General features: G+C 39.1%; 1 long non-coding RNA gene across 1 annotated transcript; it reads left to right on the plus strand.

Annotated features, from left to right (window-relative positions):
* Positions 1 to 34,560: 34,560 nt before the first annotated feature.
* On the plus strand, positions 34,561 to 43,308 carry LOC104909608 (uncharacterized). The gene is made up of 3 exons (XR_792458.3): positions 34,561 to 34,932; positions 38,714 to 38,876; positions 42,782 to 43,308. It is a non-coding gene; the product is annotated as an uncharacterized LOC104909608 (long non-coding RNA).
* Positions 43,309 to 60,507: the final 17,199 nt, after the last annotated feature.

A 60,507-nucleotide genomic window follows, 5' to 3' on the forward strand; every position in this document is an offset into this window, starting at 1 on the left:
TTCACCATGAAGTATGGGTGATTCATGGGCTTAGTCCATTCAGGCTCATTCACAGAAATGCTGTAGAGAAGTTTCTTGGTGAAATGAATTTCTCCTTCCTCAATAGTCTAATTTGACTGGTGTAATTTGACTGGTGTAACTGCTGAGCCTTCTGTGAAGCAAAATGCAAGTACAGATCACGCATTCAAGTTATTCAGAGGATTCCTAACTCAGATACGTTCTCTTTTGAGGAGTATTTAATCAAGTTTTTATTCAGGTAAATAATGTACAATGTACAAAAGTGACTTTTGACTTATCAGCTGGAAATGTTGTAAAGGTGGATTTTTCAGCTCATTTTCAGAGCTGCACTGATTGGTTTGTCGTAGTTCAATTAGGCAAGTCATCCACATTGCTACAACAGTGTTCCTATTCTCTTTACAATTTTGCTCCGTTCTGTCTTGATAAGACATTAAAAGTCAGTGTTGAAAGTTTATCAACAGGAGTTTTGCTTTCATTATACAAGGGGCATTTTCACCAACCCAAGCAGTAATTTCCCACTTGCAGTCTACAAGTTGCATGCCTCATCATTTGATGAGAAAATGAAGTGTTGACATTATTTCTTTCTGTAACTCTGAAACATTTGTTTTGTTGTATACAACAGCTGATGCCACCACAATCTACGACAATCTAGTCTGTATCCAAAGCATCTGATAGGTTAGCTGCAGTCAGTAGCCTTCCCTCTCATGGTATTTCCTTTCATCTTTTATGAAACTCAGGGGTATCTCCTTAAGCAATTTTTATAGCAAATAAAACTATTGTCTACAGAGTAATCAGATACTATAGACTATTTATGTAACATTTCTATATTTCTTGATACTCATATAGTTTTTCAGTAGCTCCTTAAACAGACATGAAATCATTTGACATTTTGCCTGGTTACTCAAACAAGAGATAATCTGTGAAAGCGTCATTTTTTATGTTTGCAGCACTTTACTGATACGGTTTTTATGATTACTTTGGAAGTAAAGCTTCCTCTGGGGAATTCAGAGTCAGTCAACTGCCAGTCCCATCTTCCAGTAACTTAAGCCATGCAGTTAGTTCCTCTTAAAGGCTTGTATTTCATACTGGTGTCTACTTCATTTAAATGTATCCATTCAAAACAAGTACTTTATCAACTATTCAATTGTTGTAAAGGAAGTGAAACGCACATCATATTTCTATTCAAATTAACATGGTTCAATATTTGCAGTACTTTGTGGTCAGATTACAGAGACCACTGAAAAAGCTTATACCAAATTGCCTTCAGATAGCTTTAGTTTTCTGTTATAACTTCTTCAGTGACATAAATTAAATTTATTTTAGCTAGTAATAACATTACTGCATATGATACTGTGTTAAATGTTGGGCTTGATCTCCTTTATCTTTAAAAATGCAAATTCATACAGCATATAAAATGTAAGGAAAGGGTAGAGGGGGGACAACAGTTCACAAATCAGCAAGGTTTTACAGTTAAGGCAATCTGGTTAGCTGTTTTACTATGCAGCTTACACATCCCCACTGTGAGGCACAGAGGTGACATCTGCTTTTTGACACAACTTAGAGACGTTGGCCTAAGTTATGCAAAGACTTCAGGCTGTGTGTGGGTACATAACAAAAAAGAAATGATATCTGAAAAACTGTTACTATTAAGTTGCATATTTTCTATGCTGTTCTTTGTATGTCAGCAGCGAAGGCTCTTTGCACCAGCCCTCACCTTCACTGTGGAGGTTGGCAGAGCAGCTTCCAGGAACCCAGGCAGAGGCATATGGCTCTTGTGCTTTTCCTGGTAACGCGAATATCTGGCAGACCACAGAATTACAATCTTATCTGGTGTTCAGAGGGTGAGTCTTAGGTGCCATTAATTTTATCAATCAGAATAAAACTTCATTGTCTCTGCTTGTGTTTTCCTCAGTCCCAGTACTTTGTCTCTGTGCAGAAGGAAATAGCAGCAGCAGGAAGCTTGTGGCTTGGCTCTGCTGCCTGAGCAAAACCATCCTTGCTGGCCCTCTCTGCACCCCCTATAGATGCTCCACTCTGCTCTTCACAAAAAGCCTTTATTTCTCCATGCCCCATCCACGTCCAAAATTATCTGAGGATTTCTTTTCACTAACAAAATGTTTTCTTCTGTTCAAAAGGGCTAAAAGAATTCCTTCCTGTTTCTTCTTGGTTATGTCACTGTATTTAGCCCTGTTTCACAGTGGTGACTATACAATACCAGTATTACATGTAACCTCGTGAACTCATTTAGGAAACATCTTGTTTAAAGAGCTGAAATATTTCTTTCATTTTCTTCTACAGGCCACTAAAAATAAATCCTATTAAAAGTAATGCAAATTGCTGTCATTAAGAAGATAATCCTGTTTGGCCTACATAGAGTTCACATTTTTCTCCAGCAAAACATTACACATTCTTGGTTTATTCAGCAAGAAGCACATAGACTATGCTGCTGTTGCAGCAGTACCTTCTCTTTAGAAAGAGAAGAAGAAATTAACATTGTTTTATGCAAAACAACTATAAACCACGGAGCCAATCTAGTAGAGTTTGTAGTTGAAATCCCTGAAACAAGGATCACTGGTACCCTGCATTTGTGTTCTGGCAATGATCTGGACAAATTTGCACATATTCCTAATATCCTACAGTACCCAAAACATATGTTAATTCTGATAATGTATTATACTGTGTATCGTATAGCCATTCATACTGATATATTATCAGTGAGGAAATGACAACAGATCTTTGACAAGAGAATTTTACATTCCAAAACAGTTGTTTTTTGGATGATAGTACTGTCTGTCTAAATGAAATCTGAAAGCTTGGCATCCCAAAATCTCAATTCACAGTCTTAAAAATATGCTCTCCTTTCTGAAAATAATACAACTATCACATTAACTTACTCTGAACATTCTAATGGAGAGTTTAAATTGGAAACATAATGGATTGAACAAGAAAATGAACTGCAAGTACTTCAAGTCCAAAAGTCACAATTTTTACCAGAACGTTCAATTTTATTTGAAAACAGAAGGCTTCAGCTGATGCACAGTGCACAGTATTAAAGGGAAAGTTGGAATAACAGTTTAGAAACACGCATAACTTTTCATATATGGTTCAAGATAGCTCTGACACATTCTTGGAACATGCACTCTTTTAATTCAGGTTTCCCAGACTTGTCAGGAGTTCCTGGAAATCCACATTATGTTGCATTAGCAATAAATTGTATGTATAAAGAGTATATCAAATTCAACTTAATATACAGTATCTCTAAGTGGATGTAAGTGTAATACTTTCTATTTTTTTATTGATATCTTAAATCTGGCAATGTTAATAGCAAACATCAAACTTGTGTATTAATTCTTTGATTCTCTTCAAGCTACATCATGTCTCTTAGGAAAGCGCCCAAGCCACTGGACATAAGCACTTTTTGAATAAAAGCATTATTAAAACTCTTATCAAAAGAGTGCTTGGAGGATTGCAAGAGTGGTGGGACCAAAGGGAGAGAGCATGGACAAAAAACAGCATGGATTCATGATGGAAAGGTCATGGTTTACGAACAGTAAACGATGAAATGACTGATTTGGTGGAACAGGGAAGCACAGTGGATACTGTCTATCTTGACTTCAGTTGAGCTTTCTACTCCTTTTGTGATATCTTTATCAACATAGTGAAGAAGTATGGGCTGGATGAGGAATTAGATGTATTTAAAACTATCTTTACAGCTAGATCTAGAGGGTGTATTCAATGCCATGCAGTCTCTCTGGAGGCCGGTACTTAGCGCTGTACCTCACGGGTCAATCATACACACGTTTACTATTCACCGCAATCTAGAAAATGAGACAGAGTATATCCTCAGGAATTTTTCTGAAGGTAGCGCACTAGGAGATGTGGTGGATACATCAGAAAGTTGTGCTGCCATGCAGAGGGCCCTCAAGATGGAGAAATGGACTTATAAGAACTATATGAAGTTCAGCAAAGATGTATGAAGTGCAGTGTCCTGCACCTGGAGACGAAACAACCCCATGAGCTGATAAAAACTGGGGCCAACTGGCTGGAAATCAGCTCTGCAGAAAAGGACTTAAGGGTCCTTGCAGACCCCAAATTTAACATGAGCCAGCAGTGTGCCCATGAGGCAGAGGTTAGTGGTAAGTACCCTGGGCTACATTAAGAAGAGTGTTGCCAACAGCTTGAAGGAGGTAATCCTCCCCTTTGTCTCAGCTCTGGTGAGGCCTCATCTGTATACAGTTCTGGGCTTCCCAAGGGATATGTGGACTTACTGTAAACATCCAGCTGAGGACCATAATGATGATTAAGAAATGAGAGTCTATGAGGAAAGGCTGAAAGCTGGGAATGTTCAGCCTAGAGAAGAGGAGGAACAGGGAGATTCCCTCAGTGTATGTAAATACCTGAAGGGAAGTTGCAAAGAGGACAGAGCCAGGCTCTTTTTAGTAGTGCCCAGTGCCAAGACAAGAGGCAATGGGCACAAACTGGAACACAAGATGAAGATCAGGAAGTACTGAAGAACAGGAAGTACTTCTTTACTGTATGAATAATAGAGCTCTGGAGTAGTTTGCCCAGAGAGGTTGTAGAGGTCTTCAAAAGCTTCCTGGTCCAGGGGACCCTTTTCTGGGTATCCCTGCTTGAGCAGGGTTCGGACCAGGTGGCATCCATTGGGCCTCTCCCACCTCAGGCATTCTCTGTGCACGAGAACCCTATTATTATGGTTAGTGTTATTCAAAAGAACAGCTTTGGGATGAATTCTGCAAAGGTTCAATGTTTTATTCGTGAATGATATGTGTCCTCATTATTTTGAAACAAAATTGGTTTGTTCTTTTTAAGATAAAAAATAAAGTGCTGACAGTGTTGCACTTCCTCCTGGCTAGACTGGGGCTGTTCCAAATCAGTGAGAAGATCATGTGTCCTGTCTCTTAGTAAAGCTTATACTTTCCATGTAAAGACCTCAATCAATAAAGTGAGAATTTTTGTAGGACGGTCATTTATTTGCAGAACTGTAATAAACATCTGAACGTTACAAATATGGATTCATTAGCTTTCCATGCCCTCACGTGTGTTTCTTTAATAATGCCAATCATTAGAAATGTCAGTTTTCTTCTTTTGCTTGCATTTTGCATATGTAGCAGATGATCATACCTAAAGTTCTGGTCCTAAATACTCCTTCCGCCTATACATGTAATCTCCCCCATTTCTGTCATCTTTTTCTTCCAGTGTGGCTCTTTCACATTTGAGAGCTCTCTTATAAAATATTGCAAATTCTGAAAATGCTTTTTCTCTGTTGGTAATAATCTCTCAATGTTGCAGATGTCAGTGTAGTTTGCCAATGTTTCCTACTGATTTGAAATGTCTGAAGTGACAACTCACCATTATCTTTGATATTATTTCACATCTACCACCATCAAAGAGAAGTAGTTGTTTCCAACAAGAAGTATTTCTGCACCTGTTTTCCTTTGCAATTATTTCAGACATTAAACGGAAAGTACAGAGTCCCATCTCCATTTACAATAACAGTAATTGCAACCCCTATCACAAAGTTTTTTTCATAATTTCATGACTTCCAATAAAAGCAAGTCAAAGCAGACAAACAGCCAGGAAGAAGTACCCATAAAAATTAGTAACTCATAACAAATTTATTTCCGGGTATGCTGCACCAGGAACCTAATTTGCGTACTTTCTGCCAACTGCCATTTGCAAATCTCTGGGATGGTTTTCATCCAACTGTGATCATAACAAACTCTTCCATCTGTGTATTTTTCTATGAGAAATTTTCCTCAGAGTTGTTTCTTAAAGGCCTTTTGGGCTCCAAAAATTTGGTGTGGTTCTGTCATTCTCATAGGAAAAGAGATACAGAATTGTTCTTTAGGCTTGCTCAGCCATTATAAAGAACAGATTATTTGCTTTGAAAATTGCTGTAGATTGAACATTGCCACTATTTCATTAAGGCTTTCTGAGTTCTAAAATATCTTTTCCAGCACTAAATTTATGTAGACTACTTGTCATTTCAAATCTACAAATTCTACAGGACTCTTTTAAATAAAGCTTACTATTCTGAAAAATAAAAAGTTCACGTTTCTATTATGTGACTCTAACATCTTCTGAGAGCTCTGAAGGCTCTTCCAAAGAACAGCAAATTTATCAGAACTGTATTCCAGAAAATATTTTAGTTCCCTTTACACGTGAGTAAAATAAGAAGAAATTTTCCATTTACTGAGGTATTTCTTACTCCTGGCAATAGTTGCCTTTAGTGTTGGATACAGATATACTCTGCAAATGATTTATTGCAAGGTGTCAGAGAAAATCTTTGCTGGTATGAGATTAAAAAAAAAAAAAAAACACAACTAAATCTCTAATCTGTTTTAACCTTAAAATTATCATTAAATTTTTAAAGATGGAATGGGAGCAGCTATAATTATTGAAAATAAATGTTTATATATTTAACTTCCAAGATAAGCAAAGAAGTAGTAGAGATCTTATAGCTTTTTCTGAAACAAATGTCTCAGATAAATGCAATTCAGGGAATTACTTCAATGCAGATCAGAACGCATCCTTGTTTACAGAAGTGACTTGTAAAGGTGAGTACTTTTGGGTTTGTTAGTTATTCCAGAAACTTGTAAGTTTCTGGGGAATGAGAACTTTTCCAAGAAACAGGAAGAGTTATGTCACAGCTTCTTTGAAAATATCACTTTAAGTAGGTCATCTATTAAAAATATACATTTTCCCACTTACAGCCTGAAATAAATATATCAAAAGGAAAACTCTTAAACAAGTTTTAAACTGTAAGAGAGTACTGACTAGAAAGAATCACAGTGTGATGTGGAGAGTAAATTGTTTCGCAAGCAGTAGGATTTGCTGTAAGAATGCAAGAAGAAGCCATCTGCTCTGATTCAGGCATGAATGTTAATATACATGAGAGATCTTACTTAATAGTTTCATTTCTTATTTTCTCTGAAATTACCCAAGCAAACAGGTTTACCTTGCAAATCCTGTAAGTCATTTTGCACATACAGGGCAACTTGCCAGTCATGGAGTGATAAATACCGTGACCTATATCTAAGAGGTAAGGGAGGTACTATACCAAGTGACATCAGCAAGCACCATTATCACAAGGGAAGGCCATCAAACAGAAAAGAACCAGATCTATCGGACATCACAGCACACAGATAGACAGCATCCAGCCACATCTACAAGAGCATTCCTAGGACAAGAAGTACATCCTTAATTTACAGGGGGTGCTACTATTTTTATCATGGGCTGGAGGCACATCTATCTGATGATGTGGGGCATGTGGAGACAGGTAAATAAGGAGGCAAGGCATAGGCAGAGAAAACAGTAAATTCAACTGGCACCCTACTCCCTGCTTGTGCCTGCAGACCCTTGGAAAATAGGCTGCAAGAATAGGTTGTGGACTAGGAAAATTGTTTAGTCAGGCTGTGTGACTGGTCATACTTTGGAGAAAGCTGAGCTAAACTCTCGAATAGTTTTAAAAGAAGCAATTCAGAAGGATGTAAACATTGCTGATAATATATGCTCTTTTATATCACAGCTCATCAGAGAGAATGTAGGAGCACCTGCTCACTCTGATAAAGTGTAGGTAGCCTTAAATCGTATCAAAAATAGCATTAAAATAAATTAGCAAACTGTGGGGAAACTTAGTGCTGCAGTCCAGAAGCAATTCAGAGAAAAATTCATACAGAAGTCAAGACAGAGAGACAATATTAACTCTGGAAATGGAACTCTCAGGCCTACCCTGATCTTCTGGCTGATTTTGAGCACCACCCCATCTTTCTATTTCACTAGCTCCAAAATTCTGATAAAAATAATTACTTCATTTATTAAGTAATTTTCAGATCTGATTTTATTGATAGAAATCAAGGTGAACGTTTAAAAAGAGGAGATGTAAGCAGTGATATATAATCTGTTGTTAATATATATTTTTTTAGAATTAGAGTAGAGGAAGTGTTGTACTCCTCTGTTAAAAAGACTCAAATTATGTACCCAAGAATTATGGATCAATAAGATTTAATCAAATTCAGGATCATTCTTGGTGTAAGAAGTAATTAAAACCTTAAAAAACAAGAAACACCAAAAACAACCCACAAACACACAAATAATCTATTAAAATATCTATTAGAATTGTTGTGTTTATAGATAAAAATAGAACAGTTCTTGGCAGATGTTCACTAGTTTTACTGTAAGTTTGGATTATTGGCTCAAGGAGAAAGATTCCTTTGTAGAAAGTTAAAGGCATTTTGAATGAAATACTCCAGTATATGAAATCACAGTGATGAATTTCAGTCTAATGGGAACTGTACAAGAGAAACAACTTGGTGTCCTGGTAAAACTTCTGCTTATTTTGGAGAACTGAGTGAGCATGCAAGAAAAAAAATTAGGTTTCATTTAAAAGTTAAAATGGCATTCTGGGGTGCATTAAAAAGAGCGTGTCCAGCAGGTCGAGGGAGGTGATCCTCCCCCTCTACTCTGCCCTGGTAAGGCCTCATCTGGAGTACTGTGTCCAGTTCTGGGCTCCCCGGTACAAAAAAGACAGGGATCTCTTGGAAAGAGTCCAGCGGAGGGCCACAAAGATGGTGAAGGGCCTGGAGCATCTCCCCTGTGAAGAAAGGCTAAGTGAACTGGGTCTGTTTAGCCTTGAGAAAAGAAGACTGAGAGGGGACCTGATCCAGGTTTATAAATATCTGAGGTGTGGCGGCCATAGCGGTGAGGCCAGTCTCTTTTCAGTGGTACGTGCAGACAGGACGAGGGGAAACGGACATAAGCTGCAGCATAGGAAGTTTAACTTCTTCACAGTGAGGGTGACGGAGCACTGGAACAGGCTGCCCAGGGGGGTTGTGGAGTCTCCTTCTCTGGAGATATTCAAGTCTCGCCTGGACGCCTACCTGTGCGACCTGGTGTAGGGAACCTGCTTTGGCAGGGGGGTTGGTCTCGATGATCTCTAGAGGTCCCTTCCAACCCCTACAATTCTGTGATTCTGTGATTCTGTGAAAAATGCATAGAAAATAATAACCGTATTTGTACATCTCTAATCCATTCCCAGGTGAACCTTCACAAAATAGAAGGCAGAGATTAGGAAGATTAGGAGCATGGTAACTTTTGGGATGGAAGAGGGGGAAGAAAGACTAGAATCTTTGACAAACCTTGCCTTTTATTCAGTATAGAAAAACTTCTGTGCTGCTTAGAAGTGTAGAATTACAAGCAGTGTTACATTGGTGAAATTTGGTAAGACTCAGATTTCAGATTGGAGCAGATGTTTTAGGAGAGTTTGCAAATTGTTTCTGGGGACTGATACTTGATTCAAAAGATATTTTGAAGCGAGTGGGATAGCGGACTCTGTCGGATGAGATGAATAATACAAAAGAAGAATATTTCTATCATTGCACTTTAAAAGATTTAAAAAAGAAAGATGATGACTTATTATATATTCCATAGGAATACAGTAATTAACTGAAATCTTTTCTGATGTCTAAGGTACTGCAGCAAGAAAACAAAGCATAATTTTGGTGTTTACTCAGCGTCTGTACAGAATATAGTGCACCATGGTACACAGTAAGGGAAGATTTGGTTTGCGTTTCAGTACCTGTAGTTCACAGATTCACAGAACTATGAGTAAGGAGACATTGTGACTACCAGCTCCTAATAAATGCTTGAGGTTTCTTTGATTTTTATTGAATTACCAGAATGGGTTTCATTAGTTACCTTACTTATTTGATTTTTTTGCTCATTATGGAGTGGGTTAATTAATTAAGTCCGGAATAGTATTTTAAAAATGTCCTGTGTCTGGAGAAGAGGAGGCTCAGAAGAGACCTCATCACACTCTACAACTTTCTGAAGGGAGGTTGTGATGAGGAGGGATTTGGCCTCTTCTTCCAGGCAACAAACAGGACCTGAGGAAATGGCCACAAGTTGTGCCAGAGGAGATTTAGATTACGCATAAGGAAAAACTTTTTCTCTCTAAGAGTAGTCAGGTACTGGAATGGCCTGCCCAGGGAAGTGGTGGAGTCGCCATCTCTGGCGGTGTTCAAGAGGCGTCTGGATGAGGAGCTGCGAGATATGGTTTAGTAGCTTAGTTGGTAGTAATGGTGATAGGAGGACAGTTGGACTAGATGATCTTGTAGGTCCTTTCCAACATTGTGATTCTATGATTCTAGAAAAACCAAACAAATATGTTTGGTCAGAAGTCTCCTATTTAGATAATGTATTGACAAAGAAAAAACTGCTGTCCTTGTGCATTAAGATGCATTAAGTCATTAGAATAGCAGTTCTCAGCAAGTGACGGGAATAACAGCTCAGTTTCTGACAACAAAAAATGCTGAAGTACTACCAGCATTGTCTAAACTCTTTTAAAATGCTTTAAAATAAATATATATATTTATTTACTTACAATGTATTGTAAACAATCGTGACCATTTTCTCTGACGTTTTTAGAAATAGTAGCATTCCAGGATGCCATGGCTCAAACACGCTAATGCTGTCAGAAGTTATTATGTGAGTGGCTTAAAGATGTCCAAGAAATATTTCTTAACTCATGGAAAAGGAATTTAGAATGAGAGATTTTTGAGACTGAAAAATGACCAGCTTGGCTCTAAATAAGAAAATACTGTCACCTAGGAAAATCTCAATTAAATTAGAAGCTTATGGCTTAACAAAGAGCTGGGCTACAAACAGATGGCTTCCTTAAGAAGGGAGATTTTATTAATAAGCATTGTACAGCAAGGGAATATGACACAAAATGGAACATTGTTAAGGTTTATTTTACACAGTGGCAATTTACCTGTGGGTGCCGTGCATATATGCAAATTGTATCCCCATGTGAGTTTTCTCCTTGGTGGGGCATTGATTCCCTCAGTAATAGCAGGCAGAAACTACATTACCATCCTCAAAGGGGCAGAAGTGATATTTAATTCTGGTTTTGTAGGAGCCTGACCAGTAACTCAAAGAATCCCCTGGTCCAGTGCCCCATAGAGGAGAGCAAAAGCTCAGACTATGCCGTCAGTATCCAAGATTTAAAACTCTCATCACTGCTTCCGTCCACACATCTTGACATCAGACTTTTACTTTTCTTCCAGTTCCTTTAGACCACTTCAGTTTCATATTACTCTTCAGTATCTCAACCTCATTTGAGAAAAAAAATACTTTGGATTCCAAAAACCTCACATACAGCAGGTATCTTCTCTCATTGAACTACTACTCGTATTAAAAGGATGTTAGTATTAAAATACAACAGTGCTCCTATGGAGGTACGTATACATTTATTTTGGTACCCGAAAACATTCAACACGGTTAAGGAGATTGCCACCAATGGCAAGCTAATTTAAAAGGATTACTAAAAATATCACCTTCATAAATGTTATTTTTGGAATATCTACAGCAATAGCAAAGCAGCACGGAGAGCTGGGCACAACTTTCACAGTGTAATGTGTGAAATGTAAGAGGAATAAATGAAGTAATGGCATCTGTCTGTCTAGAAATAGAATCATCCTGAAGTGTGCTCTGTGTACAGAAGGAAAACACACACTTTTGAAAATGAGTCAATATTTTCAGAAAAGGCCACAGATTCTGAGTATGTTGTATTTTAATTACTAAGATTGGACACATGCTGGGTTGTTCCCTGACCCCTTTCCACAGGCAACAAGCTTCAAGTTTCCTGTCAACACATTTCTCTCACCCTTTAATTGGCCTCATTTATTATGGGGTTCCGGGTTCTAGTCTCCTGAAAATCCACTTCTCTTTTTTTCTTTTCTAAGGGAAATAATATTTCCATAAAGAAGCACATTATTAAGAGGCTAAGGCCAACAATTTACCTTCTTACAGGAGAAGTGAGAGTGTAAAGTTGTAAAATATATCGAAAAAATAACAGTCATGCTTCATGATATTTTCAAAGAGCATATTTCTTTTGAACGTAATTCATGTTCATGAAACTGTTTTGAAGATGAAAAGTTCTGTGTGTATGCAGTACTGCTTCTATTAACAGTATTCATATATTTGTATTTGGGCAGAAATAGACTAGTAAATGATATTGGCTGTGCAACGTGGACAGCAGGGTTTATGGTGGTCTACTTTGATTTGTTTGACAACATTTTATCATGAAAACTGAATCTCCATTCTGGTAGCAGAAAATTCCTGCACCTTGTCTCACATTTTCCCTCACACACTTCCTGCAGGTTCCAGACCAGGAAAGCATCAGTGTGATAAACCTATTGGACTCAACAGGCTTCAAACACAAGCTTAAATTAAAACACGTGTATTAAGTGTAGACCTAAAACCAGATGGATTTATGCACCTTTTTGTATTTTGATAAGAGTTTAGAAACCACTGTTAGTTAATCTCTGGCACTGTTTTGTCTACTGATACCTGCAGTAGAAATACCTCTGCTCAATGGGACTCTGCAAAGCCTGAAGAGAAGTTGGTAAGCACCAGTTCACTGAAAATATATTGTGATAGAAACTGTGAGTAAAACCTCAGTCTTGATGAAGAGTAAAGGAATGTTATTGTTTTTCTTTGTATTATGTGTATTTATATTGTTCTAAATGCAAGTCAGTCAAGACTAAGCGCAATGTCTGGATGCTATTCTGCAGCAAACATTAATGAAACCATGTTGTTTCATAAGGATTGTTGCATTTTCAGTGTCTGATTGAAGCTAGTTTTTGCCATTGATAAAGGCTGTCAAGTTCTGTAGAACTGTATAATTGGAAACCAAGAAAACTACTGAAAATTCATACAGTCCAGCTGAAGTGATTCTGAAAAACATCAGAATGTAATGGACTACTAGAAATTGTCCAACATTCCATACATCTGGTTAAAAATAGTCTGCGAATGTGCTTAGTATTAACTTCTGTAGAACTTTGCCTTTAAATGCAGAGCTTGTCTTACTTGTGAAATGATATAACCGATATCTATTAACATTGATAGAAAAATGAGAAGTGTGAGATTTTTGATTCAGCAGAGAAGGGAGTTTTTCAGCGTCTCCCGTCTACATGACTGTACAAAGCCGTTAGTCTACAGTTCAGGATGGAATTTCATCTGGGACTTTATTCTAACAACTTTTTCTGTCTGCAGGTAAGTACTTCTTGTTTTAGTCAAACTTGTTTTACCAAATCACAGGGGGTTTTCTGCATTTTTTTTGCTTTTCCTAAATGTTCCAGATTATTCACTGGCTCCTAGGACACAACCAGAAATACTGGAACAGAAATATGTCCCCAGTGAGAAACTCATTTCTGAGAGGTGACTCAGAAAGACTCCTGTGCAGATGACAGGGAGTGCAGAAGCTTTTCAGTAGTAATCTAAGTCCACCGAAATAGAATGGAGTAGGTTTTCATGCCATCATTCTTGAGATAAGACAGGAGTTAACAAAGAGCTGTAACTCATATTCCTCTTGGAATAGTTCCTGGAAGATTTACATTGTTGCTGAGGCAAGGTAAGGCAGAAAACCTCAGTTATGCTCAAAAATACAGAAAGGTCAGATTAGTCTCAAAATTTGATTTCTAATTTTTGACTACATAATGCTCTGCCATTACAGTGTAATTATCTCAAAGCAATTGACAGGCCAGAGCTGCAGATTCATTCACAGATTAATTAATTCCTGAACTGCAAACAGTTAAAATTTGCTTCTAATTTGTCATTGTCCTCACAGATACATGCATAGATTAAAAACCAAGTAAAGTCATTAAAAAGATGCAGACAGCTGAAATCTATGACTTATAATGGCTTTAGACTTCCATTTTATTGCACAGAGATTATATCTTTAAAACTCTTTTGTGGTCCACAATTTTCCCATATAAAATATCTGTCTGAATTTTAAACTACAATGGATGGATGGATGGATGGATGGACATTCCTATAAATTTTATTTCCAAAAATGTCAACGTGGCATCATGTAAAATATCTGGCATCAACTGTAAATTCTGTTATTGATCCTTAAAAACTCTAATTACTTCTTCAAGCTGCTCTTTAATCTGATATCTTTCAATGACATGGAAGAGAGCACCACCATATATTTTGAATCATCAGAAACTCTAAAAAAAATTTTTTTTAAATAGTGAACTGACCATCTGTCCTGGCCAAGCAACAATAGAGAGAAAGAAGACCAACTTATACACCTTTATCCATTCAGCTGTTGCTAAGAAGTAAAAGACAGTTATCACAGATTTGGCCAAGGAAATACAATGCACCTAAAGTGAGTTTTTCCTCTTCTCAAAACTAAGGAATAAACTGTTTTCCAATTAATAGATGACAAGTACTCTCATATTAAGCATTCTCCAAAAGCAATGATAGAATAGGATCTTCAGACACCAGTTGCAAGTTCTAATCCATACTAATCTATTTGTTGTGAACTGCATCCTGTCACAAAATTATAGAACCATAAGATCAAATAATCATAGAATCATTGAATGGCTTGGGTTGGAAGAAATCTTAAAGACCATCTATTTCCAACCCGTCTGTTGTGAGCAGGGCTGCCACCCACCAGATCAGCCTGCCCAGAGCTCCATCCAGCATGGCCCAAATTCGCTTTTACATCCCATTTGCTGGCCTTGGTAAGATACATTCTCTTCAAATTCTTTTTGAGTGATCAAGTTCTAGACAAAAGTTTTAGCATTTTTTAAACTCGCTGGCATCACTTTCCTAATGTAAGGAAAATTTAAGTGTGGACTGCCAGATTTATCTAAGAACCTACTGTCGTGGGAATGTTATATGTGTTAAAGACTTCAAAGAACCATTTTATATCCTTCAAAAAAAAAAAAAAAGCAAACTGAAAAACTGACTTCTGACTATTTGTCCATTTTTTATCATCACTAATATGAGTAAATGAAAATCCTTCCAACACATTATCCACGTCTGCTGCACTTCCATTCTCAGTTATAATATTAGAGACCAGAGAAGAGTTTAAATTTTGTGAGTGAAGTTCAGGCCCCACTGAGTCAATGACAATCAATTTGTCATTCATTCACTAAGATCAAAGATTCTTTGAATATTTGCAGATTCAGTGACTGTTTTCTTACTGTTATCTAGTTATGCTGGCAAATTCATACATAAGTGTACTAAAGGGATGAGCCTTCTTAAAATAAAATTTTAGATCAAGCTTCTGCCAATACATTTTGATGTCTTAGGAGCTCTATTGCTATTGATAGAATATATCCAAAATTCAGAAAAATTGGGAACTTCCTCCCTTCTATAGAAAATACCAAAGATTTCCATTAGAAAATCTTTTTTTGTTTTATCAGCTATTTAACCAAACATTCTGTTTTTAGCTTCTGTACTTTAATGGCCAAACTACTTACACCTCCATAAATTTTACAGCTCTAAGATAGGAACTAGTGTCATTTCTATTTCTCAGAGACACAAAAACTTCCCATTCTAACCACCCATATTTTTAGTCCATTTGATTTCATTTAATGAATCCAAGCCTCATGCTCAGAAAAGAAATCTAGAAAGATATTCAGCTCTGTTTCAGAAGTAATAAAAATGATGAACTGAAGCAGAAACAATGAGCTGTCATACAAGAAGATTATGGTGGAACTGAAAATTGAACTTGGTTCTCCTGGGTCTACAGCTAACCACACTAACATCTTATCCTTTATTCTACTCTACCTAAGGCAGCCTCAAGCAAAGTAAAGCAGAAACTTCTCTGAGAGTTTAAAAAGTGTTAGAGCTGATGAAATGCTTCTAACTAAAAGCCACCTTGGCAAGCTTAAAATATTACAACAAAAAACTCTTCGAGCTGAATGCCAAAACTCACCTAAATGCAAGTGGTCAAATGAAGGTTCCAGTGCCTTTGCCAAGGACTGTTTACTAGATAAAATCCCAGTGGCAATCAGACATGTAGATTCCTGGTGATTCTGAAATGTATTTAATTCGGGTCGCTTTTACTCAGGGGTCATTTTTTTGACATCTGGCTTTTCAAATATTGCTTTATGTGTCCCCTCTTTCTCAAAATGGGGTTGAAGGGTAGACTTCCTCCTAGTGTTATGCCAGGATTTGTTTCTGCAACGAGCTGAGTTGTTCTGTTTGTAAAAAAGATCTTCTGCCAGTGAAAGTAATTCCAGATGTCCCTCCATTTTTGAAGTAAGAAAGATGCAGGAGCATCACAGGTGGGAGTTACTGATCTGCAACCAGGTTGCCACAACTCCTGCATGCTTTTGCTTAATGATCCTGAAAGAGCACAGCATTTGGTGGATATCTTACAGTGCACAAGTAGCTCTTAAATGGCTTAGCATTTATCTTTGTAGATCAAACAGCAAACTCATTTGGCTGGCCTTGAAACACAGTCAGACTAAAACAGAAAAAAAATTTAGAAAATTAAAAGGACTAAATGTTTGGATTAGAATGAAAACCATTTCAGCTTAACCTTTACATTCCATTGATGTGGTGCCTCCATAGCCTTTCTCCTTTATTTTATCCCCCTAAGGCATATATCTTTTGTGCATCCAGTTGAGGAATGTGGCCAGAAATTGCAGAACTCTACAAGCAGAAAAGAGGATACTTCTCCATTAAATGATGATTCCTTTTGACTGCCTCCATACTCCCTTCTTCTACAGGAGCAGGATACTTGGCTGTTCACAACAGAGCATAAGATTTCCTTGTTCTGTTTACCTGCTTTATGCCACCTGTGATGGAAGCTAGGATTAATTGACCTGTGTGTTGTGCTGAATATGTTTTATTTTTACTGTAAATGGTACCACAGAGTGTATGCTTTATCCAAAATAAGCCTGTGGCTGTGTGGCAGAGCAGAACTCACCGCAGAAGGTGAGGTAGAATCAGAGAAAGGGAGGGAAAGGAGGAAAAAAATGGTGCTTTCCTCAAACACAGCTGTGTTTGTTCATTTGGAGAAAGCTGCTGGTTTGCAGGATGGGCCAAGTAGGAGACTGTGACACCCAGAAGATACAGGAAAGGAGAGGGGCACAGAAATGGTGCCAACGTCAGGGGCTATGGAAAGTAGGAAACTTCCTAGGGAATTCAGAGAAGGCCCTTCAAAGGAAGACACTCAAAGTTGCTGGATTGGGAAGAATGAAGTTTATTCTGGGAGAAAGTACTTGTCCTGCAAAGATGTTGGAAAATTTGCCTTCAAATATTTTAATGTTTCCATAAGTTGCCGTCTTAGAGCAGAAGTCTGGGAGCCTTCTGGTGTGTTAATGTGCTCACTTCAAAGAAAATACTGACCAGTTCTGCTACAAGGTTCTGTTAATTGGGATTCTGCTACATTCATTTTTCTAAATGGAAAACAAGCTATTCCTGGATTTCCAGCTGTTACTATATGGCTGTATTTATGGAAGGGGTTTTGTTATTTGTACATAGAGATGCACCACAAAATTCAGAGCCCATCTTCTTTTGCACTTTTTTTTTTTTTTTCCCCAGATCTTTGGCACTTACATTGGTTTGTTGTTTATTTTTCATCTCACTTTGTAACTCTTGGGACAAAGCTTCTTTTGCAGGTAAAGTGGAAAGTCTGAATTTCTGCTGCAATGGGACCAAACCACTTTAACTTCATTTTGTGAACAAATGCACTTTCACAGCTCATTGCTCAGACAGTGCAGTCTGTCACAAAAGAAAGGACACAAAACAAGAAAACAAAGGGAAGAAATGTAGCTGCTAGTAACCTTGGTGGTACCTAACTGGAAAAGGGTTTGCTTTCTGAGTAGGAATGGCAATTTCACCTTTATAGAGTTCTCAAGAACAAACAAAAGACGTTGCCATCCAGGGACAGTTCTCTTCCTTAAGCCATTGAGTGTGGGTTTAGGTTCATAAAACTTTGTCCTTTAATATCTTTGCAAGTAAACAGACACAAGGCAAATTAAAACAGCTGAGTCTGTATCTAGACTCACTTCAGCAGGCTGTGGCTTTCCACAAGGGAGAAATGCATCAGCTGAATAATGCAATTTATAAAGAGTGCGAGGTGATCTGCATTAATCTACATTTGGGAAATAACTATATAAAATGAGCCTGATTCTTATTGCATTTACCCAGTTTTCAAAAAGATTCCACTGGGATTTCTCCTTAGAGCACCCTGAATAAGAATCAAAACCCATAATTTCACGCAGCAGTGATGAATCCAAATAAGCTGATCCGCCTTTCCACACTGCTGAAAACAAGCCTGCTTCTTCAGGGCATCCAATGCAGCTGCTTTATATTCTTGATACATCCATGTCTCAGCCAGGGTAAGTGGAGGCGTTGTAATGAGAGATGCTGGTGACTCCTTCTCTTAGGTCCTTCTCTCAGCAAGTGAGATCAAGAGAAACCTTTTGGGGATGATGGTGGCATTTCAAAGCAGCAGCTGGGGGAAGATGCTCCAGTCTCAGGGACAGAAGAAGGTCACCAACTCTCTGCAGGTTGCTGCACATCCTGGCATAACTGGCAGAACTGGGAGGGCTCTTCTGGGTGGGCAGAGCTGCCCAGAATCCAGCTCCCATAGAAAAGACCAACAGCGAATCCCTTAAGAACTTTGTTGAGATGTATTAGTAGCCTTTGGGTAGAGATACTTTTGAAATATTGCAGAGTCTTTTTGCTCATGAAGTGTTTGTGTTTGACATACCAGTGTTCACTTCACTATCTGGGGGAGTTCCTCCTTAATATCCAAGATCTGGTCATGAGTGGATCTTTGACTGTACTTCTATTTCATTCCTTGAGCATTTGTATCTTTTCTCACCTGTTAATGCCTAGGTTAATTTTCCAAGGAGACTGGAAGCGAGGTCCTAGAAATAATAAATGTTACTTTTTTTTAAAAAAGGAGGGAGAGAATTAAGAAGACGGGCACATCAGAAGGTATCTACCCTTCCTATTTTTGCTGGTATTTGTTCCTACTGAAGGATGCTTTGTCATGAATAACAATAACCAGTCATTGCCTTCTTCAAATAGTTTGAAAGCGTAAGAATCACAGAACTATGGAATCACAGCATTGTGGATGTTTGAAGAGATCTCTAGGGCTGATCTTGTCCAGCCCTCAGGTTCTGTAGGTTCCCTATTGTAGGTCTCACAGGAAAGCATCCAGATGAGTTTTCAATATTTCCAGAGTAGGAGACTCCACAACCTCTCTGTGCAGCCTGTGCCAGTGCTCTGTCACCCTCAAAGTCAAGTTTTTCTTCCTGTTCGTATGGAACTCCTATCTTCCAGTTTGTACCTGTTGCCCCTTGTTCTGTCTCTGGACACAGTTGAAAAGAGCGTGGCCCCATCCACTTGACTTCCTCTGCATTCTTCTCAGTCTCTTTGAGTACCTCTTGACTTTGTTTCAAAATGAATTCCTTATAAAAATGCCACATTACAGTGCTGCTCAAAGGTTACTAACTCTTCTTTTTTTCCTGAAAAGACTATATGTTCCTTCACATCTGAGGTTTCTTTTATCATGTCCAAAAATGGTCCATCTTTCACGCTGTTTTCCTTGCTAAATTAGAAGAAAATGTGTAAAAATCAAATCCATATTCTTCTCTTTTGACTTGGAAAATAACTAGCTTTGGAAATAACATTTAATTGCTGAGTTTCTTCTGTTGCCCAAAATATTACTAAAGATAAAGGATTTGGCTTAGTCATACTTCTAAGAACTTTAAGAAGCATTTTACGAAATCTGATTCAATATCTTCAAGGTAATGTAGCAGCAAGCACATTATTATGAACATCTTGTTTGTCACATGCATCAGTTTTCATGTTAAAACTGTTTGTAGTGGTATTTCCAAGCAAGTAAAATACAATATGTAAGAAAACAGGATGTTCATTTCTGTGGAAAATCTAATCTTTCGAAGTGCTTCATTCCGAAGTGGGATTAAAAAAAGTGAATTTGGGATCATGTTTATGCAAAAGTAGAATGATTTTTAATATTGGAACACTTAATATTTTATATAAGGATGTTATAAAGCATTACATATGAAACAAAACTCTGTCTTATTCATACTGATATTCTTGCACCGAAATCTAGAGTGAATCAAAATGATAGTTGAACTAAGAACTTCATCTCATAAAAATACGACATTTTTCTTTCACTTGCACTTAATTACATGTCATTAATTTAAATAAATTCTCCGTTAAAATGTATTTTACCAACACTAAAAAATGAATAAAACTGTAGTCAGAAGTTTTGTCAAAAACCTTTCTGACCAATTTTAAAATGAAATAGACATTGAAATATCTGCTTCGACAGAAACTTCAGCATTTATTTTAAACTCATAGAATCATAGAATCATAGAATCACTCAGGTTGGAAAAGACCTGATCGAAAAGATTAAAGATCATTGAGTCCAAAGATCAAAAAGATTAAAGATCACCGAGTCCAACCACAACCTAACCATACTATCCTAACTCTAATAACTCTCCGCTAAATCATGTCCCCGAGCACCACATCCAAGCAGTTTTTAAACACATTCAGGGATGGTGACTCAAACGCCTCCTCATAAATTGAAATAGGCCACAGTTTTCTATGTAGACAATTTAAAATGGTGCCACTATGCCTCATGTCTTCTAAGGGGACAAGCAAGTGTACTAACTGTATTTACAATTGTTTTGTGAAGTCATTAAACATTGCTGGGTATGTTGAACTACTTTCAACTGACTCGAATGAAAAAGTGGATATATTTTTCCTCCTTCCATGAGTATATACGCCTCCCAGGGCCCAAAAGGGATAACACTGCATCTCCATTACGTGTTATATAAAAGCACTCACAAACACTAAGCACAGGAGTTGTGATAAATAGAAAAATTCCATGACAGGATGAAACACAACCTTTCTCTGTGTTTCTTTTTGTGTTTCTTTGGTGAAACACAAGAAGTAAAGTAGAAGTGGATGTACAGCAGAATCCATGAGTCTTTGCAGATTCTGCCATTTTCCAATCTGGAGTGCTAGCAAAGCAACACCTGTAAAGTCTTATTTAGCTAGTATAGTAACAGCAGCAAAGTACATTCATGGCTATGCCTACTAACTGTGATGAAATTCCTTCCATGGATCCTTTCAAGAAGGTCCGTATTTGATCTTCAGTAAAATGAATAGGGTAGTGCCAATAGTCTCAAATGTGGGCTAAGACCTATTGAACCAAGCTGCATATTACATTTTAGTTTGTCTAAATTAATGATTTTTTCTAACTGCATTTTAAAAATTACTTGCAAGTATGAAGAGTAAAATTAAACATACCAAATATTTTACCTCATTAGTATATTTGTGGTTATGAACAGGTGGTGTTCTGTATATGCAATAATTTAAAGTAAAAAATTACTACTCTACTTCCAGAGCAGCTCCATTCTGTGGCATTCACTTTTTTTTCCTGCAATTTATGAAGAGAAAGCTAGAAAGAAAGATACTCATGGTCTGGACTTGGCTTTTGCATATATACCTATGCCACATTTCTTGAAATGGAACTGTGGAAATTGCAAAGGTTATGAGGATGTTGGGTCTGTAGAATGAAAAATGCCACAGTTCCAAAAGACAGGAGATCTTAAGTTCACAATGAATTTGCCCACATGGCAGAAGAACAATATTTAAAGACTCAGCAGTAGCTCTTCTGTGATACATTCTAGCCTTAGTTTTGGACAGAGACCAGCAGAAAAACTAGGTGGATGCTACAGAAGCATAGCAGTGAGTGGGCTAGGGGAAGGAGAATAGGCAGCAGGCAGGGAAAAGCAAACAAAAATATAGATAAGGATATAATAAGATTACAATATAGTAAATATAGTACAGTATGGTACAGTATAGTATAGTGTAAGTATTGTATAATACAACATGTATTGTTGTAGCTTTAGCTTCCACATAACAATGTGTGGGTTCTTGTGATCTCCCCAGGGCCTGGAACTGCTGTTCCTTATCTATTTCACTGCTTTTTCATTCTCCCTTTTCTTCCTTCTTCTGACACACAGTGCTAACCCCATTTAATGACAGCCTGCTTTTCAGTAAGTGATGAGTGGCATCCTAAAGCTATAATAGAATTTCTGCTTCAGGGAGGGGCATACATACATTTCTATATTAAAGTAGTTGTCAGACTTAATGTGAGTTGAAGTGTAGCAAGTAGGACCAAACAAGGCACTGATTTCTCCAAGGGGCTTCTTTTTCTTGCTGAAATACCAGCTCATACCACCTTATGTTATTGTAAGGCATTTCTATACCATATTGAAAGGATAAATGTCTTCAGTATTATTTAAACTAGATCCCATACCTCCAAAAGGTTGCATGTGATGAGTATATTTTACAGAATAATTCTGTAAAAGCAACGCTGTATTTCTTACATCCTCTACTTGTCTCCAGAGCCAACCATCATTGCATGACGCTCTCCAGCTCATTCTGCTGTCAGCAGCACAGAGCTGCTACAGCAATCAGAGGTAACCTGCTTTATCATCAGCAAAGCTGTTGCCAAGAGAATTTCAGATTACTGAGATTTTTATATGAATTCAGTGTAAGTGTCCATGGTATTTAAAGCATATCCTGATCTTCCATCCCAGAGTTGTATTTTCAAGCGTAAAATTTGGATAGCTTACTCAGAACTTTTACTGAGCAAACACTTATTTGCACAAATGAGGAAGGTTAAGTATGAAGCACTGTCAGCATTTCTGCTGAGTAACTTTTTCACCCAGGCACGGCTAGCCAAAAGCCAAACTTTTGGGCTGATTTTCAGCATGTGTTGGTTGTAGAAGTAGCTGTGGCCAAAGAGTTTGGTCATTGAGCCTTTCCTCTGGAATGCCCAATGGCCAGTCCTGTGCCACTTGTGCTGCATTCACACAACTCCCTCTGGTGGCTGACATCTCCTTCCCACGTGAGGCAACTTGCTTTGTTGACCATCTTACTTTGTTCTTTGTTTTGCCTTTTTTTTTTTTTTTTTTTTTTTTTTTTTTTTTGACATTACATTCGGGTTATGGGTATGCAGGTGGATTCTCAGCTCATCTGGACAGTGAATATGCTCTTACAGTTTTCCGTCAAGCAAACAAATCTCTTTTACTTATTTTTAATGATATATCTACCAATTCAACTGAGTAAACACGCATGTTAATTCTGCATAATATTGAAAAGACCACTGAAACAGCTTAATTTAAATGCATATTTTGAAAAAGAAGAAACATTTCCTATTTACATATGTCCCTTTTAGGTGGTATACCATTATATAAAAACATCACAAATGGAGGCTTCTGAGGGAGAGGGTGGCATCACAGGTCTGGCAGAAGGCAGCCATGGCCCAAAGGAGGCAAGAGATTTTCCCAGCTTCCCCTGCCAAGTAGATGGCATGTTGCTAAAATTAAAGATTTTCTTCTGACCTGGGGCAATTTACACCACTTGATCCTACAAAAGGACTTTTAAGCCTATGGACTTCCCTGTTTCTTTTAAGAGCTTACTTGTCCCACTGCTCTGTGGATCTGCTGCCAGCTCACCAGGCCATCTGTCACTACACGCTTCCCAGACACAGCAGTGGAGCCGGACAGTCAGTGCTCCCAGCATCCTGGCACACATCACAGCATCACAGAATTGCAGGGATTGGAAGGGACCTCAAGAGATCATTGAGTCCAACCCTCCTGCTAAAGCAAGTTCCCTACAATAGGTTGTAGAGGTAGGCATCCAGATGAGTCTTGAATATCTCCATAGAAGATAGAGAAGGGGATTGGATGATGAAAGGTCCCCGGGGTATCCTGTTCCAGACACCCAACTCTGTGCAAAATGACTGGTGCCAAAATTATGTATCTTACTGAACTGAGGAGTTGATGGTTAAACTTGTCACAAACACTGCAGAGCAACTTTTATCAGTTATGGCTTGTCCTTTCTTGTGTGCATCTGACCCAACTTTCATCACACAATGATATCCTAGCTAAAATATCAAGCAAGGGGAATTACAGATTTTAAAGGAAAAACTACTAATTGTCACACCTACGAGGTACAAGGAAGATGAACATTTCTTTGTCCTGCTATCAGATCAACTGTGATTTAGGTGTTACATTACACAGCTGAGTAACATCGAGTTTCACAAGGGCACCCTGTTGGTGTGTCACACTCCATGCCTTCCCTGAACATGCAATTCCTTCTCTCTGTGTGAATAAATCATCTTTGCTGCGTGCATAACGATGATCTGCAAAAGCAGCATGACTGGCCCAGAATGCAGAATGATACAGTGGAATGTCTGAGGAATAAATGGAGATCCAGATATGAAGCACTGTAATGTATGATGATGCACTAGTGATCAAAATAGAGTAGTCTTACTTTAAAGAATAATGTGCACTGCTGGGAGACTGGGAGACTCAGGAGGTCTCCTATGTCACCTCTGCTAAACAGGATCCTACTATTTTTAGCACCTTAATTCAGGTTAGAACTCAGGTATCTTTATCGGAAACACACACCTTCCAGCCTATATATACATACACAGTGTACGTGATGTAATTTTCCATTGCCTTGAATGGAGATTTTTATCTGGCTATTTCTTATTCCAAATATGTTCTCCTGTGGAAAGAGAGCTCCTAGGGAATTCGTTATGACCAAGGCTCTGGTCTTTATCCTGCAAGTACATATGCATGGGCTTTTTATGTTTGAATTTTCTTGTATACATGAATCATACATGCAGCAGGTTCTGGAAATGGAGGCATGCTTGTCTCAGTGATGTGAAATAAGAATAAAATAAGAATAATGCTGCACATCTGTCCTGTCTCTGTCTGACAAACAAAAGCAAACCCTTAGAATGTTTTTGGTGTTGTTTCTGTTTTGGTTTGCCTTATATTATAGCTATATTATAGAACAGACTGGCAATGAAATTACATGAGAGTGAGGACTGTAAAGCATAAACATTAATTAACACCAGAGGCCATTCCCATCCCAATGCCATAACCATTTGTTGCATTTCTCCTGAGCTTTTTTTCTCTGCCCAAGAAAATCTTTGCCTGGCTGCAAAGCAGATCAAGTGCAGCTGAAGGGAGAGCTCCCCAGGGCAGCCAGAGACAAGGGCATTCTCCTGGTCGGGGGCAGTGTGGATCCAAACACTCAGAAGCTCAGGAGAGGCCAGACATCAGAGCGTCCTGCTCCTAGGTAAGTGCTCCCAAATGTCTGGTGTATGACCATGTCAGTTCATGAATTAAACAGCAACATTGTTTGCAGGCCCTCTGGGTTTTGTCTCAAGTACTCAACACCACGGAGGGCTAAGCTGCTCCGTGCAGTGTCAAGTTGCTGACACTATTCTGTATGGATGATAGGACCGAAACAGAAAACACAGGAAGAAAAACGGAATGCAATGTCCAAATGCCATATGTTACAAGGAAGGTTATGGAAAAGTTCAGGTTGTTGGTGTGGGGCATGATCAGAAACTTGGGTACCTGCTGCTAAGAAAGAAGGATTTGTTCCCCGTGTCTGTGGTGATGAGATAGGAAGCCACAGTAGCCTTTAATTAAAGAAAAGATATCTATGCTGAATATTAAGGTGCATTTTCTTGCACTGAAACAGCCCACCTTGAGGAAATGGTAGAATCCCCACTGCCAAAAGTCTCAAGCAACAGATGGGATGCAAACACAAACTTATCCACTATGGACCATCAGAGGGTTAGATGATCTCCAGATCTCACTTTTAGCGCTGCTTTTTCAACTGTTAGGGTTCTGAGAGCACAGATATGGGATGAACCTCTGAGGTAGAAAAGCATTCAAACTCTTGATTGCAATAGCTGTTATCAGGAAATAGGTTCTGTATGTACCTGAATGAAGTGACTGCTTTTATTTACATGCCCAAGGAACTTTCAGACTGACCTTGCCTGATCTTCAAAGATGTGTTGGACACAAAGTTTACAGCTGAGTACAGTAATATTGATTCACAGCACATTGGCATGTGACAAGCAGGGAATTTTAGACTTCAATGAAGCATGACTAGCTAATAATAACAGTTGCATAGTTTATTTATAGGTATAAATTTGCATAGGTTCCTCAGGATCACTGAGATCAAGAACTCAACAAATTTTATTTTCCCAGATCTGCAGCAGAATTGTGCAGTTGTTTATGCCAAGTTGCACAGCTAATAGATAACCTCTTACAGGAGCCAGTACAACTTAAACCTGAACAACTCAGGTTTGAATATGGTAGAATTCAGTCTCATTTTTTCTGTCCATGTTTGAGTAATACAAATATCCAAATCCTAGCAGTTTCTTTCTGATCTGTTTCCCTACCCTGTTACAGAGGCAGATCCTTTCTTACGTTCTCCCTGAATTCAAATGTCTGAATGAATAGAAACCAAACCTTTTCAGTGCCTGTGTCACGACTTCCTTAAATATCCCTGTTTTTAACCACATAAACTGTTTTTAAGTGTACTTTGATGGCCCATCCTTAGCCAAACTACAGTATCAGGATTACATATATTTAATTGGCCATCAAGGGACAGTGTAGGCATAGACCCACAGTCCAACTCATCTGGGATTTAATGTGCACAGCTCCCTGACCCCATTGGCTGCTGACACATTTTTTGGTGAAAGTACTTATTAGTGGATCTAATTTTATGTACAGAAACACATTTATCAGCGGCACCATGTAACTAACTTTAATGATGACACATAGAATATAATTTGGATGATATCCTTGCTGTTCTGTGATTTTATTCACCAAAATGTCATGTGGAATAGATATAATTAACATTGCTCATGTATTTTCTTACAGCATTCATAGCACCTTATCTGGCTGCCTATAACAAAAAGGCACTAAAGAAGCCTGAACAACCTGGCCACAAAGCAGCACACTGCCCACCTTCACCCACCATGAAACAAAGTGCTGACTCAAAGAACAAATAAATCAGCATTCAAACCATTGGTTTAAAAGAAGTATTTTAAACAATAGGAGAATGAACTGGACAGGAGTCAGAGTGGAGACCGTGCTACACTGCAGCTGCCCCAGTTATTGCTTGCTGGAAGCACAGAAGTTGAACATTTGCAGAGTGCTGGCTCCCCTTTGAAGCTGGCTTTCCCCTTTTTGCTGCTGATTTTTAATGCCGTGAGACTCAGCTGGTCCTGCACACATGGTCACAGTCTTGCATGTGGGTGGCTCCTGGAATGCCAGGGCAGAACAAAACATCTTCTCATTATGGTCCATGGTCATTCCTACCTGTGTAGCAATGGTACTGACACACTCAGAGGAGGATGACTTACTGCCATATTGCAAAAACATTTGCTTTTGCTAATAGGTAGTTAAATGATTAAAGGAAGTATTTTCATGCCTGTGAACGTGCTTGTTGTCTCAGTCTAGAAGAAACAACAAGTACAGAGAGAAGAAGGCTTCCGTCATTTTTTTCCCTTTGTAGAAGGTCCCATAATTAGTTTGTCAAGATTGAAAGATCACACTTGTGTAGAAGTTGTTTCTGATACTTTTCCTTGTTTTTGTGGCCAAATAGGAGCAAAATCTGCTTCCCATATGTTGATCCATCTAGCACTGTAACTTCTTTCTTCAAGGTATTTCTGAATTATCCTTTTTCATCTTTTTTTTCTCGTTTTTTTTTTTCCTCCCTCAGGTCACTGGATATTTTATTTTCCCTCTTCACTTTCTACAATCTTTTTCATGTACATTTTGAATCTACTTCTCCTTAAGCTCCATGGCAATTTAATGAAATTCATATGTCTTTGATTTCTTTCAAGAATCCTGGCCTTAAACATATTTTCTATCCTCTCTTTGATGTTTGCTTTAGGAGAATGTTCTTTAGATGGACTATTCTTAAATGGCACCCTCTGTGGAGACTTTATTCCTTTCAGTAAGTACATTTTAAGCTCCATCTTAATAGCACACTCTAGTATTCACCTTTAATATCACCCTGCTTATCACATCAAAGTAATGTTTATGGTACTTTACTGAGATATGATGGAGAGGATATCTGACAAATATCAGATGATTTGCATGTGAGTGTGCTTCAGTGCTGTTTCTCCTGAAATCGGACTCTATCTGAAGCAGAATTAACATGGTTTCTTTAAGAAGTAAAGTTGTCTCCACGCTGAAATAGCAAAATCTCTGACTAAATTTCTGAAAAGAGGGCTAAAATTATTTTGTGCGCCTAAGAGGAGATACTCTCCTCATTCCTTTAGACTTTACAAAGCCTGGAGAGATCGCAGCACCTCCCCACACACAGGCGATCCAAATCTCTGTGTTACTACTCGCATTGCTGCCAACCTTTGTGCTGGAGTCTCACCAGTTCTGAATCATGGGAAGGTCAGATATTTCAAATTAGAATCTTGCTGGAGATGACTAAGTGTTTCCATAACATATGCAGTCCTCAGTAGCCTGCTCCAGCTGTAATTCAGGCTGTTTCAGCCCTACAGATATATTCTGAAATAGTCTCTTCCTCAGGCAAGCACCTCCCCAGTTGAAGAGTTCAGATCGCCTGGGCAAGGGCAGACCACTGAGCGCAGCTCCAAAGGCACCTTCAGGGCTAATTTGTTTGACATTGTTTTGCAGCTTTCTGCTGCAAATCAAGAAGACACTTAGGAAATTAATATATGAAGCCCCTTTATTGCACCACTACATCCTGTTAGCAGTTCAGAGACCAGCTGTGAAGGCTTGCTTGCCAAACCCTCCCATTGACACAGTGAAAGCACAGAGCACTTCCTTGAACAATGCAGAGAGAGTCGCTTTTAACCTTTTCTCCCCACACCTTGTCACTTTTTGTGACGCCAGTGCCACTGCTCTTGGTTATCTCTAACCAGAGATGCGCTCTCCTTAGAAGGACTGGGCAAACCATCAAGATCTAATTCTCTGCCCATCAGAAGCTGTTCAAGAAGCAGCAGGCAAAAAACGAGGTTTTGTATTGCCATCTTCAGTGAATAAATATACATCAAAGGAATGACACGGGGGCACTGTACTAAATATTTAATGTTTTGAGGGGGTAGTATACACATATTTTCTTTAACAGACAATTTTTTTGTGCACTTTGATCAGAATATACATGTTGGTAAGTATCGGTTTTCAAAAAATAATTACTATTGGAGCTGTTCATAGTATTAGTTTTCATAAATTCATCCAGTTATAATTAATATGTGCCTTTCAAGGACCTAAAAGGGAAGGCATTCAATATTTCTTGTCTCTAATTTTAGTATGATCTGATTTTCCTCTGGTTGCCTTTCCAAACACCTGGGGCCAGCCATATGAGTAAATTAGATTGTGCTAAAATGCATATTAATGAAGCTCAAGCAATGGTTCCCTAAAGGGACAGTAAAACTATATATAGCTCTTTTTTTTTCCCCTCTCTTGGTTAATGTGCCTTTCAACACATTTAGAACCTAGTAAAATCATGCCATTTTGGAGTAGCCAAAAAAAATACAAAGAAGCTGTTAGAACTCAGAAGCACATTTATTTGAAGTGTATAAATGATCGCTCTTTTTAGTGTCTGCATTTTAAAACTATTTCATAATAAAAATGTCTTTTCTTTTAATTAGCTTATTCTACAGGAAAAAAAAAATCATACCAAAACATTTGGAGTATGAAGAAGTGGTATATTTGTTAATTGCCTATGGTGATGTCTGTGTTCCTCTTCATTAAAAAATGTTGTGCTTATTTTAACAGACAGAAATGGAGGACAACAACCAATTGTCCTGCATCACCCTCGTGCAGTGAAAGAAAAGAAAGAGTTTTTTGGGGAAAAAATGCATTGGAAAAATCCCAGTTCCTCAAGGAAGTGTCGTGGATTTCTCAGGGAGTGTTTACAGCAGCATTTCAGTCCAGATGAGGAGGGTGCTTTGTAAGTGAATCGCTGCTCATGGCACTTTGATTTACACCACAGAGTGATCATAGAGCACGCACACGGGGTTCACTTCAGGAAAAACTAAACTGGAAGATAAATCACAGAGACAAATTTTAAGTGCACTGACTGCTCATGGGCATTCAGTTCATAGAAATTGATTAATGAAGTCCAAATGAAAACCTCCTGAATGTTTGGACACTTGGTCCTCAGCATCAGCAGATGGATACAGAGGAGGGTGCTTGAATGATGAGAGAAGCCCAGTTTATCATATCAGAAACAACTGGTTTGGTAATTAGATCAGAGGATATGATTCATGGATAAACAACAGGAAGGAAAAAGAACTACCAAGTCCCAAAACAAACCGACACAAAAACAAGTGAGTATGACTTGCTCTCAACCTAGAGATTAGAAGGAATGTGTAAACACATCTAAGGACTAAATGGAAGAGCTAAGCAAAGCTGCAGTTTTGGAACAGCATTTCCACTGGAACATCATGGCTAAATGGAGCCTTAAAAGGGTTAGTTAAGGAAGCCCTACCCTTCTAAAATGCAGTTTGTGGAATTAATTATATAAAGCATGTGCTTTAAATCTGACCATTTAATCTGTTAGAAGGCTATGTTTCACTTCTATGTATTTTTGAAATACTGATGTAGGATCTCCATATTCATTTTTAAGTGCTGTTAAGTGTAAAAACAGAAACAAAAACAAACAAAAAAAAGACATGACTTCTTACTGGCAAAAAAATTGAGTAAATGTTTAGGATGAGAAATGTGTCCGTTAAACTTAGATTTTATGGAAATGCTGAAAGACACTCTCTACAAATGGTGTAACAGCCATGTAATTGCAGCTCTTGGACCTACAGACAAGTTACCAGCGGTGTCTGTTTATTTACTGTTTGTTCTTGCACAGTGTAAAATGTATCACAAAGGCAATCAAGAGCAGGGACACTTAGAGTCAATGTTGACTTTCAATCAGGGGCTTTGCCATGCATTGTTTTCAATTAGAAAGAGGAGATGTGGATTCAGTAAGCATTCACACAGTCACTTGGTTTCATTTTCATCCAAACAGTCCTTCAGAGACAATGATAGAAATTAGAGGATGAGAGCTCTCTCTGTATTTAATAGAAGTTTACTTTCTTCATTCTTCTTTTCTTTCTAGGTGAAATGGAATTTTTATACATCAAAGCTTTACTTGTTACCTTTAAAACTGCATTCAATTTTACAGCTATTTAAAGTTTCACTTTGAGTGTTACATTATGCTTATTACCTCCATATCTGTGCTATGATCACTTCTCTGTCCTCATATCCTATCCACTTGCTCTTCCACCAAAAACAATCCCCACCTCTGCCAGAATCATCCCTTTGCCACTGTGTACAATGTTGGGAGCCTGCTGGATTCCATGCCTGCTATCTCCCTCCCTACCCACTTTCCACTAGTACTCATCTGTAGGAGCATGAAAATCATGTCGTTCTTCTTGTGAAGGTTGTTCTTGAGGTAGGATATCCTTGTAGGAAGTGCTCACTTGCCTATTTGGTTGCTCTGGTCACTTGATTCACTTAAAAGCTACCTATCCTTGACGTTATTGCTGGTGCTAACATTGGCCCCTCCAGAAAGCAAAGATTTTGTGCAAATTTTGCTGTTGCTGACCAAAAACTGGGCAACTAATCAGAAGAACATAGGTAGCCCAACTGTAGGCACAGAGGCAAAGAGAGCTGTCATTCATATGTGGCCTATGATGCCATGAAGCAAAACCTGTAATTTCAGCATGTTCTCCTAGGAAAGGAAATCTGCTATTTCTGCTTTTATTCTCTAGCCATAGGATGATTAAACTAGGCTTTGAAAAATTAAGATGCCGAACATCTAGTGAATATATTAATAAATGAAGAATTAAAACTAAAGAGAGAAAGCAAGATTTCTGTAACATAGTCTGACTACATCAAGACTGTGTCTTTCTATAGAAGTAATTCCAGGTCAGTTAAATTGCTCTTAGAAAAATTAAATCTTATGCATAAAATATGCAAGACCTTTAACTTCTTTAACCTTTCGTCTTTTATGTTTTAATTGTATGGTAAAATATTTTGCCAAAGTAATTTTGTGCATTTAACTTTGAAGCAGTTTTCAAAAGTCAATGACATGGTTATAAAATGCAGCACATCGAACGATATTTCCACCACCATACAGCAGTTGCCATAAACAGCCTTAATTTCCAGTCTAAATTAGTGATCTAAATATATTCAGACAAATTAATGCAATGGAAAATTATAGAACCCAAAGTGTGTATTTATTTATTGCAACATGTTTAACTTGCATCTCATCTGCCATTCACACAAGGTTACTTCAAGTTTAGTGATTTTTCCCCTTTTTGTGCTCAAATTGAGAAGAAAACACATCTCAAAATGTTCATAACTGTGCTGAAAAACATATTTTGGACTGATCTATCAGTTGGAATATTATTTTCTACATATCGTCATTATAGCTTTGTTTAAGCTGCTACTAACATGTTGAGCTGTTTAAGACTTGACGTTAAGTGAAAAATAAGTAAAATTGGCCTTTCAGGTCAGACATGGGGGTTTTTGAAACAGCCAACCCTGTTAAGATGTATCAAGGTGCAGGAAATTACCAGTACATGTGCAGATTTGTTTCACAGCCTGTCTGTTGCTGACAGCTCTGTAATTGGTTTTGGAGTATCAGAAGGCACAGGCAGCCTGAGCCAGGGTGCTACTGAGAGTGAGTTCATCGAGAAAGGGTTGTATTCACTGAGGACAGCTTTTCTAATAGCAAAAAAAATGTCTTAGCTAATGATATATCGCTAATCATCTTGGGTTGAGACAATAGAAAGTAGATTAGATTCCACAGCAAGTGTTAATACTGAAAATCAAAATCCATGAGTGGTATAATTTATTTCACAGTTATAAAGAAGAAAAAGCTTCTACTTCTCTACAAATTAAGACCTGGCTTCTTTGAGACACCAGACTGTCCTCTCATTCTACAAACTACTTTAAAATGGAGCCTTTTTTTTATCTTTTAAACATTGTCGCTTATTATGAACAAAAATCCTTAACTGTTCTGTATGTCACCTTCTGTTTGACAGGAGGAAATGAGGAGTGTCTGGATTTCATAAGGAGCTGAGGAAGACAATAAAAAATGAAGTGAGGTATATTTTATAAGGGAAAATGAAAAGAAACCATTTATGAGCAGCGGAATGAATGTCTTTGATTTTTTTTCTTACAACTGAATTGCCTTAGCCTCAACTTTTCTGTTCCTTCTTAAACCTCTCTCTTTGCAGCATTTCAGTACAGTGCAGGGTGCTTTACGGATATCAGCACACCAAAGACCTTCTGTCTCTGTGTTTCCACATGACTCAAGGAAAACTGCTCTCCTCTGCTCAGCTCAGGGATGGGAAGGCTTTGCAAGAAAAATGTGATGTGTGCTGCCCTTTCTAGGAATTACAATTCTGAAAATCTGTCAGGTTTACACGTGTAGATAATGCTGACCCATTGGATTAAAACATGGTGAAGGGAAGTCAAGATCAGCCAAAAATATCATATGAAATGGGGATAAGTATAAAGAAACAGAGGTTCAAATTACATACAGTAAAGAGAAGCTCATTATAAATAGAGCTGAATCACTGCAAAATCAGCTGGCTGTTTCACATCACCTGAGTAACTACATCACCTCTGTCTCCTCTTCCATTCACTTCTTGGTCCCTTTTCATGATAAAAACGTTTACTCATTGTGACGTGTGATATCAAGCACAAAGAATTTGAACAATCCCAATCCCCACCTGAAATTGATCGGGACCATGTGTCCAGATTCGCCTTGGACACAAGTTGGAATTTGAGACTCTCAAAAACTGAGAAAGTTTGTGGTGAATTGTATCAGGTTGAGTGTTACTTAGCAAAGGTTAACCCTCTCTAATCTCTTGGAGCAGTAAATACTTTGCATATTAAACACAGTCTCTGTTTTAGGACATATTATTCAGTCTGGGACAGTCTCTAGCAGATGTCTGATTTACTGTAAAAATCTGGAAGAGCCACTGTTGCAGGCATAAAGACTAACAATGGGCAGGCAAAGCTGATTTGTATATGTGGCACAAGGTCACTAAGCTGCATGTGCACAAAAGCTTCTGTTTCAGATGTCTTGCAACTGCAGAAGGGAAAGTCACATCACCTATGCTTCTCATGCATGGTATTTAAACATGAGGTACAGGAAATCTTATCTTTTCTCTAGAATCTGATGCCCTTAGCAGTGGCTCCTCTGCCTTGCAGGCCGCATCAAACCAGTGTCTAAAACCTTGACCTTACAGACTTGTGCCTTGAAGTGCACTGGAGTACAAACTGGTTGAGGCATTGCATTGAGAGAGTCTGAGTCATGCTTCCAGCTGCAGCCTGTGCATTCAGTGGCTGAGAAGGCCTAAAACAGAACGATTTGGAGGTCAGAGACCGAGGAATGATGATTTAAAAAAAAAACTGCAGACAGTAAAGGAAGGGATTGGTGTCTCAAGTAGGAGCAGAAACTCCAAAGAAGTCTTTGAGGCAGGGGTCAAGGCTAGCACACATGGGCAGCCTGGAGCCAGGGCTGGGGACCCTTGTAGAGCTAAAGGGGCTAGCATAACCTCAGATCCGCATGTGTGCCACAGCTGCAAGAAGGATCATTTTGGTGACCACAGCCCTAGGCCTGGGGCTTCATGCCTATGAGATGTACTGAGCCACTCAGTAGTGCGTTCAGTTTGTTTGACAGCAGTGCCCTGGGGTAAGGAGGACAGGGGTTCATGTTCAGGGACAGACCCAGTGCTCACCAAACTCAGTATAATAAGGCCACTGACAAAAGCTAATGAAGGTCTTGTCAGCTGCTCTTGTCATAAATGCTTCACACGCACTTTTGGAGGCAGAAGTCAGCCCCTGCTATCACCAACGACAGCAGTGTGCTGACGGAACACTGACATGAGGCCAGAGATAGCCCTGTGGGGACAGCCGAGGGCTCCTTCACAGTGTCCTCAGATGACATGTGGCAGGCAGAGCTTCCCCACGTCACCCCTTCTCCACCACTCAACTCCTGAGGGACAGCGTCACCTCAAAGCTCACTGGGATGTGAGAGGCGGGAGAGGCCTCCGACTCCATGGCTGACTCCAGGAAGCTGGTGCCCAGCAGACTCAGGCCCCTCAGCCCCATCAGTGCTGCCAGGAGAGACAGCAACGAATATGGTAAATGTAACTTCATGAGGAACAGAGAAAAGCGTAACTGGCTTTAGGTATCAAATTCTAGAGAAAAGGTAAGATTTCCTGTATCTCATGTTTAAATACCATGCATGAGAAGCATAGGTGATGTGACTTTCCCTTCTGCAGTTGCAAGATATCTGAAACAGGAGCTTTTGTGCACATGCAGCTTAGTGACCTTGTACCACGTACACAAATAAACAGCTACAAATCCTGCTCTATTTAGGGATTGCAGAAAGTCATAAAAGCAGGTATACAAACAATTCATAGCAGCAGCCAAAAACATGGCATCCAACACAAAGTGTTCCAGCAGTTTTGACTCTTACAAAGGATGTTGTGGTAAAGCAAGTGCAACAACTCCTTTTTAACACAAAACAGATTCACCCTGAATATTTGTAACAAAACAATTGATTATCTTAGCTCAAGTATGTCTTTACTGCCTCTCTTCTCCCTGTCTCTCTACCTTTACCCAAAAATAATTGCTTGGAAAAAACAGCAGTTCCTCTAATTACTCCTGAAGACTGCTGTATTCGGCTTTGGTGAAATAAGGCAGAAGACATTAGAGCCACTGAATATTTGAATTAGTCTCAGCAGGTCAATTACTACAAAGATTTTCTGCTCTAGTTGCTCACAGAGAGATGTGAACTTCTTAAAATCCCAGCTATTTTCTGTTTAATTTATTGGTAAAGCAAGACATAACAGTGCAAAAGAATCAATTGAACAAAACAGTATTATTGGAGTTCACATGCTGCAACAAGGTATACGACTATAAATCCTCAAGCAAGACAAGCAAGCATTCTTGTAACTTCTTTCAGAGAGCTTTCCTGTTTGCAGCAACATGGGCTGAGCAGATCAATCATTTCACAGGTTTCCCCATACATCAGTTATTTATCTTTTTTTTTTTTTTTTTGGAAGCTATTTTCTTTCCTTAATTGCTACCTTTAGCAAAAGGTGTATCCCTGTACTTCAGCACATTTGAATTAAAGCACCATAAACTCCTGACTTTGCAGCTCTGTTTCAGTGGCTTCTCTCGAATCCCAGTTGTTTGAGAGGGGAAGATGAGAAGCCAATAGAAATTCAAGCAGATTGAAGAATGAGATCTGTCAGGCTTTCTCAGCCTCCATGTCCAATAGTATATAGTTGGTCTAGTATTAAATGGGGAGGCTGGTGACCCTGCATGTGGCATGGGGGTTGGAGATTCATGATCCTTGAGGTCCCTTCCAGCTCTGGCCATTCTGTGATTCTGTGATTCTATATCACACTGCCATCCTTAGGGGCCAATGAAGAACCTCTCCTTTGAGACATTCGACAGGGGAAGTTCCAGAATACCAGATAGTGAATGAATGCCACAGGTAGTCAATAAGTTTGAGATTCTCAGGAATAAAGGCAGAATTAGCACTATTCTATCACAGACAGCTGCACATGCTGTCACTGAGCAGAGGAGATAATAACAAAAAGATGTCTGAGGATAGTTAGCTAAAACTGTACATTAATACTCCATTGAAAAATAGATCCTGTACTAAAAAAAATCCTCTAAAAACCTAGTGGCTCCTGCAGTATTTATTTCTACACATTCTTTTTTATCTTTTTATTTACTCAAATATTTTTATGCAGTTTAGATGCAACTGGTATTTAAGTTTTGTTCAATCCTTTATAAAGCTCAATAGACAGAAGCAATCCAGTCAGAAATAAAGATGTGAATAAGCGCTAAGAGAGTGCTTGTTCATTCAGTACTTAGAAAAATTAATATCCTCACAACAACTATTTAAATAGGGCCAATTTTTTCATGGCTTCTTTTTCTAGCCCCACACTAATTTTGTATCAAGTCAGCATTATATACTTAAGGAAAATGCATGACAGAGCTGAAATTTGTTAATAGGCAGAGGAGTAAGTGTTCTACTTGCAGTAACAAACCCTGGAGTAAGACATTAACAGGTGTTATTTGACTCAGAGAAATGATCTCTGATTTAAAACAAAAAATGTTTTTTTCAAAAAAACAATACAATATCTTATTTCTCACTTAAATATATATACATATATTTAGTAAGAAGTGATAATTAGCCAAACAGAATCATCTTCATTTATTTTTAGATGGAAATTATCATTAATGATCAGCAATTAAGTAAATAGCTCAAAAGTGGTCTTACTTATAGACCGCAGGTCAGCAGTCACAGAGGAAAATTGGACAAGCAAAGTACAGAAAAGATGCACGTACTTGCAAAAGCTACCAATCAACTTCAAAACCAAATCAGTCTCAACCAAAATGGTATTCAGGCAGGAGCACACACACTGGGAGTACAGATTTCCTGTGGTGTGGAAAAAGATGACTACATATTTACACAAAATCCATAGTAATGCAAGAAACAAGAGACTAAACAACATTTTCATGAAATACTTTTTCTCAGAAGAGTAACAGAAATTTAGAACAGTATTTCAAATTCTGCTCTTACATTTGCATTTCAGTTTCTCATATATATTTTGACATATTAATTATAGAAAGACAAGTTGTTTTAATTTGAGCTTACGTATGACAAGACCTATAAAATCCACAGATGTAACTCACCAGTACATTAGACTGGTTTATAGGATAGCTGGCTTTGTTCCTGTGATGACTTTGTGTATATTTATACCCTATTAAAATGCCCGGTAGTAATTACAAAGCCTAGATATTTTCTCAGTTTTAACCTTGTTGGATAAGACAGTGTTGTTTTAGTAACTTCATAATGAATCTACATAAAGATGGTGACTGCCAAAGAAAAGTGGATATGAGTTGCTTCCATATCAGCACTATAAAATTAGGTCTCCTTTTCAATTCTATTTTTGGGCCACACAAATATAACCTCTATACCTGCTTATACGTCGTTAATAATGATACTTTCAGTGCTTCATTTTGTTTCTGCAGGAACATATAAACATGAAAAAAATGTATTTTGTCAGCACCAATTTAAAAATGTGTATATTCTTAGTTCGTGAATATACAGATCTGATAGTACTTCTAAGAATATTTCAATGTTATATATGGAGCTCTTTGAGTTTAGTTTTGGTGAACAAGTTATTACTGTATGATTTTCCATTTTTTATGTTTCCTAACAAGATGTGATAGAACACAGCCATGCAACCACCAACTGATTTGTAGTGAAAGATGCTGCGAAGGAAATTGAAAGATACATTCTGCAATTTTTAACAGTTGAAAAAAGCCATTCACACAAGCATTCCCACAGAACTCCAAATACAGCTTCAGTACACTAACAAAGCACTGGCTCATTTTGACGGTTTAATAGCTGAAACAAAAGCAAGAAAGGAAAACTTAACACCACAAGCAGAGAAGGTGATGTCGAGATCTGATCTGATCTGATCATTGCCGTGTAACCACAGCTGGCAAAAGATGGAAATTTTCACATGCAGATTTCTATTGAGCTTAAAGACCCAGTCAAGGCTCAGATCATGCACAGATGATGGGATGTGTCAGAAGGTAGAAACCACAGACAACACTGATTATCATCCCTGCTGGAATGGAATTGCAGCCAAGCAGGAGAAAACAGAAAATTTCAGTATAGTCCCCACTCCTCCATGTGATCACACTTTTGTTCCTCTAAAAAAAGACAGCTTCTTTTTTGTGCACTGGTGTTGGGTAAGGGACACTGAGGTGCACCATGCTCTACCCCAGGCAACAAGACATGCTGCTTGGGGGGGGCACAGCTTAACCAGAAGGAATGGCAGGTTTTCCCCTTGTCAAATAGGCATCAGTATGGCTTAAGCTGTTCTGTAGCTCAGCTGGCTGGTGCTGGACTGCCTTGAATCCACGGCCTATCCACAACTGACTCCTTATGCCCATAGTGCCCAGGGAGATAACCTGAACTTGGCTGGAGGCAGCTGAGCAGAACAAGGAAGGCAAGTCTCTATAGCCAACTGTGTGTGACCCACCTCTGCAGACCTCTCTTCATAAATCTCTGGATCATTTTTATGGGAATCAGATGGAACCAGCAAGATTGCTACACAGGTACTCTGATGTATCTTTTTTGAGTTTCATATTAATATGTATTAAGAACTATGAGAAGTTAGAAATGAGGTTGTAGTCTTTTTAGAAAAAGGATCAGTAGTTTTCTTGTAATTCAGAAGGGCTATCTAAAATGTCTATTACCCACTAAATAATATTTACTTTGAATAAAATAAATGAAGTTACTTAACTGCATCAAAAACCAGTAACAGATCCAGCAGTGAGAGAGGCTTGAGCTGGTGATGCATGTGAACACTTGTTCATTAAGTGATCTGCAAATGGTACCATTGAACACCTACAACCTCCAATTTCTGAGCCAACAAAACTCACCCCCATCTGCAAACTGCAATGCTCTGTTCAAACTTGAGAATAGCATTACAGTTCCTAAAGGTGATTTCTGACAAGTTCCCTGTGAAATAGGTGATGGATAAAAAATAAACCTTTGTAGGAAGATTGTGACCAAAAACTGTTCTCCCCATTATATTTAACTCTGGAAAACTGGCATCCGCTATCATCAACTACAAAATACATTAATGATAGAATCATTTTTTCTGTGCAACCTGAGAGGAATATGAGGCATAAAATAAATGTTAGACACCATCATATCAACTCATCAGTCTTACTGGGGCACAACAAAGCAATTTAGATGGTAGGCTGAAAATTGACCAGTGCAGAATGCAGACAAGACTCAATTAAGACAAAAAGCAATTTGAGTTTACTGAATAGTCTATAAAAGTCAATAACAAATTACAAAAGCCCAATAAAATTACAAGTAGGTTTTGTTTTCAGTGCACAATTAGGTGTATTCAAAGAAAAACGAAAGCATAACATTACCGAATAATTAGTGGGCTTATTTCACATTCAGGCTTCACAAGTGAAGGTAAAGCTGGGGCACTAAATCCACAAAAGAATACGTGCTACATCTATTCTGCCATTAGGAGCTCCACTTTAAAATGCAGTATGCCAGTGCATCAGTATCCACATGTATGAAGCTATGGAAAGCACGGAAATATTATGTTTCATTGGCATACAAATATCACAGTATTCAAAGTAATCTTGTACTTGTGATGCCACTGGGCAGCTAGTTTCTTGGCTGTTACTTGAAACGATGGCTTTACAAGGCTGGTTCTGGATCAACCTAGGAGCTATTGCCCAGACCTTTATGTAACTTGCACCTCAGGCAAACGGTAGCTCAATCAGACTAAAGTCTGCAGGTATAAATATAACTCAAGAGGTCATTTTGAACAAGCAGTGTATTTCTGCATTTAATCAGTAGGCTATACCAGGTTGAAACACAATCAGGGAGAAAAGTGATCGTTTTCTTCAGTTCTGAAAAGAAGTTCTAACCATTTAACTGTGGGATAATAAATCACTATTAATGAGTAAACATGATACCAAAAATATACAGAAAATTATGATTTGGTGAGAGGACTATCAGCAGCTGATTTATCTTTGAATATAAACTGAGCAGACCTACACTAAAGAGCAGAAGTTCTTTAAGTTGATGCTTTAGTACTCATTTCTTAAGGCAAAGCACTTAGAAGAACATTCCCTGAAGTTCCTTATATCATTTCTAATTTAGGTATGTCTTATCACTAAAAAAAAAGAGCAGTATGAAATGTGTATTAGGGCCAAGGGCTTTTTTATAAGGCATATAACATGGAATTAATTTATTCTCCTTCTGCTTTGAAATATGTTGCAAACAATGGTGATTTTTCTCAATATATTATACAAAACTATACAAATATTCATTTTAACAATTATTCACATTTCAAAATTTGTTAGTAAGTAGCTTGCCACCAGTTGTCTGAATTTAAAAATGAAGTATTCCAACAGATTGATCACGTGTCTTCACTGGGATTTTTTTCAACTTAATTGCATTGATGTAAATCAGGCAGTAAACTTGCATATATTAAGACAAGAATTCAATAATATGTTTCACCAACACTTTTCAATTTTCAGTGAATGTCTGTTTTGGCAGTCACATATACTAGATTACTTACTTGCTGTTTTTACAGATAGATCACCAAAACAGTATGAATATAGCCTAAATGAGCTTCATAATCAATTGGAGAGCTATAGAGCCTCATCTAGTCTTTACTCACTGTTTTCTCAGTTGTTTTCACATGGCATATTCCTTTACATGAAAATCATGGAGGTACTGAGGGAGGCATCAATTTCTGCTTGTACAAGTTACTACACAAGGACTGGAGAGGTAGAGGAGGCAGCAAAAAATTTCTCCACCTGCACTCAAAGAAAGCACCATCAAAAGCAGAGTGCAGCTTTACAATTAAAACTTCAGTGACGATTAAGGTCACTCAGCAGAAATAGGAACTCCCCAAGGGCAGCATATTCCATAAAATTATGTTTCATTTATCTGCGTTTATATATGTCGCTTCTAGAGAGCCATGCTGTGCTGTCTTTTCTTCAGAAGGAGAGAGGGAGCTGCTGTACTTTGCCTTCTCTGCTGCTGCGGCTTCAAAGAAGCCATTAAGAAAGCGGAGCTCTGCTTTGATGCCATCGCCTTGTTCTTGAAGATGGATAGATGATGCTCTGCCCTCTGGGTCAGACGAGCAGAGTCCCAGCAGATCACAAAGATGGACCTGCACTGTGTCAGACTCTGGGAAATCGAACTCTGGCTTCTTTTGTAAACTGTCATTTTGCTCTTTAGGGAGTCGCTGCTAACTTGCTGGAAGGAGCCTTAGCATCTGGAAAGCTAGCACGGGCAAAAAGAAACCTACTAGGCTAATTACACCTTATATAACTAGAGAGATAGCAGTTTACAGCATCAGTAGTCATTCAAATTCTCTCTCTCATGTAAAAACTGTAAGAGAAATCTAAAAAGAATTAATAGGAGCTTGCTTAATACTTAATCACTTTTTTTCCCCCATTATTACAAGCATCTTGAGTGTTATCTTAGAGCAGCCACTCAGTTCACCACCAGTCTGCATCTGTCAGAGAAGACAGGGTTGCCAGATTTTAGCAGCACTCTGTGTAGTTGTGCAGTATTCTGTGCTTGGGCTCTGTCACAAGCTGCAGTTTGCAAACATGAATGGGACACAAGCTTATAGCAAGCATTTTTAATAGTATTTCTCATACAATTGCTAGAATCTCAGCTCAGTAAAGAGCAAAGAAGCATTAAACAGTCTTTCAGTCCTTATTGTTCATTTCTGGTTAGCTGTTTTCTTCTTTTGTTATTCTTTGTGCCAGAAGACATCAGATGGACTTTTAGAAGACAGGAGCACTGATGTCACAGAGTCGGAAACATAAGATATAGCTGTTCTTCTGCAGAAAAGGTGCCTCCCCTTTCATCCGTCACCTGGCCCTCATTGTAGAGCAGCAGAGAGGCAGCTAGGACGTCAGCTTCTCATTACAAGGCTATTCCAGCTTTCCTGCAGGCTGCAAAGGCCTGACCTGTCAAATGTAAAAATAGAAAACTGAATTCCCTGGATGGAGAATACAACTAGAGTTTGAGGCAGTAAGATATTTAACTTGTTTTTCTATCAATTAGATAGATTTCTTAGACCACATATACCCTTCAAGCTCTCTAAAATTAAAAACATTAAAATCTTAATTGGTAACAAGCCCTTTCTGCTTCCCCCTGGCAATTATGACAACAGAATTAGACTCAGGTAACTCAATTAGACACCAGCCTAATCCAGCTTCCTCCAAGCAGGTCTCTAAGCAAAACTTCATGAGCTTGATGAAAACAGCAATCAGACTGCTTTGCTGAGGTCAGGTAGTGCATGCTTACAATAATCAAAAGAGTTTTACTTTCTCCTTGAAGGCCAAATATTCCTGTAAACTCCTCAGCTAATCACTTGGGCGCCTCATCCATTCTGACCAGAAATTCTGCAGATGTGCTTGGTGCAGTGTGAAGTTGACCTTGTTGCCTTCTTCCCTTTCAGTCCTACCTTTTTCCTGACTGCGTGCTTCAGACACGTACACGAAGAACCAGAGATCAGGAAGCAGCAATCCTGCTCTGCCCTGTGCTTCCCTTCCTGCACACTCCCTTCCTCTCAGCTGCCTAGAAGCAAAGACTTAACTTCACAGAGGGAAAGCACAGCATGAAGTGGTATGTGAAAGGGCAGCTCCAAATGTCTGCATGGACAAAGCCTCAAAGCTCAGTCTGCATGAAGAAACTCGGGACTATGTTAAAATGCAATCTGTAGCCTCTTTGTGCCTGAAAGGTAGTGTAGAATAAGACGCAGTGCAGTACATGGAAAGAGGCAGGTGCCTCTGAAGAACCACCTGTCCCCTGAAAACATATTGTGTCACATGTTGTTTCACAGTCACTGTCTGAAAAACCATGATTTTGTTATGAAGTGAGAACTTCTCTGCCACTCTACTACCCTCCTAGACTCTCACTTTTCTGCTCCACAGACCTGTGGTGATGGTGGTCTCTGCTCCCTGGTAGCCCCACACCTGCAGAGGGAACAGGTGGAATCTCTCCTAGAGAAGTGGGCAGCTACCAGAAGCCAGTTTAAGGCTGAGGAAACCATGAGCCCAGGCACATCCCTGTACCCTGCACACAGGCTTCATGTGCTAGACAGTTATACAGAAAATAGGAGCACAAGTCAGAAGAGAAGATTTGTAAAATGATGCATGTTTTAGGACATCCAGCAATGGGTTTTTGAGCCTTTGATACAGCTTTACATCCCTTTTGGTAGACTTTGCAGTTACACTCCAGAAAGAGTCAAATGCCCAGGTGTGCCCTTGTGCTCACCAGCCCCTGCCCCTAATTTGGAGGAGATTCCTGTTGTACACGGGCTGGTCTAAAGCCCTCTCAGACCATCAGGGTGGAGGTTGGTCACAAGTGTGACCACAAGTGAGCTCCCAAGGCTCAGTCTTGGGCGTGGTGCTCTTCAATATCTTCATCAATGACATAGTCGATGGCATCGAGTGCACCCTCAGCAAGTTTGCAGACGACAGTAAGCTGAGCAGTGCAGTTGATACACTGGAAGGAAGGGAGGCCATCCAGAGGGACCGAGACAGGCTGGAGAAGTGGGCCCATGAAAAGTTAATGAAGTTCAGCAAGGCCAAGTGGTGCTGCATTCGGGTCAGGGCAATCCCAGGTATTTATACAAACTGGGGGAAGATCTTTTTGAGAGTAGCCCTGCGGAGAAGGACTTGGGGGTCCTGGTGGACGAGCAGCTGGACATGAGGCAGCAGTGTGCACTTGCAGCCCTGAAGGCCAACTGTGTTCTGGGTTGCATTAAAAAAGGGGCGGCCAGCAGGGAGAGGGAGGTGATTGTCCCCCTCTGCTTGGCTCTTGTGAGGCCCCATCTGCAGTACTGTGTCCAGGCCTGGGACCTCAGTACAGGAAGGACGTGGAGCTCTTGGAGCGGGTCCAGAGGAGGATGATCAGAGGGCTGGAGCTCCTCTCCTATGAGGAAAGGTTGAGGGAACTAGCTAGGAGAAGAGAAGGCTCCAGGGATACCTGATTGTGGCCTTGCAATATTTGAAGGGAGCTTATAAACAGGAGGGGATACGACTGTTTACAAGGGTGGATAGTGATAGGACAAGGGGGAATGGTTTTAAACTGAGACAGGGGAGATTTAGGTTAGATATTCAGAAGTTTTTCACATACAGGGGATGACACAATGGAACAGTGTTGTTGGATGTCCCATCATTGGAGGCATTCAAGGCTAGGCTGGATGTGGCTCTGGGCAGCCTGGTCTGGTGGTTGGCAACCCTGCACATAGCAGGAGGGTTGAAACTAGATGATCATTGTGGTCCTTTTCAACCCAGGCCATTCTATGATTCTTTGATTCTGTGATCAGTTCTTTGCATTCTCTGTTTAGGAAGCCTGTATGCTTTGCAGTCCAGTTGCATTTCAGCTCAGGTACCAAGCACTTAGGAGTTGGGCAGTGGATCACTGAAAACACAGGAACTAAGCTCTTTATTAAACCTGCTCTCAGTCAGTAACTTACTGACACGAGCCAAACTGATATACACAAGGGTTAAAAGGATTAACAGAAATCTACATTAGAGATTTGCACCAGATGAACCAGATTGATTTTTAAATCCACTTGATTAAATGGGTGTACTTTTTCAAGACTGATTCATTTAGCAATTTCTCCCTCAAAGGCTCCACTGATATTTCGCTTACAGTGACTAATTACTTTTCAGAACACAGTGTACTTGTTCTCTGCTTCTGTGGACTCTGCACAGTTACTACATCTGGGTTAAGTGGGCAGAAAGTGCCTTTCTGCTTGACAGTACTTCACACCACTCTGCAGGGATGTACACAGGATCACAAAAGGGCCAAAAGAGCTCCCAGCATTCACAACTGGAGACAAAGCTGCAAACAGTGGAAAAATACCATACCACAGCCTTCCCAGGTGCTGGGGCTGTAAGGCTGACTGTATGCAGTGCAAACAGTTCTGTCGAGGTGGGAGCAGAACACAGAGGTGGCAGAGCCCTTAGGGAGCACAGGGTGGGACAGAAACTCTGCCACTGGTCCCAGGATAGCGGGACATCTCAGGGCTCAGAGCTGGCATCCTGCTGCCTTCCTGCTGCCTGGGGCAGTGATAAGTGATCATTTCATACCAGCTCTTCTTGTTTAACTGTCTTTCCAGGTTAAATCCTTGAACCCCCCCTACTTTACCACTCTGCCACTTCCTCCCCTTTCCTAACTGAGCAAGCTGTGTTTGTTTGGCTCTGGCTCAGGTTTGTGCAACTTTTTTTTTCCTGCCTCCTTCATTCACAAGTGGATTTCAGAGTAGAAGTATTCCAAGTCTTTAGAAATCTGACAACCCTCGTTGGTGAAGCAAATTTCAGTGTAAAAGTTGAAAAATCTACAATTTTCCTCCTCAGTGATGCCCATAGTACCCAGATGAGGAGTTGATTTTACTGATAGCATTGTGCTAACTAGTATTTTCTCACTGCCAGTTTGTGCTCTTATTTTATTTTATTTCTGTGCCCCATTTTACACAAAAACAGTTTACAGGACTCTGTTGATTTAGGGGATCTATGGCTGTGAAATACCCAGTTTCTACCATCCACCATCCCCTTTTGCAGGTGTCTCAGGTGCTTCCCTGTTAACCAGAGCAGGGCTTTTCTATCAGTCCAATGGTAAGTTTGAAAGGACACTTTGTTCAGTCAAGTGCTCCCTCAGGCTGTGCTGCTTTGACAAGTGCAGGCCTGCATTTGCTTCCCATTGTGCTGGCTCCCAGGGCAGAAGTGTGTGGGACAGCACAGTAGGGCTGTATGGATGCCAGCATGAAGCTGGCATTAGCATGAATGCATTGACCAAACAGGCACAGGGACAGCCTCAGAGAGGGCTCCAATGAAGAGGCGCAAATCTCTGAATTCATCTAAATTGCTACAATCATATGCTGCCCTAAATTCACCATCTCATTAAAGTTAATGCACCATACTAAAATATCCACCCAATACTGGTAGTATCATGCTGGTGCTGCTGTCATGAGCAGGAAGAGGAAAGCCTGTGGTCAGAAGAAGCCCTTTTGAGAAGTGTATAAGAAGGATCTAATTTCTTAAATGCTATCACCTTGCGTACTGTAATGGTTTTGTTCACCAAAAAAAAAAAAAAAAAAAAAAAAAACCTGTAACAACAAGAGAAGCAGAACTGGGACAAAACCTCCCCAGAGATGCATCTCCAGAGCACTCGAATGCATTCTTTTGCTCTCTGTTGCAGTGCAGGAAACCTGGCTGCTGCCTGTGGCGCCAGTGCTGCTGCATCTGTGCACACGTGAGGATGTGGGGGACCCACAGCCTCCCAGGCCAACTCTGGGGATCCCACTGCTCCCTCGTTACTGCAGTTGCTAGAAATGTTGAAATTCACTCCAAGAATATTCCTGAGTATCTCTGTAATGTTCTGCACTTTACAAAGAGATCTCACTGTTGGAAAATTTGTTGCTGTAAGTTTCTTGCCACAGCCAGGCAAGGCTGGAAGAGTGGTTGTATGAGTCCTCTGCTTTCTTGCAGGTAGTTTTAAACAAATGTGGAAATTTCCAGCATTGCTAGTGCCACCACATTCTCCCTGTTCAAGCTGCCAGGAGCTGCTTGTGACTGTATACCACCTTTATTGTGACGGTCTAAAGGAGTACAGACTGATAGGTAGGTGATGGAGAGCTGCATGCCAAGCCAAGCTCTGACTGGGTTCTACCCCTTACTGAAGCAATTAAATTCCTATCCCAGCGTCCTCATCTATAAAACAGATGTCTGCCCACATTGTGCTGATGTGGTAATTACAGCACAGAATAAACAATGTAAATCCCTATCATAGCCTAAACAATTTGACTGACTTAGCACTGATGGATAAGGTGTGAATCATTGTGGAAATTAGTGAAGTTATCACAAATGCTGAGAAGTGGAAAGGAAAAAAGAAAGGAGATGGTAGTGCCTGACCTTGAGGAGGCAACACTACAGAGACAAGAGCCTTTGGAGTCACTACAGAGGAAGGAAAGACAGGGCCAGAAAGAGGACTAGAAGAAAGAGTATTAAAAAATAGCTAAGAAAGGAAAAATAGCCAAGAAATCCTTCTCAGAAAGGAGATAATATTAAAAAAAAAAAAGTAAATTCAGCACAAGCAAATAAAAACCACAAAGAAAACAAACAAAACAAATAAAAGGTCCCCAAAATATTTACAAGAGGTTTTTCCCACAACAATTCAGTTGGTTGCTCCTGTTAACTCTTTGTGCCTATTTCTCGTGTACTTTAAACACCACAAGACCTCATTAAGCAGATGTGGGCATAATATTGTATCCTTTCTTGTAGACCAAGGAAAGTATCACATGAGGTTTAGAATATAATTTTGATCTCTTTTTCCCATTAGCCCCATGGATTTGAAGACCAAATTAATAGGATTTCAATATAAAACTATTTTATTCCTTCTTATTGCCCAGTAATCATCCCCTAGAATCCTTCATTTTAATATATTTTGTAGAATAGAACTCTTAAGAGTTGACAACAGTTGATGAAAGAAGATATTCATAATATTTGAATAAGCACTATGAGATTAATCTTAGTTTTAAGGTAGTTCTCCTTTATGTCTGACAAGGTTAATGCTTCCATGCTTCCTCCTCTTTGCTCATATTCTGATTGGACTAATGACTGTGACATGACACAGATTTCTTGTCCTACTTTCTACTTTGGATAGTAATACACTTCTTCCTCTGACAATTAAGATATATCTTGTAAAATTACTATTCTATACACTACACTGAGCACAAGTCAAAACAATTTTCAGTTCGGTTTGCAGTCCCCAGAGGAAACTGCTAGCATGTGCATATTGCACCCTGTATAAAAGAATGCATGAATTATACATCAATGTTACGTCTCAATTCTTTTTAGATTAGGAGTTGTTTATAAAGTACATTAAGATTATACAGAATTTAACATGCAAAGTGACCCAAACCCTGTCTTCTTGAGTGCATAATCAAAGGTATTGGATAACATCTTCAGAGTATATAGCTTTATCACTTACAAAAAGAGAAACAACAAAGCTTCAAAAAGCAAAATAGCACCTGCAGATCAGGAAGGCTCTGGGACTCCACATCGACAGAAAACAATAAACAAAACAAAATCATCATAGGCTCTAATAGCACAAGTCAGCACTATCTCATCTATCAAGACATCTAAAAATTCTGCCTTTCCGCCAGAATCTGTGGAAATTGGCATTAGCTGTGGGTTCTCCAACTGCATGCTTTTCTGGAGAAAAGAGCCAAAGCAGGTGTAAAGCTTTGAAAAGAATAAATTACACAGGCTAAAGTTTTATGATCCTGAAATCAAAGATTTCAAGTACAAGAGAATCCACCTTGCTGAAGAACTAATCCCAATTAAAGAAATAGTGATCATACTTTTCTTGGCATAAGATGAAAAGATCTTTCTTTTCAGCTGTAAATGGCTGTATTTCAAGAAGTGAATTTCAAGGACATCAGTAAAAGCAAGAACATCAAAAAAAGAATTCATGTTAGCAATGCTGGACAAATGGGTAAGAGGAATATGGAGAACTTTACCAAGTACATATGTGAAAAAGTAGGTCTAGAACCAGGGCAAAAATTAACGATGATTCTAAAATGACTGCAATATTGAATGTAGTCTGGAAATAAGTCTGAGCATGTGGTAAGAGAAGATGAGCCACTAATGTAAGTAGATAAATGCAAGTAAAGGAAAACCTTGGTGTGGATAAAGTGCTAGGAAAAGAGCATTAGGTAGCTTTCTTTAATGCTCAATATCTGAGGAGAGCAGTCAGTGAAAGGAAGAACAAGAAAATAAATGTAAAAAATAAAAATAGCTTTTAAAGTTGACCTCTGATGGAAAAAAGATGCTTTTATGATCTCCCAGAGTCTACTTTTAGTCTTAATAAAAAAGGCTGTCACTGATCTACCAATTCAGTTAAAGTGAATGGGTATATTGAACAGTTGGGGTGGGAGGCATTTTCAGAGATCAGAAATTATGCTGAGCAAAGACAAATCTGGAAGGAATTACAATCAGATTGAGCTAAGGCAACAATTTTAATGCTTTTTAATTAAAAGACATTTCATTCCAAAATTACATTTTCAAGTCAAAATGATACATTTAATGTAGAATAAAGCCAAACAATTTTACATCTGATTTTTATGCTTGTTCCACAACAAAATCCATTACTTGCATAGGCCTGGTAAGTACCTTTCATTCAGACTGAAGGAAGGAGTAATTAGATACTCTCATGTGAGATGACAGCTGAAACAGAAACTCTTGACCAACATTAAAACCAGTACAATAAGCAGTTGGGCCAGTTAGGTCAATAGGCTTCTCTAATTCCTCTTTTGATTGCAAAGCCATGAGCTGAGGTAGATATGTTTTTAGCTCTGTTTTTAGAGGTTGTAAGAGCTAAAAGCAACCCAGCAGGTAGCACAAACTGTGCTGATACAGAGCAGATGATTGTTGTTGTGTGGAACCAGTAGAAAAGTCAGACTAGACCATCATAAGCTAAAAAGTTGGTCACAGAAGTCTATTTCTATGTGTTATAGGAATTAAGCAGACAACACTGCAACAAATAGACACCCAAGGAAGATCAAATTCCGGTACTGATAGGGAGAAGACAAATAAAGCTCCAAATACTGGCAAACCATTTATGCCAAAGGACAACAAACAACTATGAGGTTAATGTTCAGAAAACAATGCGTGTGAAAAGGCACCAAAGCAAACAAACAGAACCTCGCAGCACTGATCTGAGTTGTCCTTCCCAGGCACAGGGACCTTATAAGCACTGAAGGAGAAGAAATACATCCACATACATGGATCTTTACACATATACATTACTTCTGACCTGGGTTGAGCCTTTGAACAAAACAATATGCACAATATGCACTACAATTAGCCTAGCAATGCAGAACTCTTCAGGTTCCCAGCCATTTTTCATGCCATACTGTGTATGCTTTCAAATCATAATACAGCAAGAAATAAAAACCGACCACCTAAAGAAACAAAACGCAGCATTTGCCATGTACAGAGCCCATCCTACTTTTCTTGAGAAAGGATAAAAGCTGCATATGCATTCATTCACCACCAAGTATGTGAGCTTTTCTAATGAAGGCAGGCCTCAAGTTTTCTTTCTATCTGGCTCAGAAAATAATGAGATCAAAAGAGATCCTGCATCCAGGATCCAGGAGATCTCTGCCTCACACACTGACTCTTTGGTTGCGACAGTCAGATGATGTCTTAACCCAGATGCATATCACAGAATGTCTGCAAGGGCCTTATAGAAGAGAAAGGTGATCTTGAACATAACACTATATTTATTTTGCAGAGAGAAGATTGAAAAGGTAGGACAAATCATATGTGCTTATGGACATTTTGGTACCTGGTAAGGTATATTTGTGACAGCACTGAAGAAGTCAGGAGAACCCAACTTGCACTACAGGAGGCCCCTCTGCATGGGACTCACCAGCAGAGATGGAAAGGTGCCCCAAGGGCACAAAACACTGAAGAACAGCAGCACTTTTCACTTTCTGCAAACTCCCACTCACATCACTAGAAGTGGATGTCATGACATTATTATCCCTGGCTTTATTGTACCTTGTGTGCAATAGATTAAATGCTGGGAGTAGGATGGCAGCAGAACTCAAATATATCTGAACTAACTTAATGTTGTTTATCTCTACAATAGCAAAAAAGAATGCTTATGATTATGTTCATAAATATTTGTTTTCTAGGAAAAAGAAAACCAAATCTCCCCACAAGGAGCAGTCAACTACTGAAAAATTTGTCCCGCTTTTCATCTTTGTTTCAACCTTTTAGAAATATTCTGTTTCTCTCATGTGGAGAGTAGTAAAATAGTCTTAAATTCTCACACTGGATATTTAATAAGAGATAATTATCTTTCAACCACTTATCTCTAGAAGTAAAAAAGTTATCACTTCCTTCAGCCATTTTGTTTCTTCCGTGTTTGAAGCCAAGCCTGGTTATGATATGATTTAAAAAACAGAAATTTTTCTTGGCCTTAGCCACACAGCCTCCACTCATGCATTAAAATACACCTGTCATCCTGTTGGTATTTGACATTCAGGATGTTGCTACATAGAGAAGATGAGCTGGAGATGTCACATCTGAGGTCAGATTCCAGAAGGTCTGCTTCTCCCAAACTTGTAATGCAGTTGCCAGCTAGTTGGACAAACAGAGAGACTACATAACTCACATGTATACTTACATTAAAGATTTATGCTTTTTTTTTTTTTTTTTTTGCTCGTATCGTAGACGAATCCAGCATTTTTATGCACTGCATACTAAAAGCACTGTAAACAAGTGGCTTGTGAAAACGTTGCAGCCATGTGCAATGGCAGATATTAGATATACACCCAGTCTGACAAATCCTAGTTACATCATCAGCTATTTCCCTGTTTTTATCTCAATACATTCACAACTCACCAAACTAAGCTAATGACCTTGCACTAGCACAGTTGGTCCATAGTAACCTACTTATCTTCTAGCACTTGTTTCTAGGCCCAACTTTTTAGACAAATCATAAATATCCATGGCTGATGCACTGTTATCTCTGTGCATGGCTATACACAGAAAGGAACATGTATTTTTCATTCACAGAAGAACTCACATGCTGTAAAATTTTGGAAAAGATAGAGTTATTTGTACATTTAAGCCATGCTGGCAGACAAGCTGATGTAGGAGAGTTTGATGCCTCTAGCCACTCATGAAAAAGGGCAAATCACCAAAACCTTGACTAGAATTAAATAGTAAGGCAGTTATGTTGATTTCATGGCATGTCCCTTCCTTTATACAGCAATAGCCTCCCATGACAGAAATAGCATTGGTCAGACCAGACTGAGGAGCTCCTCATAGCCTCAGCTTTTTCCTTCTATGTCTAAACTCCTTTGTTACCTCCACAGGAATCACTTCTTAAAACCTTAGGATTGCTGTCAGCTGTCTAGGATTCCATCAAACTTACAAAATCTTTTTAAACCTGGACACAGTATTCTCAAGTGTAAGCAAAGTTGCAAGAAGCAAAATTATTTTCCTGTTCTGAAAAATCATACCCTATTTATATACTGGTATAGCACTCATTTTTTGCAGCTTCATCACATTGTGAACTTGTCTCATCTGTCCGTCACCCTCTGGACTTGCTCTGCATTACTGCATTTAAAACTTACGATTACTAGACTGGTCCTAAATAAAAATAACTGTTTCTGTGAGCCCTTAACCAGAATTGTGAGTATTTAGACAAGAGAACACTCCTCTACTTTCCAAACTCCATCCTCCCTAGTCATGCTGCAAACAAACACATTTCCTCCTACCACACAGTAATTCCATTATAATGGCTTCTCAAAAAAGCATTGCTGTGGGTTGAGAGGAAATTGAAAAGAAAATAAAACACCATGCAGAGGCTCAGTCCTATCACAGGAAGGCAAGTGCAGATACTGGATGTACATCTACATGATGTACACAGATGTACGTCTATGTACATCATTAAACCTAAGGGTGGATCCAAGAGCTGCTGTTTTGTTATAATCACATCTGCTCTAGAACCTTTTGATTTTGAACACTTCTGTGAAGCATTTCTCTGCAGTCTCAGAGCTGGAAAACTCTGTTAGTGGCAATTGAGCATTTTCTTCTTTGTGCTGAAGTCTAGTTCTAAGCCATTTAATTCAATATAGGAGTATGCTGAAGTTACATTTTAAATTATATGTCTGTAGTGAAGACCTCTAGAAACTTCTACATAAGGCACAGTAAGATGATGTTCTTAGTTTATATCATTCTAAAAGTTGATGTTCTGTGAAAATCGCCACAATAAAAGAAAAATCACTCATGATACTACAGCATGATTTATGGACTTTGTGTCAAGGTTAACGGCTGCAAAATTGGCTTCCTGATGTGACAGAAAGTTTACTCATCCTCTCTTCTGCTGACTGCATTCCTACCGAGCAGCAAACTTGTGAAAAACAGCAGCCTACCACCAGCACCTGTTCCCACTTGTGTTACATTGCAGTCACTATTGAGAGGCTATGGGACCTTCACCCTCAGGCATTTTCCAGTCAACACCAGACACAGCCAGGGCTGCTCTGACTAAGCGTCAGCAAGGGTTCTGCTTGAAGCAGGAGATGGGGCAGATGATGACCACAGGATCCTTCTACACAGTGCTTCATGTGAAATTAGCAGGAAAGTCAGTTACATCTCAGTGCTTTTTAGATGTCAAGTACTGAACAACAGGAGAGGCGAAAGCACATCTAAAAATAAAAATAGTCAAAGGATGCCTTGTTTTTCCTGTCTCCCAACAGTAACGAGAGCCAGGAGCAGGCAGAAAACACAAAAGATCTCTTTCTCTCTGGCAGCTCAGGCGGGTGACTCACAGCAAGCAATGAACTCTCCACATGCTGCTCCTGTCAGTGCTGGGCAGATTTGCCTTTTGAGCCCTGACCTGGGCCATACGGCTGCAGACAGAAACACAGAGCCTGACTTCTTCCTAGCAGCTTTGTCAATAAGAAAACGCTAAGGACAGCTGAGGACAGCGATCACTGAAACGTCATATTTGCAATGCAGCTAAAATCCTGGAGCCAGGAGAGCAGGTTGAAGGAATGCCAGCACTCACACCCCACAGCTGCTAGGAATTGCAGTGAGCCACCTCAGACCTTTCTTCCCAGAACTCAGCATGCCATTGCATGCCATTACCCTTTACTCCCACCCATCTCCAGCAGGAAAATTTATGATATGTGCTTCTGCACTCCTCTGCCAGGTATGTTATACACCAAAAATTGTAGTTTTCCTTGTGACTTCCAACTGGCAAGCCAGAGCTAACAATGAAACAAAGGCAGCTCCGAGGATGGTTTTACAACAAACTTATTTTTGTCCAGTGATTATATATCACAATTGCACACAAGCGCTGAGGTGCTGACAGCATTTTTCTCTTAGCATTTTCACAATACTATACCCAAAGAATGCTGTTCATGCTCCTTCAGACTAATAGGCAGACAAAATCTTGAAATAAAGATATATTTTTTTTAATCTTTCACTTGCAGAACCGATGGTTCTGCACATCAGCTGAATTTACTATTGGATTTATTAGAGCCAGAAAGCTGAATTTCATTTCATATGGCCTTCAGCTATGGACACTGAAAGCAAGTCCCTGTAGCTCGAATAGCACTGTACTATTGTCTTGTTTTCCCATGTAAATAGATTTTGTTTTCGTAGGTCTTACACCTAAAGGCAATGAGCATTATGGCTGTGACATCTGCTGCCAGTGCAGCTGTGGCTCCAGCTGGTTTTCTGCCCTGGGGTACAATAACAGCCCAATACTTGGATTTTGAGGGGAGGGAACGTATTATAGGTCGTATCATCATAATCACCAATCATGCTAGTGACTGTTTTTGAAACAAATTCTGTTTCACAGAAAGAATGATTTAAGAAGCATTCCCAAGATTGCTCAAGCTTGTGAGCAACATACCTGTTTTTCCTGTCTTTACTGAATACAGTGTGTTACTGTTTACCTGTACACCAGGCAGAAGGAAAGTATTTTATGGCTTTGCACAGCTCACGGCTAAAAAGAACCATCTCCACACTGCACAGGCTTTATGACTAATAGTGTTTCCTGTGGAATTCACCAGAAAATGAACCACATGACTTAATACTAAATGTAGGGCTGGTGGAAGCTTCCAGATTCATACTCTGGATGCTTCTTGACCATGTTCTAGAACGTTGTTCAGAATGTGGCAGTGCTTTTCCTCTTCCTGAGATCTTCCTCCTCTATTTTAGAGAATACAGCTCCTTGATAGTGCAAGAGACTTCTATTCCAAGCTAACACCATCCTTCCTGCAAAGTCTGTCCCTGTATTATGCTTTCTGCTTCAAGCCTAGTTCAATTTTATTGTAAGTGCTGGAAACTTTGACTGTTGCACATGAAGTAGGACAACTTCTGGAATGTCTTGAAGTATAAGTGTATCACAGAATTTCCAGTGAGTGTAGTAGATTAGTCCTGTGGTGGCTTGTTTCTTTCCTAAACCAACCCATAAATCCCATTAGTGATGGAGCTGCTACACAGACACTTGCCATCAGGAGCTGTCCCTGCCAGAAAAAAAGCTATTGAAGAGCGTTCATGAGAAATTAATTGTATTTAATTCCAATTTGGACAGATTTGAATCTGTGACATCAGGGTAAAGAACGAGTTCTGAGCAAATTTCCTACTGTAAGAGGTTCTAAAGAGAGCTCATGGCCTCAACAGTTGACTCCTTTCTGACATCCAGTCACTACCCAAGGTCAGGTAAGGGCAAACAAGTGAATGCAAAAGTAATTATTTAGGAAAAAAACAGGCAGCATCAACCAGACTTGTGAATTTGACAGATACGAAAGGAGCTTGTGCTTATCCTAAGCAAAGATGCAAATGTGGTAAGTAAGCACATTTGTTTTCATTTGAAGACAGAACCATTGATCTGTTTGCCCTTGCTACGTCGTCTAACTGATGTATGATGCAAAGTGTCTTTTCCTTAGCACGTACACTGTGCACTGGTGACTACACAATGTGTATGACTTGACAGGAAACAGATATCTCAGTTCTCTTGAGTTAAGGAAAACAATGTAATTAGACACAATTCCCCCTTGAACACCCTTAAAAAATCTCCTTTCTGAAAAGTGATACTCAGATCAGGACTAGCTTAACACACAGTTGTTGCTGGCCAGTTCTTATGTTCTTTGAGAAAATATTAAAAAAATATATAGCCCTGTTCTTTGTTAAGAAATGCTTCAAAATCTTAACCAGGTAAAATTAAGGAATTTATATTTTTCCCATAAATTGCCTCAAAGGACCGTTCTGAAGAGTGAAATTGCACTTGATAGAGGGCTAGAGCCTACCTAAAGCCCAGTCTGCCATAATCCAGCTCCAGCCGTAAGTTTCAATTTATTCATAGACCTATCAGATTTTCTAGATTATGTGTGACATTCACTTTATGGGTCTTTGTCTTATGCTTCCTTGCATTAGTGTCCACATTTCACTAATTTACTAAATGGTGCTCCATTCCATGTTGATAACCTATGTGCTAGACAGAACGTGGCAAACTGTTTGCTATGAAAGCATAAGGAGTGGTGGATCCAGGTAGGGGCCACAGTAGTACAGTGGGAGTTATTTTTCAGTGAGTCCAAAAACACTGAATACCTGCTAAACAGCAGCTGTGATGCAAATTTTGATGCTTGGGAATTGTTCCTATAGCAGTTCTGACTATGTTGAAAAATTTCCATTAATGACAAGAAGTAGCGTGCTGTGCCAATTAATTTATGTATTACATTGAAAGTTTGGTTCTTTATTTTCAGCTTTATTCAATTTACAAATCTCTTTTGCTTTCAATATGTTCTTGTCTTCTTATTTAAGGACTCAGCAGGTATGTTTAAAAAGAATTTTATGTGAAATGATAAAATCACACAAGAAACAGTGAAGGACTGAAGTGAGAAAATACTTCCTCTGAGAAAAATGGCTAATATTCCTGCAGTGAGACCTGCAGCTGGTTCCAAAACTACACAGCTATTTTACCTATCTATCAAGTAAGATTTGCATGTTTACGCAGTGGCTGCCAACACATGATCTAGTGGCCATCACTGTTTTTGTATTACAGGATAGACAGATTACATTGGTTTGGAGCCAACCGAGTGATTGTAGAACTATTGTGAAAAGAGCACATGCAGAGTAATATTGATCACAAATCACTTACTAAGCATATTGACACAGGCCTTGCCATGAAGTTGGAGAGATTCAAATTTAGACCTGATAAGCAATTGCTGTCAGAAGTGATTGCTGCTTATGTCAGTCATTTCTGTGATCCAGCAAGCATATGTGAATTCAGCAATCCCCAATAACTAGAGAATACTTCAGACTATGGCCATTTGCATGTCGCCTTCATTTTAGTACCAGGTTCTATGGGAAGATGAATCTCCAAAACATTTACAGATGACCTGATAAGTTGAAATATGAAAAAAGCAAGTATTGTACTTACTGAGCACATGCCCTGGAGTGGAGAGAATGTTGAATATAATGTACTTAAAACAAAATTCCCTTTAAAAATGACTCACAGAGGATTTGGTTACTCTTTCAGAAGTCTTTTACACTGCACTGGAAGCACAGGCATTTGGAAACTCCCTCTCTTTACAGTTTAAAAACCACATTAAGTTTCTCAGATTGCAAGAGAAAACATAAGAAAACAAATAAACAAAAAATCACCCTAACACTTCTGTAGAAGTCTGACTAATGGAGAACTTTAAAAACTCACCTTTTTGTTAGTATTTCTATAATTCAGCATAAAATAGGAAATTATACTGGAGCATAATCCAAAATAATAACAGAATCAACTTCTGAATTCTTGCTCAACAGCCCATAGATTACATGTTCCAGTTACCTTTGGGGTGTGTTAGAACAATCACTGGTGTGCAATTTCCAGTTAAACTTCTTCAGGAAGAAATCCAGTTCCTGTCCCTCAAAAGTGATGTAACATAAAGAACATCAAGCACAAAAGATTCAGAGGTAAAGGTGATTCACGTCATAGCAACACTTATGTAGTGCTCGTAATCATTCTATCCCTGAGAGCAAAATGTTCCTCCAGCAAAAGAAAATTGGCCAGGGTCCCATTTATGTTGGTCTACATGAAGAAGCTATTGCAAAACAAGCCAGGTGTGAATTCAGAGTACAATAACTATTTATCTTCTCTCTTCTTCTGAATGTTTATTCCTCTCTTAGGGCTCTGACATGTTAACCTGAGGTATCTGTTCACAGCTGGATGCACGTCCCTTGGTCAGAGGTTTCTGTCCCTATTGTAAGTTTGGTTCAGTTGAGGCAACAACTGCTGGGCTGCCATAAATTACAGACTAATGTTAAGGAAAACCACCATGATAATGCACAAACAAGAACACATGAGGATGCCAGGTATTCCTCAGCATTTTAAGCAATGTCAAGGCCATAGAGCAGATCAGATTTCTGTGTAGCTGGAAAAAAATCTGTCAAGAAGGACCCACAGGATGCCTCGTGCTGGAGCCAAATCTCTGAGCGCCCCAGGAATTCACTGCTAAGCATCGCTGAAATATAACTGGTGTCCACAGCACCAATGAAATCAAAGCATTTATTCCACATTCCATATATTATTTCATTTGAGCCACTTCTCTCATAAATGAGCCTTCACAGACAAGCAGAATTCTGTTTGTAGTATCCAGTCAGGCTTACAAACAACTTCTTTTGTAAGAGTGAATCATGTAAAAACAAACACATGCATAGACAACCTTCCAACATTTTTAAGTCCATCTAGATCTGTCTGTTTAACTATGGATATTTAGACTTCAGCCCTAAGTGCAGGATAAGAGAATGAAGGCAGCCTTTTACCAGAGGGAAATATAACCTGAAATGCTTTTACACTGAGAATTTGTTCCTAACTTTTCTTATAAGTTTTAATATTGCTCACAGAAAGAAAAAAAAAAAAGAAAAAAAAAAAAAGAAAGTAAAAAGAAAAAAAAAAAAGCAGGAAAAATTTTCAGGAAAAGTAAGCTTCAGAATAATTTTAAAAATGCATTTTTGGCCTTGATTTCACTTCTTGTTCAGGGACCTTTAAGTAGTGATGGGTAAAAATCACCTTTATGAGTACAAATAGAGCTTGAAAGGTCACGAGTTATGTAAGAAAATTGGCCACAATTACTTTTTTGATGTTTCAGAATGATTTCTGTCTTCTAAGAAAAGGCTGTTTCTATTTATGTCGAAAAGCCTCCAGGAGACCATTTTAGCTTCCAAAAAATGAAAGAGGACTGCTTCAAGTAGCTGCTAGGCCTTGTCATGAGGCTTGTGCTTCATTTTGCTGCTCCCATCAGACTCCACAGGAGGAAAATAGTAAACTTTATAAAATGAAATTATGTACCTATGAGCATACAATCCAGGAGCTGATAGCCATTTAATCCAGCTCTCATTCAGCAAAACCCACCAAAAGATGGGTTTTGCTGTACAAGATGTTCTGTTGCCTGTTCTTAAGCCCTCCTTGCATCACAGCACACTGACAAGCCATCTGCCCCATTATGTCTTCCAAAACGCATCTTGGTGACCAGTAGGGAAACGTTAGCTCCCAAATAGATATTTTTGTTACAAAAGCACACTTAGAATTATTTTTCCCTAATGAAGCCATTAATGTTGTGAGGAATATCTGCATCAGTTTGAAAAACTGTGTGACTGTGTTGATCTACGTGCAAAGCGTTTCAAGGAACAAATCAAAACAGCAAATATGAGCACTTTAACACCTGCTCTCCAGCACAGTGTAGCTGTTTGTAAAGCAGAGCCACATATTCTGCAGGAGATTCTGTTTGACAATAAGACTTAGTAGAAATTAATTCTTTTCAGTTAGCTCTCCTTCTCCCTTTCTTTTTTTAATGAATGATAAAAACATGACAGCTGTATGGGGAGAAAAATGTTTTGTGGTTGTAATTATTGCACTGTTTATATCACAGAACTGAGATCCTATTAAAGCCAGATGAGATGTAGGCTGCTGTGTGACTTGGAAGCACTTCCCAATCCTGCAACAATGCCAGCAACACTATGGTCATACTGTGAAACATTTTGAAGCTGCCCTTGGAAAAATCACAGGACTTCTCTCTGCCTCACACTACAAAGATTTATACTATGTGGTGACTACCACAACTTTCAATGTGCGCACAGCCTCCTCTATGCTCTACAAGAAGTTTCTTGCACCCAGCATTCCAACATTACTCCATCCTCCCTGGACAAGTGAGCCTTTCTCGTTTTTAGCAGTGTCAGCTCCTCCGACTGCAGCTGTTTGAGCTTCACCATGAGGTAGATGGCAGGCTTTCCTCAGTCTGCCTCACATGTTTTCTCTTTCATCAAAATGGCTGTCATCTTCCATTTTGGGCACATGGGTGTACAGCAGATGATTCACCACCGTTTTTCTTTATGTGAGTGCAAAGGTGAGCTTCGACACAAGTGCTGCCCTCCACTACGGATAGTGAGGTTAAAGTTGAGCCCAGTAACAAATCGATGGGAGTTGTAGAAATCCCACATATCAGTAAGATGGGAGTGGGCAGCAGAGGTGAGACTGGGATCATGCTGAGGGAGGGAAAGCAAGTTGTTGAGCACTGGGAAAAGTAAGGAAGCCGACTGTTGTGAACAATCCGTGAGGCATCTCATCTGGGCACCTGCAGAAAAACATCCAAGC

The sequence above is a fragment of the Meleagris gallopavo genome, chromosome 1, assembly GCF_905368555.1.
Source record: "Meleagris gallopavo chromosome 1, MGAL_WU_HG_1.1, whole genome shotgun sequence".
In the NCBI taxonomy this organism is placed as follows: Eukaryota; Metazoa; Chordata; class Aves; order Galliformes; family Phasianidae; genus Meleagris; species Meleagris gallopavo.